Source organism: Impatiens glandulifera, chromosome 5 (assembly GCF_907164915.1).
Source record: "Impatiens glandulifera chromosome 5, dImpGla2.1, whole genome shotgun sequence".
Classification (NCBI taxonomy): Eukaryota; Viridiplantae; Streptophyta; class Magnoliopsida; order Ericales; family Balsaminaceae; genus Impatiens; species Impatiens glandulifera.
In genome coordinates this window covers 43,542,299-43,593,461 of record NC_061866.1, presented here as the reverse complement: position 1 = coordinate 43,593,461, position 51,163 = coordinate 43,542,299, and the positions used below count along the sequence as shown (strand labels likewise).

The 51,163-nt window shown below is 29.8% G+C and overlaps 6 protein-coding genes across 6 annotated transcripts; 3 read left to right on the top strand and 3 right to left on the bottom strand.

The window, feature by feature from the left end:
* The first annotated feature begins 6,721 nt into the window (after positions 1-6,721).
* Positions 6,722-13,997, top strand: LOC124938642 (protein phosphatase 2C 70-like). Its single transcript, XM_047479120.1, has 13 exons — positions 6,722-6,984; positions 7,418-7,604; positions 7,694-7,873; positions 7,998-8,182; positions 8,266-8,424; positions 10,755-10,898; positions 10,983-11,044; positions 11,167-11,302; positions 11,415-11,509; positions 13,010-13,125; positions 13,216-13,345; positions 13,624-13,678; positions 13,768-13,997. Exons 1-13 carry the CDS (start codon positions 6,829-6,831, stop codon positions 13,930-13,932), a joined length of 1,770 nt encoding a protein of 589 aa, XP_047335076.1. The 5' UTR covers positions 6,722-6,828; the 3' UTR covers positions 13,933-13,997.
* A 1,331-nt stretch (positions 13,998-15,328) lies between these two features.
* On the top strand, positions 15,329-18,998 carry LOC124938681 (putative methyltransferase C9orf114). Its single transcript, XM_047479166.1, has 10 exons — positions 15,329-15,599; positions 15,705-15,752; positions 15,893-16,063; positions 16,157-16,223; positions 16,869-16,930; positions 17,099-17,177; positions 17,276-17,391; positions 17,488-17,567; positions 18,333-18,402; positions 18,551-18,998. The coding sequence occupies exons 1-10, from the start codon at positions 15,357-15,359 to the stop codon at positions 18,800-18,802; spliced, it is 1,188 nt and encodes a 395-aa protein (XP_047335122.1). The 5' UTR covers positions 15,329-15,356; the 3' UTR covers positions 18,803-18,998.
* An 839-nt stretch (positions 18,999-19,837) lies between these two features.
* LOC124938030 (RAN GTPase-activating protein 2-like) lies at positions 19,838-24,251 on the bottom strand. The gene is made up of 2 exons (XM_047478392.1): positions 24,101-24,251; positions 19,838-21,669 (listed from the first exon to the last, which is right to left on the bottom strand). The coding sequence occupies exon 2, from the start codon at positions 21,643-21,645 to the stop codon at positions 20,050-20,052; it is 1,596 nt and encodes a 531-aa protein (XP_047334348.1). The 5' UTR covers positions 21,646-21,669; positions 24,101-24,251; the 3' UTR covers positions 19,838-20,049.
* Positions 24,252-25,169: 918 nt separating this feature from the next.
* On the bottom strand, positions 25,170-27,063 carry LOC124940485 (2-hydroxyisoflavanone dehydratase-like). The gene is made up of 2 exons (XM_047481011.1): positions 26,429-27,063; positions 25,170-25,518 (listed from the first exon to the last, which is right to left on the bottom strand). Exons 1-2 carry the CDS (start codon positions 27,061-27,063, stop codon positions 25,182-25,184), a joined length of 972 nt encoding a protein of 323 aa, XP_047336967.1. The 3' UTR covers positions 25,170-25,181.
* A 3,420-nt stretch (positions 27,064-30,483) lies between these two features.
* Positions 30,484-34,125, top strand: LOC124939901 (putative leucine-rich repeat receptor-like serine/threonine-protein kinase At2g14440). Its single transcript, XM_047480362.1, has 9 exons — positions 30,484-30,745; positions 30,824-31,361; positions 32,261-32,724; positions 32,797-32,938; positions 33,219-33,290; positions 33,380-33,448; positions 33,548-33,619; positions 33,709-33,780; positions 33,864-34,125. Exons 1-9 carry the CDS (start codon positions 30,664-30,666, stop codon positions 33,883-33,885), a joined length of 1,533 nt encoding a protein of 510 aa, XP_047336318.1. The 5' UTR covers positions 30,484-30,663; the 3' UTR covers positions 33,886-34,125.
* Positions 34,126-35,446: 1,321 nt separating this feature from the next.
* LOC124939434 (probable membrane-associated kinase regulator 1) lies at positions 35,447-36,316 on the bottom strand. The gene has a single exon (XM_047479911.1). It carries the CDS (start codon positions 36,314-36,316, stop codon positions 35,447-35,449), a length of 870 nt encoding a protein of 289 aa, XP_047335867.1.
* Positions 36,317-51,163: the final 14,847 nt, after the last annotated feature.

Genomic DNA, 51,163 nt, shown 5'->3' with positions numbered 1-51,163 from the left:
AATATAACGAAAGCAATAGCATGAATCCGACGTGTAATGTGGCATGAGAGGAAAAAAAAATCATGTCTAAACAAATATAATAAAAAAAATAAAAATGACTATGTTCAGAAAAATGACTATGTTCTGGACATTTTTATTAACATTTTCAATCGTAACAATGTTATTCCCGGACATGCCCATTTTCTTGAATATGACTATGTTTGAGGATTTTTTTTATGAACTTTTTTAATATAACGAAGGCTATTTTTTTGAACATGGCTATATTTGAAACTTTTTTATGGACTTTTTTCAACATAATAAGACTATTTTTCCGAACATGCCAATTTTCTGGAACATGATCATTTTTCCGAACATAGCCATTTTTTAAATTTATTATTTTTTTAATTATGAATTGTGTTTATATTTTTGTTATTTCTCTCTTGTATGAGTGGTCTGGTCACGTCAGATTCGTGACATTTTTTCGTTCTCAACTTCATTGTCACTATTACGTTTTACTTTTATATATATATATATATATATATATATATATATATATATATATATATATATATATAATATTTTTTAACTAGACTAATTTATAATATAAATATAGTCTACTAAATTAAATATTTATTTGTCTCCTTAAAATCTGACATTGTAAATTATTTAAGTTCAAATGAAGGGTAATTGCTATTTTTCTATACTTCAAATATATAATTTATAGTTTTGTTTTCTGAACTATTAAATGATTTGAAATATCTATACAGTAACTTTAAAAATTCAATGGTTAGTTAAATATATTTTTAATATTTTATTTTTAGTTTTTAATTCATTTTAATATATGTAAATAAAATTTTGTTAGGTCAGTTTTTTAATTTAATAATATATATATATATATATATTTAAATAATATAAACAGTTTATTATATAATAATATGTCAAATAAAATAACGTGTCAATTGGACTATATTTGGATAAGATAGGAACAAGAGAATCAAAGTAGTTGGGGTCTTATAATTTTAAAAAATATTAACTAGTTTAATTTTAGGTAAATTTTTAAATAAATAAACTTCTTTTATATTTAAGATAATAAAATATTACTAATTTATAAATAATTTTGATTTTATATTAAAATTTTAAAATTATATTATTTTTTTTAATTAATTAATATAATTAGTTTTATAAATAGAAATTTTTTTATAATATCATTTACTTGTTATTATTTTTTAATTAATTTTATATTTTAATATATATGTTTTTAAATTAACTTATAAAACAGTAATTATGTATAAATAATAATATTATATAACTAATAATTTTAAATTAAATTCTTATAATTTTTTTTATAAGTAACTCTAAATTTTACAAGTTTTATAACTTAAATTTTTTCTCACCTAAAAAATTATCTTAAAATTCAAAATGTAATAAATGTAATTCATTTCTAACCCAAAAAATCATTCTCAAATTCAAACAAATATTCTCATCATATTTGTTTTTACATCAACTTTTTAACTTTTTTAATACTACATATTTATGAATTTTATAAATTGAATCCCAATATTTTTCTCATTTAATTAAAGAAAATCATTTTTTATCTCTTTTGTCAAGATTATTCGTTATTATAAATTTATGATAGGTAAATGAATATTAATAAAATAAATATAGGATAAAAATAAAATAAAAATAAAATCAAACATATAAGTAAATTATATAAAAATACTAAATATATAAAATTAACATATATTAATTAATAGTTAGAGGACTTATAATTTAAAATAAATGAATTTTTGATTAAATTAGTTTCCTTTCCCTTTAGTTTCTTAATGGGCTCAATCAGTAAAGCCTCAATTTGACATGATAACCTCTTACTTGGTCCATTTCATCAGTCTACCAGATATCAAGCATTCATGTAAGGATTTGAAATGTAGAATTATGTGTTTGGGCCTAAAAAAAAAATAAAGGCTCACCCCCATTTAATATAAATGGCTTTATTTTAAAACAATTACACACCAATTTTTTTTTTAAAAAAATATTCAAATTAGCTCTTTATTAGGGTCCAATTGAAACGTAGTACGGTTAAAGCTATATAAAAAATGAGATTTTGTTTTAATAGTTTCAAACTCAATTAACTTATTATATATGTTTATCTAGGGGTGTCAAAAATGAACTCGACTCGCCAACCCGACACGAGTCAACCCGAAGAATATTGGGCTAGGGTTGGGGTTTCCGGGTTTGAATCATTTCGGGTCAGACCCAAAATATAATCTGAAAAAGAAAATTGGGTTGGGTTGGGTTCGGGTCAACCCGGGTTGACCTGAATTAAAAAATCAGTCACTCATCAACCCGAACCCACCCACCCAACCCGACCCACCTAATATATTAATAAAAAAAAATAACTTGCCTACCTTACAAAAAACTCTAACGGGCCTAACCCATATCCTTAATTTTTATTCCTTTTCTTCCTTCCGTCTTTTTTCACTATTCATTTTCTTCCATCTTTCTCAATTCTATTCAATATACATTCCTTCTCTAATTTTCATCTTTTTTAATCTTTTGAACTCCGCTAGTATCCAACAATAAAATGAGTTCACAAATTAATCTTGATCTTGAGAAGGATTGTGTGGAGGGTTCACCTATGGCAAATTTAGATGCAAATAAAGAAACGGCATTGATTCCCAAGATCAAGCCTCCAAAACTGGCATTGGTAAACGAAAGTGACCATTAAAATCAAAGTGGTGGCAGTGTTTTGATATGCTTCCTAAAATAGAGGGAGAAGATTTGCGATGTAAATGTAAAGCATGTGGAATTACATACAAAGCTGATAGTAGCATGGAAACAGGTAATCTTCGTCGTCATATCCTTAATCAATGTTCTAGACAGAAAACTCGTGATATTGCTCAAGCTTTGTTAGAACAAAGGGATAACAGTCTTAATATTAGGTCTCAAAAGTTTAGTCAAGAAAAATTTAGAGAGTTGCTAATCTTAGCAATTGTGAGGCATGATTTACCATTTCAGTTTGTAGAATATGAGGCAGTTAGACTTTTTTTTTTATAATGAATAATGATATCATAATTTCGTTGTATAATATTTATTTTGTGAAAATTTTGAATTTTCTAAACATAATTATTATGTTTATGCCAATTTTATTATTTTGTATTTAAATTAAAGCATTATTATTAAGCAAAAAACTTATTTCGGATTAGTCGGGTTAGTCGGGTTGGTCTGGGTTCGGGTTCGGGTTTGTTGTTTTCAGGTTGGTTCAGGTTCAGGTCGGGTTCGGGTTGAAAATTTTGTTATAATGCACCTCCTTCAACTGGACTCGAACCCACCCGATATACAATTGACACCCCTATATTTATCCCATTTTTTTATTATCTAGTTGATATTTTTAAATAAGTAAAATATTAATGTCATTAATTTAATTATCAATTTCAGAATTAAGTATTTTTAATTATATATTTTTTTAAATGATGAATTTATAAAAATATATTTAATTATATATAAATAATAATAATATTTTTGTAAATTAAATTATTATAATTTCAAGTAAATTCTTAATTGTTGTGTTTAAATAATGATTTCAAATAATTAAAAGTTTTGAGTATCTTAATCTTAAATTGAAGTAACTGAGAATGTATACTTACTCTGAAAAATTCAAACAAAAATAAATTATTATTATCTTTATAAAAATCTTTGAAAAATAATAAAATCCAGGGCACATGTCTAGAAATACCTAAATAAATACATTAAACGCGTTGGATTGGCAAGATTTCAGGCAACATGCCGGCCAAAGTTTAAAAAATTAAGCTTTTTGTTTTAATATTTTTTAAAGTGAATTTTTTATATCTTAATAAAATATTTAATAAATAAATAGTGTTATTAAACTGTCAATTTTATGATAAATAAACTTTGAGTAAAAATAATGTTGTCTATTTGTATTTTTTTTTTTGTTGAGAGTATGCTGTATGCGAGGTGCCAATTAAATTTCATCCCTATCTAAGTATTATTTATATATATAATTTTGTGGTTATAAATAATTGGTATTATTAATTCTTAATCCATAAACAAGTGAGATTACTAATTCTTGAATAGTTTTTATTTCTTTAAAGATTTTATAAGAATCACACCCTTAATAAAAAAAAAAATACTAAAATTAAGTTGTAAATAAATTTTATCTATTTGATTTAATAGTTTTTTAATAACTATCCAGTTTACTTTTAGATAATAATTCAAGATTATAGTGAATATTTTTGTAATTTATTTAAAATAAGATTAGTTTGTAAATTATATTTAAAAACATAAATTTGTAAGAGAGAAACTAATAATAGTTGTCTTTAGCTACTACTTCCCTTTTTTTCATCTCATTTATTATTGTCATAGTCTATTTATTTATCATATTATGTCATAGTCTATTTATTTATCATATTATAATGTTATTGTTTTGTAATTATTAACTGAATTTTGAATTTAGACTTTCATTACACACCAGGCCTAAGAAGAAATGTTTAAAATAATAGTCAATTAATTAATACCCTACCTCCATACTTACATAAACTATTATTTAATAACCTACCTCCATACTTACATAAAATTCAAAAAGTGTAAGGTATTTTAAGTGTAAAAAATAACTTTGCTTTCACTTTTTATTTGATTATGTATATTTTAAATTATATTAAATAAATATAATAGTTTTATATAATAAATAATAAAAATAAATTAGTTTAATTGGTTAATTATAATGTTAATACATATTCTAATTAAGAGATGAATTTATAATATATGTGTTATATAATATTATAATTAAGTTATATTTTAAAATATTATCTACTATTTGAAATTTCAGACATCTTCTTTTCAACGTTACGATTTATGACTTATTATTATTAAAATTATACAAAACGAGGTTATATCTTTATCGATTTTAAACGCTGTTAATTTATTATCTACATGGTATTTATAAATAAATAAAAAAATTTATATCACTAATTTAACTAAGGGAATGCGATTCAGTTTGGTCGATTTATTAAACGAAATACACATCTAATTCGTTGACGTCAGCTTACTAAATTTCAAACCGTCGATTTATAGGTTTGATCGATTCAGTTTGAACGGTTAGAAGATCGATTTGGTCGGTTTTATCGGTTTGGTCAATTGACAAATTTATTAAAATATATTAAAAATATATATCAATAACCATTCATACTTATTTTCATTTATATGAACAAATACAAATATTATAAATACGATCCGGTAACATAATTCATGAATCGTTATCATAATTTTCAAAACACAAAATCATTATACTATGAATTTTTTTACTAAAAATGTGTCAACAATTTTAAAATTAAATTTGTATACTACTAATAATTAATATTTTTGATAACCCAATAAGGTAGTTCAAGTGTAAGAGTGATTCTTAATAGACCAAAGGTCAAGAGATTTATTCTCATAACGTCTCATAACGTCTTAGGTTAAGGTGGGATCATGCTTCACTAAAAAAAATTAATATTTTTTATAGTTTACTAACAAGTCTTTAACTTCATTATATTTTCTCATTATTATTAGTTTAAAGTTATGTTATAACCTAACATTTATAATACATTACTCATCATCAGTACTGATAGGTGTGACAATTTGAGTCATTTGTCAAGTTGCCAGGTTTGGGTTGTCAAGTTTCCAGACTTGAACTTGACTCGTTTGATCCGATTTACCTAACTCAACTCGAACCAAACCTGATGTAATTAATTCACATATTTCTATTTCAAATTAAAATGACATCAATACAAAACAAAAATAAAGTTAACTCACAAATTCGGTTATAATTTTTTATAAAAAAATAGTGAGTGAATATAAAATAATAACACAAAATTCAACAAAAAAAACTTATAAACAGGTTTATCGAATCTACTTTTGGTTATATCAGGCCGACCCAATTTTGACCTGTTTATTAACTAGGTTAAACAAGTCGACTAAAAGTTTGACCCGAACAAAAAAATACATAACCCTAACCTGATTTTTTGTGTTCGGTTCGGATCAGATCGTGTTTTCGTGTCGGGTCTAAAATTGTCAACCTTAATCACCGGTTTAAGGTTCTATTCGTCTTAATTAAACATTACTTTTTAATATTTGACCGGTTTGAACGGTTTCAGTGACATTAAACCGACAAACTGAATCGTTGAGATTGGTTTAGTATAAAATAAACCCGTAATAAAAATTCGATTTGGCCGGTTCAGTTTGATATTCAGTTTAGTTTGAACAGTTTCGATTTAGTTTGAATGATTACTTACACCCTTAAATTATATCATCAAATTTATGCGAATTAAGGATTTTGATTCCCGAATTTTAAAGAATCGATAGTCAAAACTCTTATTCGTTGAAATTTGATAGTTAAATTAGTGACATATATCTTGTATTTATTTATTTATAAATAACACTTAAATAATAAATTAACAATATTTAAAACAACAATGAAAGTAAAATCTCGTTTGGTATAACTTTCATATTAAAGAGACAAAATTTATAAAGTTTGAAATAAGAATTCTCAAACCTATCTCCAATAATTTTTTTTTAATTTGACCAATTCCTCAATAAAAAAATAAATAAATTAAAATATTTACAATATTATTAGACAAATTTGAGATGAATCAGAATTTTTTTATTTTTTTTATTTTTGATAATGAAAAAAAAAAGTGTAAGAAGAAAAGGTTAATGGCCAACAAACAAAATAAATGCGACCATTTCAAAGCGTTCATCTCGTTCGCCGGGACCTTGGGGGGTTCCCTGTCTTTCTCTCTCCTCTCTCTTTCTCTCTCTGTTCATTCTACCTCTCATCTCATCACACCAGGGCCAATGGAGAAGACGGTGCTATATGGCATTATTGTTGGTGGGTTTATCCTCCTTATGCTGCTCCTGATTCTCTTCCTCGTTCTCCTTGCCTGCAAGCCATGGCGTTTCTTCTCTCGTTCCTCCCGCACTCGCACCATCAAGGCCTCTTCGCCCCCAATCGTACGCTCTCTCCCTCTATCTCTTTAGATTCATCCTACCCATCATTTGTTTTTCCCGATCTCACAAGAACACTCTCAAGGGTTGTGTTCCATCGTTGTTGTTTCAATAGCTTAACTTCCTTCTCAGCTGATGTTTGCCTTATGTGTTCAAATTGAAAGCTTTGACCTTCACACGTTTTTCTCCCTTTATTACCCAACTCACTGATCAACTGGTGGATTCTGTAATACTATAAAAGTGTAATGCTTGTGTTTGCTTTAACTTATGCATCAAGTATTCATGCGTAAAATAGGGTTGATTGATAAATTGGGTTGTTGTTGGCAAGTCAAATCACCATTTATATTCGTTCCTAGATGATCTCTCCAAACCCATTTGGGAATTTCATTTATAGGATTGATCTGAATTCTGATCTTTAATTTTCATTTCATTTTTGTAGGGTGACGATATTGAAAGGCCACTTGTTTCGGATGATCTGAGGTTGCCACAATATCATCAAAGGAATGACTTTGATGGGAATTATACACTTCTAGGCGGAAATCAAGCAACTGATAACCATGTCAGTTCACTACATTCGGATAAAGTTTCCAAACAAGTTGCATCAGCCACTTCACAGTTATCGCAAAGTATAGTGGATTTTTCATTAGCTATTTGAATAGTGTTCTATTCTTGATTTAATTGTGTAGTTAAACTATACCTTACGATTTCCTTACAGGCGGGAGTTTTATTCTGGATGTAATTTCTGAATCTTCTGATGATGGTATTAATGCGACACTCAGACGTCCATTGGTGGCCAATCGATTGGCTGAAGAACAGAACCGTGTGAAAAAGGAAGGTCAAATTCCTGAATCAAAATTATCGGGAAATGCTAGCATTAAGGAATCTGGATCCAGAGGTACTGCAAAACAAATTTATAATTCCTACAATGACATGAATTGAAACAAAAAGGGATCAATACTCCATTATGATTATTTTTAATATACAAAACATGCCATCACATCTTTCTGTTAGACGCGCAGGATTTATAGGAAGTAATCTCACTCTTGAGGCAATATCTGGTCCTTCTCGTGGGCTTAATTCTTCAATAAAGTCGACAAATTCTTCAAGGCTTCCTCTGACATTAGGGAGGGTGGCTCCCAGTGAAATCTTGCTGAAGGATTCAGAAATTTCAGGGAAGCATGCAATGATAAACTGGAATTCAAATGTAATCGTCGCTTACCATCTCACACTTGCAAATGGTTTCTTTCTTTTGAAATTTGCTCATTTGTGCTCAAATTATTGGATCAGAAATTTAAATGGGAGCTAGTGGATTTGGGAAGCTTAAACGGTACATTCTTGAATTCCTTGTCAATACATCATCCTGATTCAGAAAGCAGACAATGGGGTGATCCAGTTGAACTTGGTAATGGAGACATCATTACTTTTGGTACAAGCACAAAAGTACTTGTAAGTATAATGTTTTCTTATTATAGTCTTCTTTTCCAATGAAAAACCCTAAATATTTTTCTTTGAATGTTAATTGTCCAAATTGATTGGTCAATATCAAAGTTGGTTTAAATATGTAAAGTATTCGAAAATGGTAAAAGATAACTCGTTGTTAAATTGGTACAAATATATTCGCCACCCCTTAAACTAACCAATCAATTTCCTGCACTTTCATACCATATTACTCTTCTATTGACTTTATGTTTAGCTAGACATTATACTATTTCTTATTTTATTTCTGCGACCAAGAATTATGTTGACTTAATACAACCTGTTCAGCAAAATGTTACATTTATGCGACCAAGAAAATATATTACTCCATTTTTTGCTTCTGTTTGAGACTACTATAAGATTTGGTTTCTTCGTACTTCATTTACCCCTGAAAATACCTTCACACAATAATGAGGTGCAAAATCACTATGCTTTATTAATCTGCAAGGAAAACAGTTTTAATTGGTTAATTTGTATCATCTGAAGATTTGCATGTTATACTATTTTTACATAAAGTTTGACATGCAAGTATTTGCTTCTCATATCAGTAGAAAAATGTGAATACCACCAAACATGCACTGGTTTTTAATATTTTTATATTTAGATGTCTATATTTGTTTATTTGATCTATCATTATGATACAAAACCTATATCTGGTTATAGAACTTTAATGGAGAAAGGGGAAAACCCTAGAATTGGGGAGAAACTGGAAAATACTTCTCAAAAGATTGATTAATTTCATAAAAGTCTACGGCCCTTTTTATAGAACTAAAACCTAATCAGATACTAATACAAGAAGATAATTAGTTTATTAGGATAATATTTATCTTTCAAATTTATTAAGATAGTATTTTCCTTTTCAGTTTCGGATTAGATTAGTATAAAAACATATCTAAGTTAGAACTTGTGATTATTGAATGAAATTATGAAAGACTCTATACTTCTCGTCTTGATTTATATTTGCTTCTCACCTCCTTTTCTTGGATTGTTTAAACCCTAGACTGTTTGAACTCTATCATTGGTATAAGAGCTTTCAATTCTTGCACTTATGCCTTTGCTATTGTTCTAGTTCTGTTTTCATTTACGAGATAAAAAAGAACAAAAAATTATGTATTGGAAGGAACTGGAATTACCTCGTTATTCACATATCATCTCTTGATTGCAAGTATGAACGAAATCTTTGAAGAAAACAAGCTACCTTCTCGTTTCAGGGTTAGTAAAGTTGTCAGACATTTAGATGGTCAAACATTAACTTGGTATACCAAAGAATTAGAGATTGAACATGTTTGTTAGACTGAATTCAAAAGGTTGGTGGTTTGTAAACGATTTTATTATCATGTCGATCTTCAAAAGATACATACTATTATTGGTAACTTGAAGCATCTAATGGACAAAATCAAGTTGGATAACTAGAAATAAGAGTGAGTCCTGGACATGAGGGTAGAAGAGAATGTCCTAATTGAAGATGCATGTGTTGAATCAAATGAATTGTTGGCTCTACATTCATTTATTATTCCACAAGACTACTTAGAGATACAAACAGCCCCTCTTGCAATTGCTATTGTTGAGACGTTGAATGGAGTCGCTACCATTGTTGAGACTTCTGATGATCTTTCTTTGACCACTACAACATGTTTAAGAGTTCTCGCAAACCTAGTTTTTTTGTGCTAAATCATGCAAATGAACAATTGGTATTTTTAATATGTTAGATCAAACTGTTGAAAAAGCTCCAATTTTCAAAGAGTTTTTCAGCTTGTACTATTGGAGTTGGACCACATATTTCCTTTAATTCATCTTGCTTTTGCTGGACAATGATGCTCAAAACGAAGGATAATTTCAGAATTGTCTTTGATTGAGGAAGATTGTATTTTTTTCAACACTCGAGGTCAAGTGTCTTTTTAGGAGGGACTATTGATACAGAATGGAGACTAGGGTTTTTAAAGGGCCAATACTACACGGGGTCCACAAATTAATAGTATTATTTTTAGTTTAAGAGAATGGGACGAGAATTGAGACTTTCAGATAGAACAGGGTGTGAGACACTTTAGAGATGGAGGAGAGAAACAGACTGAACTACTATCTTCTTATTCATCATTATTATTCTATATTCTAACTGGTTACGTTGCATTTTATGTATACTACTATTCTAACCAACTAGACTAACTAACTATCATATTAACTACTATTAGTACTAACTAATCTACTAACTATATCTCTAACTATCTAATTACACACACTTTGACACATCGTGTGATTGTCATTTTAAACACTAATCTCTACTTCATATCACATTATTCCAGGTTCAGATTACATCTGAGATTGAATGTCAAAAACCATTCGGCCTTGGTGTCGCTTCAGACCCAATGTCGGCACGTCGAGGAGGAAAAAAGTTGCCAATGGAAGATGTGTGCTATTACAGGTGGCCCCTAGCTGGGGCTGATCAGGTTTAGGATTTCTCAAGTTTGAGCGTCTTTCCTAATATCTTACATGGCTATATAAAAAGGTGTTGTTTGCTTGATAAAATGCAGTTTGGAGTGTTTGGTATATGTGATGGACATGGTGGAGAAAGTGCTGCCGTTTCTGCTAGCAAGTTAGTCTCCTACTATCAATTCTTTCTTCTTAGAAGTTCCACTGCTCTTAAAGATGGTTTCCAATTTTCTGTTCACAGAGGCTGTTTGCACTAAAGTGATTTCTTCTGTTGTTTTGCTATAGGTTACTACCTGAGAAGGTGTCAAGTATCTTGTCAGATCCGTTCAGAAGGCAGAGGGTTCTATCGCAAGGTGATGCCTCAGATGTTCTCCGTGATGCGTTTTCGCAAACAGAAGCATGCTTGGATCACTATTACGAGGTTTTTTAACTGTTCCAACTTGATTTAATCTTTTGTAGGATTTTGAACTGTTTAACTTTTTTTGGTGCCACTTCATGTCTTGTTTATGATGGTACTTCTTTAAATCTTTTAGGGGTGCACGGCGACCTTGCTTTTGGTTTGGGCCGATGATCGTGAAAACTACTTTGCTCAATGTGCAAATGTTGGAGACTCTGCCTGTATTATTAAGTATGTGGTTTCATCTAATAACTACTTTTTTTTGTCCGAGTATGCATATTTGATTAGTAGAATGAAACACTTTTGTATTTGGATATGAATCGATACATAGATGAGAAACAACCCATGAATTTTTTAATACAGATCCAATATGTTTGGAATAAAAGGTGTGGTTGGCTGGGATACACTAGAAATCTCTCCATCTTCAAACGCCCTCCCGTCAGATGATTCAATCGTTAGATTATCACAAACTTTAGTGGGGGGCCATGACTATGGGGGGTATTGATAGCTTTTCAAAACGATTTTCTTATCTTGATCCCTCACCTATTCACCAAGTCACCCAGCCCAATCTGTCTTCGTCTGAAATAACAATTATATTGCAAATACTTTATTTTAGGTGTATTTTCCTAGGGTAGCTTAAGTGGAAAGAGTCTGCTTAAGAGACCAAAGATCTCATGTTCAATTCCCATTAAGGATGCCTTAAAAGTTGAAGTGGGGGGAGGGGGGCATGACTATGGGGTATATTGATAACTTCTTCAAATTTTAAAAAAAGGAATATCTGCCTAGGCGGTGCTCGATAAAATATATTACTTAATATAAAAAATTAAGTGCTTATTTGAATTTAGTCCATTTGCTAATTGTTTTCTAATATCACTAAATTATTTAGATTCAGCTCCAATTAAGCTAAAAAAATAAGTTAGAAAGTCTGGTTTAATTTGGTAAAGTTATGAATGACTTAACTCGATAATGTAGTAAAAATATACAAATGACAACTTTAACCGTATAAATTAACCAAATTTCGTTATTATAAGGTTAAAATTCAATAATACATATAATAACTGGAAATTCAGATATTTTTATTTGGTCTTTTCAGTTTTATATTTTTGGACACTTAACTATTTCGACACTTAAGCCTTGTTCGGTTGGAATTATTTAAATAATCTCAACCTAGTCTAACATCATTTCACTCCCTTTTCATCAATCACATCACTCAATTAATTAACAAAATTACTAAAATACCCTCTATTTAAATTTTTTATTTTTATTTTATCATTATATATTAATAATTTAATACTCTTTAAGTCTTTTTGTCAAAAAAATCTCCACTCCCTCAAAATCATCTACAATAATTACTTTTTAAATAACCCACTACCGAACAGGCCTTAGATTTCAGTTCATAGCTAACACTTAATTTTCGGTTTTATCAAACATCATGTATTTGGGCCAAAGATGGTTCGAATACACTAAGTTTCTAAACACAGGATCTCAGCCAGATCCACACCTGGATATGAAATTAAGTTGAAAGAGTTGTTTCCAATATCTTTACCTTGTAAAAACACAGAATATATGTTTATTCAAGTGGGGTGTTTTTCTTTGGGTTGTCTACTGATTATTAAAATGAAAAACAAATAGAGTGTATTATATTTTCATTATTTTATATATTCAGAATGTTGGCCAAGACACATTTATTTCTTTATATCTTCTGATGTGCACAAAATATCAATCTGGCAGTATTGGTGGGAAGCCAATTAAGATGTCAGAAGATCACAGAATAACAAGTTATTCTGAAAGAGCCCGTATCCAGGAAACAGGAGAACCTTTAAAAGAAGGGGAGACTCGGTTATGTGGTAACCATTACTACTTTGTGTGTTCAAATGAATGCCAGATGGACTGACAGGTCACATTCATTATTACTAAGTTACTGTTCTTATCCATAGGCTTAAATCTTGCTCGGATGCTTGGAGACAAATACTTGAAGCAACAGGATGGTAGATTCAGTTCAGAGCCTTTTATCAGTCAGGCAGTGAAGATGCATAAAGGAAGCCATGGTTTTGCACTTATAGCCAGGTGATCTCTTTGCTATCATTTAAGATATCTGTTCTATCATCATAATCTTTGTCCAGTTTTGCATGTCTAGCCTATTTGGAAACTGATATTTTGTCTGTCACAATCATGATCTTTGGAAAATCGCCAAAGCTAAAATTGAAAGTCAGGATCTTGATTATTTTCTAGATCTTTAGATATGTGATAGATTGTGATTTTGGGAAACACAAGAATTTAGATTTTTTGGTAGTATAAAATGTAAAGCAAACAGGCCTCCAATTTTCTGAATGTGGTGAGTGCAGTGATGGCTTTTGGGATGTTATTACTGCGAAGAAGGCTATTCAATTGGTCCAACAGGTATAAAATCAATGAATGGATATTATTTGCTGTTTTACTATGTGGAAAGGAATCATCACAACATAGAACACTTTGTCTGTTTTGAACAGTCGAGGGAGAAGCAGACAATGATGGATAAAGAGAATCCTGCTGAAAAGATTGCGAGTTTTCTGTTGGGCGAGGCGAGAGCTCAGCGCACAAAAGATAATACCTCCATACTTTTCCTGGATTTTGACACTTTCAATAGAAGCTCTTCCTGTAAAACTGATCCTTAGATTTAATGTACATAAATATGATTTATTGATTCTTTTCAATATATACAATTCCAAATTTTGAGGTCTCTTGGGGTATTTTTATTGACTTGGTAGCAGAAGATCTGAGTTGCTATGCTCACTTATTGTTTTTACCAAATGCATATGCCATTGGTTGGATGATTGATTTATTGAGTGTGTGTTAGGGAATTATAGATAGCTTTGTTGCTGAATGCTGACTTATTTTTCTCAATTTCCTTTGTTACTTTTTTCCCTTAATTTTGCAATGAAGTGGTTTCATCCTTACAAATTTTCTTTTGTTAATTTTCATATAGAGGCTAGGGAGTGACAAAACAGGGTGGTTTGATTGTTCCTCTAAACATCGAGAACGATTTTTTTAAGCTTTACTTAACTTAGATGGAGGAGTTAATCTATATTCGATCTTATTTAACGTGTTTTGTAAAAAAAAAAATTGATAGTCAAACAAAATTACTTTAAAAATTAAACAAAAACGGAAAATTTAAGTTGATATAACTGAAAATAACAAGTTTTTATTATTCGACATTATAATCGTCTAATAGAATGTTTTTCATTATAACGGTTTTATTAGTTTAAAAGCTTTAACCTTGAAAAAAAAAAAACTTTTGAACAAATTTTGATTTTTTTTTTTTTTATAAAAGCTAACATTTTTTAAAATAATAAAAATAAATCAGCAAATAAATATAGTTAAGATTTTATTATAAAAACATAAAAGTTATAGTTATTCAATTTTTTTCATTATTCGTTTTCTTAACTTGATTTTGTACATTATTTTTTAAAATATTGAATCCAAATTATAATATGACCTAAAAATTACTTTTTTCAATCTTAATTTAAGTCATTTTATAGAACGGGAAATGTGACGAAATGATCATAATAATTACATAATTTTGGGAGATGATTGGGCACTCATAAAGCTTGCAAAATGACCTTTTCGACCTGTTTAAAGATAAAAATACTCGATAACCTGATAATGGTTGCAAAAATGACCTTGCGTGACGCGATAATGTTGACAAATATTTATCGCGTCACAAGGTTACTTTTTGCAAATATTTATTGTGTCACGCGAGGTCATTTTTGTAAACATTGTTAGTCATCCTTTCGCATTATGCGACGCAACGTCGAAAGGTATTTTCGTCTGAAATAGTCATTTTTACAAACTTTATTAGACCCTAGTCATATCTCAAAATAATGTCATTATTATGGTCGTCAAATTTTCATTGAAAATGGGTCAATTATTAACCCTAGAAAAAAAAACTTAAAAAGTGTAGTATAAAAATAGTTCAAGTAAAATATAAATGGACAAGAAATCCATTACTTAGAAGTACAAGTACCAAATTGAGTTTCTTTGATTTGTAAAATTATAGCCTAAGAACTTCAGTAGACTGAAGAAAGCTAGCCGCAGCAAAATGGGGAAGAAGACGAAGAGAGAAAGCTCGGAACCAATCGAAGAAGACGAACCAGACCTTTCTAATGGCTGTTCTCTCGATACTAAACTGAAGAAGAAGAAGACAAAGAAACACAAGAAGGGAATCATCGAGAATGAGAATGAGAAAGAAAACACTCATAAACCTAATGAAACTCCTACCGTCAGCATCGCTCTCCCTGGCTCCATCATTGACAACGCTCAGTCCCTCGAACTTGCCACTCTGGTAACCTATTATATCCCATGTTTGATTAGTTCGTCTGTGAACTGATTGATGATCATTTATTGTTTTAATATGCTGCGGAAAAATTTGATCTTTTTCTTTTTCCAGTTGGCTGGACAAATTGCTCGTGCTGCAACAATATTCCGGATAAATGAGGTATACCATCTTTTTCTCGTTGGAATTGCTCAAGAATTCAGTTAATTAGGGTAGAAACTAGAAACAGCTATCATTTACTAGGAATTTCTGATTTTTAAAATAAGTAGTTTTTAAGAGATGATGTTTATATCTTTGTGAAGGTGGTAGTATTTGACAGCAAAAGTAGCTTGACTGATGCTACTATAGTGGCTGATAGTTCGAATGAGAATGAAAGTGGTGCAGCTTTTCTTGTAAGGATTCTTAAATATCTTGAGACGCCACAATATTTGAGGAAGAGTCTTTTTCCATGGCACAACAGTTTGCGTTATGTGGTATGGACTAGAATGTATTTGTGGTTGTTTGTTGAAAAAAGTAGAATAAGAATTGTGAGAGATTTACATATCATTTCTTGAGATCTTTTGCAGGGTGTTTTGCCTCCTCTTGATGCTCCGCACCATCTACGTAAGCATGAATGGGCTCCTTTCCGTGATGGTAAGTTTCCGACTATTTTCATTGTGTATATCCATAGTATTTTATTTTGCTTCAAAGACTTGTTTTGCGACCTCTGCTTGCTTAGATATATGTCTAAAGTATTAAATGGATGCCACTAAAATAGACATCAGGATAATGTGGAGGCTATAACAATGTAATAAAGAGAGCTCAATCTTATGGTATTGTTAGAGATGTTAGTATACTGTGTTATATCCAATAGCATGTATAATTGAAGAGAATAGTGATCATATATTTGGACCTTGTTTGATCTTTGATTATTTGAGATTAATTTCAAATTAGGCACTATCCAATCAACTATCTACTCATCTTTCAAATCATCAAAATACCCTTTATTTAAAAATAAAATAATTTCATTGTGTGGTGTACCCCTATAATGTCTTTTTACCCAAATAACCTCATTTTGAATAACCTATATGAAACAAGGTTATTTTGAAATAACTACTTGGTCAAGAAGCCTAGATTTTGATAGTGGCTAATTTGAAAGGAAATATGTTGAAGTGAAAAAAAGTTTTATAAGAATTTTTCAATGGACAATATTTCTGCCTCAGTGTGTTGGTTTTCTAGTGAAATTGCCTCAGTGTGTTAGTATTCATTTATGATTACATGCCACTACAATATTTGTAGGAGTCACAAAGGAACGGGATTCAAAATCTGGCGGAACGCTCGTTGACGTTGGACTCAGTAAAGTATGGTTACATAATTTCACCTATTTCATGCAATTGAATAGTAGTCAGTTTCTAATTAAGACAAATGAAGCAGAGAAAATTTATTCACAGAACTCTGCTCAATTTTCATTCATTAGCTTAGTCTTAATTTAGGTTGCAGATGTAAACAAAACAACCCATTCTTTGCAGGATGCTATTATTGATGAAGTTCGTGAACCTGGAATTAGGGTTACTGTTGCCATGGGTACCAATCGCAACTCGATTGCAGGTACTATATCCAAAAGGGTAACATTCTTTCTACAGTCAGAAATATAAAAGCTCTATGGATATGTTCTTTTCCAAAGTATAACAAGTTCAATATCCTAGATTTGCCGCGCCAAGTAGTCTCTTCTGCTAAGCCTAGGGAAGAGGGTTTATATTGGGGATATAACGTTCGATACGCTCCGAATCTTAGTTCTGTATTTAAGGACACTCCATTCAAGGTAAGTACATTAGACAAAATAACATGGAATTCTGATGTTTATGCTAGTTTTCTACAGTGAGATAGATGCCTTGTTGAAACCTATTAAATTTCTCAGGGTGGATATGATTATGTTATTGGTACCTCAGAACACGGAAAATTTATCAAGTCTTCAGAACTTCATATACCTGCTTCCAGGTATACTGTTTAACGTTATTGCCCAAGGCGAGCATATTAATTTATTATGTGCCCATTATCTATTACGAGATTTTTTCTATAGTATAATAACGGACCCAAAAAGATTGTGTGTGTACGATTCCTTCTTTTAATTGTCATGGAAAAAGTGGTGAACGAGTCTTAGAGCTTGTTTGATGTAGTTTCTAAAACAAATAAATAAACCAATTTTTTTGGGGGAAATAACTTGTTTGATGAAAACATGGATTATTTGAGTTATTTGGGGTAAAGAACTAAAATATCTTTGTATTTAATATTTAAAATGCTATAAGAAATAAAGCAAGGTAATTTGATATTTTGGTTGATGATTTGACCTAATGAAGTTGTGATGGCTGCAATTTGTTTTAAAACGTCTTCCTTTGCCTCTGCCCACGAAGGATTTGCCACATAATAATTGGAAGGTATAACCTAGAGAATATAACAAGTTCCTATAACAGCTCACATTGACTCTTGTTAACGGGATACCGCACATTTGATCACATAGTCTGTTTATTCATACAAGTTTTGATTTTCAAAAAAAGACTCACATCGGTCTTTTAGAAATATTAAGACCTGCACCCTCTACATTGACAATAATTGATATTTTCTATGCATATTGCAGGTAGACTAAAAAACCAGGCCCCCTTATATCATAGTTTAGGATCCACATCTATTGCAATATATGTATTTTAACGACAATTTTATTTTGTTATCTGTTTGCTTGCAATTAAAAGATATTAATGGATGTAGGCACCTTTTAATTGCTTTTGGTGGACCTCCTGGGCTAGAAGAATGTATAGAAGAAGACGATACCCTAAAGGTGAAAGTCAATCATATACTTATTCTTCTTCCTTTTCAAGTTCTCTCAATTGCAAAGAAAATGTATTAAAGAAGTAGAATTACAAAAGGAAGCATTGAACATTAGAAGAAATTACTTATGGAGGCTTTGATTTGGTTTTTGTTGGCAGGGGAAAGAGGCAGTTGATGTATTTAATACGTACTTGAATGTTTGTCCAGATCAAGGAAGTAGAACCATTAGATCCGAGGTATGCTTTATGTTTGATTTCACTTTTATCCGTTTTACAAAATGTTTTGTTTTGTTTATTCTCTATTATGATGCCCGACAAACAGGAAGCCATTCTAATATCACTTCAGTATTTCCAAGAGCCGATAGCATCTTCACTGCAAAGATTGAACAGCTAATGATTTCAGATCGATGATTTTAGCGATCGTGTTGTGGCTGAATCTCATTTGATTTTAGTGTTCTAAGTTAGTTTTGTGGCTTTGTGAATTTAAACATTTTGGTTTGTTTGTAGTGTTGTGTTGGTTATTGATATTATTCCTTAGCTATGAAAGACAGGCCAACAAAAAGGCTCACATTTTTCCCATAATTATATTAAAGAACTTTCATTGACATTCAATTTTTTTAATAGAGAAATGATACGGGAGCAACTTTTCATGTTTTCAAAATTGTCTTATTATGTTCTAAACATGTTCTTCGTGACTCACCTAATATAATTTTTAGGTTTGGATGGTGTTAATTGTAATTAGATTCAATTCTAATTTTCTTATTTGTTTGATCATTAATATTAAGTAAAGATAATTTAAATGATAAGAGTTTTAGTTAATAGATCATAGTCTCTTAGTTTGATTCAAGAAATTTTGACATATAATGTTTTATTTAGTTTAATTTTTTACCCTTTTCATTTTTTGTATGTCTGCTGTTGAGATTTTTTTGTGATTTGTGTAAATTTATTTGAACAAATTAGAAACTAAAACATTTATTTAATGGTGGTTGTAACATTACTTAGTATTTTTCTATAGTTAGAAAGTTTATTTTCATTATTGCAAGAGAATTAAACATTGTTTCTACAATATAGATATATAAATTCTCTATCATCTTTATGTATGTTGATTTCTAATATTAAGCCTAATCTTATATAAATGTATATTTATAAAACTCATATTAGAAAACCTAATCTTATATGAATGTATATTATAAATTTCATAACCTTCTTCCCTGGCACAAATTTCATTCATATTACAATAAAGTTTTAATTTCTCATTGTTTTTCATATTTATTATATATTAAAATGTTACTTGTAGATCATTGAAACTATTACTTATTATATTCTAAAAATAAACTAGATTATTCCTATGGAAAGTCTACTTTCATATGTTTAAAATAAATTTAAAAAATTTAGTTAGATGATCATTCAAGTGATTTAATAAAAATTGATAATGAGATACACTAATAAATCCAAATAAAACAAACCCTTAATTAACTAGCTTTTCAGACTTCAGAGTTACTTAAACCAAGTATCATAGAGTAATAAACCCTAAAAACAGAAGACAGCAAATTAAGCATATCTATTGTACTACTACCTAGTACTAATCCAGATAGAAATTACAGTCCACAGCAAACAAAACAACAGTTCAAACAACAATTTAGAAAAATAAACACTAATCATACCCCAAGGTTCTTCATCTTCGCCTCCAAATCATCGTGTTCTCCATCATCTTCTCCGGCCTCATCATCGTCTTCATCATCATATTCGCGACCCTCAGGATCATTCTCATCCAAAGGACCCAACAAACTTGGATCCGACTTGAAAATACTCTTCAACTCATCAACACCTTCATCAGATATAAAATTACCATTAAGATTCAACAACTTAAACTCGGGTCTACCAACCATAGCCTGCGCAGAAATCCTAGCCCCAGCCCTCCTAATCGAGTTAACACTCAAATCAACTTCCTTCAGTTGTCCATGGCCAGACTCCAATGCTGCAATAATCAGAATAACACCTTCATCCTTGAGCTCATTCTCAGACAGGTTCAAATTCACAAGTGATTGCTTCTCATTTATACATTCAGCTAGAACTGAAGCAGCTTCAGCAGTGATATCGTTTCCAGCCATGTCAAGAACTTCAAGCAAAGGAGAATATTCTTTTATAGCATTCGATATAGCTATCGCTCCTTCGTCTTCCAAATTCAAGTAACTCAAGTATATCTCAGTTATAAGACTCCCACATTTCTCAAGGGCTTTTCCGAGCGATATTCCTGCTTCTACTCCAAACATGTTGTCTCGTAAATCCAGCCTCTTCAAATGTGCACAAGTTTCGAGAGCTTCGCACAATGCGATCCCACCGTCGGATCCAACTCGAGTCGACGAGCATCGGAAATCCTCCAACAATTGAGATCGTCTCACAATTTCCGCAATTGCTAGGGCTCCTTCGTCTCCAGTCATATTGTTATGGAAGTGCAGAACTTTGAGATTTTCGGTCGAAGGAATTAGCTCGGAAACAGCTCGGGCAGCTTCTTCGGAGATTCCATCGTTCATTAAATAGAGCTTTTCCAAACGGGACTGTGACTTCAGAAGCTTCTCGAATGCCCTAACACCTTTCTCACCCAATGCATTGTTCGAGAGATCTAGAGATTTCAATACGGCTCCTTCTAGTGCGGCCGAGAATATATTCATGACCTGAAGAGCTTCTTCTTCTGGCCTACCAGCCACAAAATCCGATAGATCGACCTCTTCCAACTGATTCTTAACAGATTCAAGTATAGGTTTCGCGACATTGGCTGCGCCCAAACCGAAGCTTCGGTTGCTAAAGCATATCTTGGTAAAAGTGTTTCCTGGTTCCTTCAGTGGCTTCAAAAGCTCCAAAGCCTCCTCTTCTTCGATAAAGGCACGTTGCCCTTTAGATATATCAAAGCAAGTCTCTTTTGGGACCGCTTTGGTTCTAGGGCCGGCTTTGAGGATTTCCAAAATTTGCTTGCTGCATTCCTTAGCATATAGCTGGACAGCAGAACTTCCATCACCATCAGGCTCCTTCTCATAGTGGTCATTAGTAGTAACGAAAGCAGTTTCTTCAATTTCCTTTGCATTTTCTGCAGCTTCTTCCTTACTCAAACTACCATACTTTTTGGTGAAAATAGATTGGCTGGAGAGATTATTGGTGATTCTCTCTATGAGCATTAGGCGGGTATTCTGGCTTGGAGGCCATAGCTTGATAGAAAATGTCCGGGGCTGTGGAATTGATGTCGGGTTCATCTCCATTTCAACAAATGCTCCAAATGGTACCTGACACCAGTTACATTATACAATTTGAATATAACAGCTTTGATAATAAATATATATTCATATATAAATAAATGTTTGTGTGGTGAAAGATCTAAGTGCATTGTCAAAACATCAACGAGAATTACATATAGCATACTATATTTGAAGTTTGTGCAAGGTTGAGAACAAAATGGAGGAATTCTTTAAAAAAATCATATCTATGCAGAGTTTATTGAGCACTGGCTATAGGAAATCCTTTTACTGGGACAGTTCCTCCAAGTCAGGTGGAGCAAGACTTATTGTGGGAAGATATATTTTCAGCAGAATCAGGAAGCTTCATTTGGAAACACCATTGCTGTTACATGTGTGGATCCAAATGGAATCACATTGGAGACTGGGTGTATTTGAATTCAGTATTTGGCAGTTTCTTTGCCACATCCTGATCCAGAAACAAGAGTGTTTCCAAATAGGGCTGAAGTTTCTTCTTATTTGTGACTAAAAAGATAGGCAGACATCCTTCTAGCCCATGGTTTATGGAGGATAGCTTGTGACTTGTGAGTACAACAAAGGAATGATTGAAGAGCTTCATAAGGGGATTCTACGGGAAGGATGGTAAGGGAATTTCATGGATTGGAATGGAGTTTGTTGACAAATGAACAATTGAGAGTTCAATGCAAAGAACACACATTCTCACAAAAGGATAATGCTTTTGCATGATATTCAGATTGGAAATAGATCTCTGGAGGAGTGCTGAACCCCTTTGGTTTGAGCTGCAGTTAACAAAAATTAAAAGAGAAAGATACAAAAGAAGATGATGAGGTTAGAGATATACTCAACTCTTTATTTGCAACAGATCAATGCTAACCAAAGGGACATCAATCAATGAAAAATGGCCATTAAATGTGACTTCACCATCAAATCTTTGTACAACCTCCTTATGGAAAATTATATTTTTGGCTGTGGAAAGTCACTTGGGTAATTAAGGAAGGTTTATTTTTATATCTGGTGCATTGTGTAAACAAGCCCAAAAGACGCCATTTGGAAAATTGATATTGAAAATTGTTTATCTTAACAATTTTAAACTTAATCTATTTTACATTCATTGTATACTTACTAAAAAGATGAATATATGTATTCTCTGTTGAGACACGGGATTAATATAAGCCTGGAGACTTTCAGAACTAAGTATTATATGTATATTTTTTCTGGAAAGGAAAATATGAGTTCATTAGAGGTTAAGTGCTCAGTTGTGAACAGTTCAAGTCCTCACGAGGGTTTATATTTTGTGCATTATTTTTTTATCAGGTTTCTAGGTTCTAGTTTTCTGGATAGAAAAATATTACCCTCCGTGATTTTCTTACTCAATGAGAGAAAAACTCTATTAATACAAACTTTAAAATTTTAAATGAACCAAGATTAACACCAACAAAACCATAGAGCAATGAACATGAAAACAAGAATCCAGATATTCAATGGATTATCCTTGTAACATAAGGTTTGCTCAAAAACAACAAAAGACCAAGCACAAAAATCACCAATTTAACATGAAAACAGACAGTTCATGGAAGAGACTCACTCACCAACACTTTCAGTTAGAAATGTCCTACATTCAGGATTGTATGTTTGATATATTAGCACAATCACAAAAGGACTAACTTAATAACATATTACAACTCCATAAATTAAGAAACCAAGACAAATATCCATCAGACAATAATATCTCAAATCACTACTCACATCTTAACTCATGCATTCTGTATATTGTTGGAATAACAAATAATAAGAAGCCAGATACAAGAAAACTCAATGATAAACATTATGCATTTAAACCTATATAAACAAACACCACATCATGTGACATCGGTTTTACTTATCTCAGGCAATACTAAACATTACTGATATTGTCCATAGTACAGAAGTTATATCCCCAACTTACTTACATATCTTCTTCAGCGCCACAAATGATAAACTCTAAAACTAAATGAAGAGTATCACAAGTTAAGTACAAGCCAGAAATCTTGATGTAGTTATCTCTTCTTTTTGTCAAGACAAATTTTAACCTAATCATAATACCCATTAACCTCTGTATAGCATTCAGGCAAGTGAGAAGCAATGAAATGAACCCAAATGTTATCATACTTAGATTAAATTAACTTTCAAAAAAGGTCAAAGAATGTTGAAATGAAACACATCAAAAACATAATCTTAAGAACAGGGTTTATCTATTCCGTAAACCTTCAAGAACCCAATAAATAGGTCTCATCAAACGTTTCGAAATTACAACTAAACAAAAATCACACATAAACCCACATTTTAATAGATCTGGAAGTTTATAATTACAAGTCGTTCATTCATAGATTCGAAATGAAGTGTGGATTGAAACCCTAACTAAAAAATCTACAACAATGTAAAGTAAACACATAGTTAGAAAGAGGAAAGAATGAACATTTACCGCTGATGATTCGCCGGCGGTGTCAGAAAACACAGGTACAGACAGTGAGAAGAACAATGAGGGCTAGAAACCAGACAGACAGATAAAGAGAGGAAATGAGGAACTTCCTTTTTATCTTCAGACACAAAATCGGGAGCGAAAACACACTTTGTTTTAAAACCTAAATGTGGCTCCAAAAAAAAATTATGTTGGGCCTTGTTTGGTTTCTGGTAAACTCTAGGATTTCTTAGGCTACGGCTATTTGAGATGATGGGGCAATTGTTTTTTTTATTATTTGAACTAATATCATTATTCATTATATCAGTTAAAATAATACATAAGAATTTACAAAGTAACATAAATAAATAAATCAATTCTTATACTAAAATAGATTCAAACTGATTTTCAAAGTAACATAAATAAATCATTTCTTATACTAAAATAGATTCAAACGAGTAGTCAAAGTTGAAAGAAATGCTTTAAATTAAATTGCTGAAATCAGGAACATGATTATAAGAAATTGTGTTAATTTATTTTAAAGAATATATTTTAATTTAATATATATATTAAACAAGCGCAAATATAAAATTGCTTCAAACTATCAATTATCCACAATCATAATATCTTCTAGTATAAGATGACTTTGGGAGTTGGGACTGACTTTTTTTACCCAATTTTCACTGTGGTTCAAGTTTGAAATTATTTTATTAAATAGGTTCAAACTTTGAGTTAACTCATTTGAGACGAAAATTTTGATGAAAAAGTCCTAAAAATAGCTTTAAATGCGCTGGTCAAATGGCACAAATGAGCACTTTAAAATATTCTAACGAAATTATCCGTCTCACGCAAAAGGGACAAGATCGTCACGCGAAGTGACATGATCGTCACGCAAATGACATGATCGTCACGCGGAGTGCAAGATCATTCTGGACTTTTCACATGTCTTTTTCTTTGCATGACTCCCATTTGCGTTTGGTAAATAAGGTATTTTCGTAAAAAAAAAATTAAAAGGATCACCCGTATAATTTAATTTATGCGCGGGTCAATTGAAAACATTAATTTCATTAATTTATTTGATTTGATACAAAACAAAATAAGTTTATTAAGAAAGAAAAGAAGCCAATTTCTGGATCATCTTCTTCGCAATCTCAGTTTCAGGATAACTAATATGAAAACCATGGCCGCCTCCTTCGGCTTCATAAAGCTCAATTTCTCCTTCCCAACCGCTTTCTCTCACTACATCACAATAATGAATTCCCCTTTCCTTAAAACTATCTTTCTCCCCCACGCATACCAACAACCTTGAGCACCCTAACCCGCTTAAATCCGACCCGAATGGATTTATCATCGGATTATCGATTCCCTTCGCCGCCGATGGATACACAAACTCCCAAACTCGACATATCATACGCTCCAGGTGCCCTGTCTCCGGTTCCGACCTGATCATTTACATATCCAAAGACTATTCAAATTTATCAAATGTTTTTTCTAAATTAAGCATTTTTTATTTGTCACCTAAATTAATTTCGACAAATCAGAATACATAATAACAAAAAAAAAAACCAAAATAATACTCAATTTCGACAAATCAGAATACATAATAACAAAAAAAACCCAAAATAATACTCAATTTTATACAAATACGTAAAAAAAAACGTCTTTAATATAATTTCGTTTAAAAACATGACAAATTAATTAGAAAAACGAATATAATATGTTAATATAGGGCCGAAATTTTGGACTCGGACACGACCACGAAAAAATCAAATTAGGGTCCTATATTTTTTTTTGAGTCAAAATTAAGTCAACTTTTTTACTTGATTAATAAACAGGTCAAATCGGGTCGACCTGAAAAGACCCAAAGTAGACTAAATAATTCGTTTACAAGTTTTTTTGTTGTCGTTGAATTTTGTGGTTTTCTTTCTTTCTTTACTCACTCACTCTTTTTTTTTTTTTAATCTTTTTAAACGATTTTGTGATTTAATTTCATATTTGCTTTGTCTTGATATCATTTTAATTTGAAATAAAAGATCTGAATTAATTACATCGGTTGAGTTCAAGTTAAGTTAGGTAAATCGGGTCGGGTCAATCACATACATAAACATGTCATCTTCTATTTAAAGATTTCGATACAAATTATTAAACATCTTAGGTTTAAGTTAATATCGCACCACTTTTAACCTGTCATTGACTAGAATTGTCACCCTACATCCAAATAATATGAAAAATGTTTTGTCCATTTTGTTTAAAAACACAATTCAAAGTTCTATAAGAAAAAACTGACTCTAAGTTCAATTTCATTCAACTAATAATTTATTTTCAAATAATCAATGTTTTTTTTTAACATACCTGACAGGAGTTGACCCCCAAAAGACAGGTAGAGAAAGGAAGGCACCGAGTATCTTCACATCTCCAAGAAGAGATTCCGATCCGGCACGCACGACCATGTTATGGGCAATATTAGCTCCGGTGGCATCGCCGCCGATATAGAGACGGTTGAAATCGCCGTGGTCAGACAACCACTGTTCTCTATGAACACTGACATCGTCATCATCATCGACAAGATGAGACGAAACCCACCGGAGAGCGGTCCAAGAATCATCGTACGCAATCGGAAGAGGGTGTTCGGGAGCTTGTCGGAATTCGACAGACACGGCTAGAACTCCGGCTTGGTCGACAAGGCGATTAAGGTATCGTTGATGGAGAAAGGAAAAGGCGGATTCGACGCAGAAACCACCGCCGTGGAAGTAGATTAAGATCGGAAGTTTTTTTCCGGCTTGTGACGTCAACTTGGGGAGGTAGAGTCGGGCGGAGATGTTTGGAGAAACGGAGACGTCTTTCGAGGAGACTCCGGTGACGGTATCTTCGGTTGTCGGCTCGACTATGTCGGAGCCGACAAGACGTTCGACGGTACCGTCGGAGTAGAATCTTACGAGTGGGAGGAGCTCGGAAACTACCTCTTTTGGCCCTGTGGAAGAAGACATGATTATGCAAACATGCAAATGGGTAAATGATATTTATATGCACTTTAATAATTTTACCAATAATTTAATATAATTTTATTCAATATTAAAGATAATAATTGTAACAATAATTGTGATTATTATATTTCTGTTAAGTAATTTAGCTAAGCAAAGTGGTCCTGTAATTATTATATTACTTAGCTAAGCAAAGTGGTCCAATTTACATAGAAATTGACCAAGTTGTCATTTTGCATTTATAAAACAAGCACCAACCAAAGTCATTACTATAAAACTTGGGCCGGATTTAGCGTAAGCCTAGCAAGCTCTTAGGCCACGTGGGTCGGATCTAGGGTAAACTTAAGTGGACAAGGACAGCCCATTTAATAAAATCGAAGATAAATAATTAAATTTATTGTATATTTAAAATTAAAAACTTTTATTCGGTTATGTGTTCAAATCTAATTAAATAAAAATAATATTTTTATTAATTTTTTAAACAATATCTAAGAAACCCCAAAAAAAATAATTTCACATTCTTCAATCGGGGGACTAGAGCAGCCCAAAAACTCGAGACCGACACTATAAAACTCTTACTTTATGACTCTTTAAATTAGAAATTTTTAAGAAAAAATGATAGTAAATAATATATATATATATATATGAATGTAGCTAGAGAGTTAATATTATACCTCATAACAATTATTTATTTTCATTCTCATTTAGAGAGTTAAGTAAAACATAACATGTAAATTTAGTCTATTATGATCTATTTTTGTCCCTTAAACTTTTTTTAGTGGGTTTGTAATTTTTAAATGATGTTTTTTTTATCGTTTTAACTCCATTATCGATAGATTACTTAAAAAATACTATGTTAAATAAATTTTTGTAGTGTTAAACATAGTATTTTATATGCTTATTGGGTATACAAATATTTTTAATTATAATCCTATCTATATTCATATTTAAATAATGTTTTTGATAAACATAAATATTTTCCAATCAAAATCATTAAACATGATAAAAGTTCAAAAGTCCATTGGACTCAATTAAATGTTAAAAAACTATTGTATTTGGACAAAAGTTTTAAAATATAATTTATCTATTATAGAGTTAATGAGATATATTCTTTGAGTAGATGTCATGCTTAAACCATTAGGCCTCTTGACAAATGTTATTAAAGTATTTATTATATACATTGTTTACAAATATCTCTTAATTTGATATTTTTTCCTTTGTATTTGAACCTTATTTTTCTTCCATTTTGTTGTAATGGTAAAGTTAATGATTTAATTCACATATTTACAAAGATCCATATATCTTTGTATCTCCCATTGATCAATCTCTTAAGTTTTGGCATTATCTTATAGCCTAAACATTTAGTGTTTGAGGTGTTCCTCAAGAAGGGTAAATGGGTAATAATGTCTTAGTGGTAAATGAATCTAAAGTCAAATTTAAAAATAAATAAATAGCAATCTCATAATGATTTGGTTAATGAAGATGATAATTGATACATATGTATATGTATATATATATATGCTCACCCGAATTCATCGCGATTTCTTTTAATAGAAGAAATGTTTTGGTACAACATGGATTATAGTCCATTACAAGATGACCTAAGTCTATTACAAGATGACTGAGATCAAAATGCTTATTTTGTTTCTATGTCACTTAATTTCCAATTGTCACATTCTTTAGTGAGTTAATTATGCTTCTCAAATCTTGAAAATTTAATATTTGTGTAATAAGTGAACTAAATAAAATTATATTTGTTATTAAAGTTGGTGTTCTCGTAAATATACTACTTCCAACACAGAAGCTAAGTCTAAGTTAGTGTCCTTTATTTTCAACTTTTTTTTTAGCTTGGTTGAGAGTTCACATTTTCATCATCTTTGGTCAAATTAAGTTCACCATAGAGACATTCATAAACTGCTATAATTATAAAATATGTAAACTATCGTTTCAATATTGAGGAATTTGATCTACCTGTAACAAGGAAACTACTAATGGAGAAGATGAGGAAGATTTAATTGTTGAATAACATACCGTACAATGAGTTTTTAAGGAATTGAATTGTAATATGAGTGAGTATATCATATAAGTTAGACAATGTATTGGGTATACAATAAGCAATTGAAATATTTGATAATTGGGAAAAAAGAAGTCTTGAAAATGCAGATAAAAAAAAAGAAAAAAAAGAAGTAAAGTATCTAGGCTTCAATGAGTGTAAAGTTATGTGTGACAATCAAAAGATCAACATCAATGGGGATTGGACAAAAGTTTTGTACAATATACATTGCATTATTTAAAAAAATATTAGATTGTTAAAGAATTACAAATCCATCCTAAAACCACTAGTTCAAGTATGATTTTTTTATCCCAATGAATAAGTAATTTGTATAATTTAGATTGTTAAAGATTTTTTTTAAGTAATTTATTTACTAGATAATATAAAATTTGTATTATTTTTATCCTAATAAGTAACCCAGAAATTTAAGGTGTCATGTTAGTTCTCTTATTTCTTTTAAAAAATATATATTATTTTTATTCAATATTTATCCCTAATTTCATTGACAAATTTGATAAAATGACCGTAATAAATGTCTTAATTGGGAAAATGACTAACGCCTAATAAAAATTGCGCAAATGACCATTTCATATTTTCCGGACGAAAATACCCCGTCGCAAGACGATCGTGCCGTCGCGAACGTTTGTGCTGAACAATTATACTCAATTCAATATTGAATTTCCGTCGCGAGACGATCGTGCCAAACAATTATACTCAATTCAGTTTTAAATTTTCGTCGCGAGACGATCGTGCTGAACAATTATACTAAATTCAGTCTTTAATTTTTGTCGCGAGACGATCGTGACGCGACGAGTGTATTTTCGTCCGAAAAATAAGGAGCGGTGATTTGCATAATTTTTTTTAAGTGCTAGTCATTTCATTAAATTTTTCATTTGACTCTCATGGCAAAATGAAGTTCTTTAAAAGAATTTCATTTGACTTTGATTATTTTTAATGTTCTTTTTAAGTATTTTAATGATTAAGTGAATACTTCTATGCCTTTCTTCTCTTTTAGGTTTTTACAAAACCTATTCAAATCAAATTTTCAATCTATCATTTCTCAACAATCAATCACTCATTTCATTAATAAAAATACTAAAATACCTTTTATTTTAAATTATTATTTTTTATTTTATTCATATATATATCAATACCCTTTTAAGTTTTTTTACTAAAAATAATCATTACTTTCTTCAAATCATCACGATCATTATTTTTTTCCTTCTCTAGATTTTTTCAAAAACCCCAATCCGAATAAAGCCCTACATAATTTTAATTTTTTTCTATTTCCATTTATATTTATATTATTATGTATTTTCTCAATTCTCAACTAACTTAGTTATAATTTTGTCTCTCTTATTCTTTCCCACTCCACTCACTCCATCTCTTTCTTTCTCATTCTTTGCTTGCATGTTTCGCCTTGTTCTTATTCAACTTCACTACTCCACCCCCACTATCATCTTCTTCTTCTTCCTTGAAACCCATCAAAAACCCACTTCCATTTTCTCTCTAAAGCTCCCTTCTTCACTTACATTCTTCCTCCTCCAATCGCCATGCGTTTACTCTTCTTACATTCCCTCTTTCCCCTCATTATCCTCTTCCCTTTCACCTCCCAAAACCCTCATCCCCCAAGATGTAAGTTCTATCACTCTCTCTCGATATATAAAAAAACATAAACCCATTCATTGAATTGTTCAATTGTTTTTCTATCAGGGACATTGATTGATTGCGGTGCAACAACTTCATCAATAATCGGTGATCGGCATTGGCTACCGGACACAAATTATATCTCCTATGGAACACCCAAAACCCTAGAAACGATTGTGAATGATGTTACTTTATCAACCGTCCGAACATTTCCTTTGAGTGGAAACGTTAACAGAAAGTTTTGCTATCAAGTCCCGGTTTTCCGCTCGGCTAAGTATCTTGTCCGTACCACCTACTTCTATGGAGGAAACAGATCGCCGCCGGTGTTTGATCAGATGGTTGACGGGACATTTTGGAGTCCGGTGAATACGACAGACGATTTCATGAATGGTTTGGCTTCTTATTATGAGGGGATTTTTGTTGCTGGCGGGAAGAATATGAGTGTCTGTATTGCTGCAAATAGTTTTACGGATGCTGACCCGTTCATTTCAGCTTTAGAGCTAGTGATTTTGGAGAATTCATTGTACAATTCTACAGATTTTTCTAAGTATGGTTTGAGATTGGTGGCTAGACATAGTTTTGGGTATAATGGGTCCATCATAAGGTAATTTCTGCTGTTTAATTTCTGGAATTGCGTCTTATTTTCGAGTTGTCATTGATCAAATGGTTTTCAGCTTATTTGGTATATGTTCCTGGTTTAAATGTGCTAGATTTGGTTGGATTTTGGGTTCATATTCTATATAGAGTATTTTTTTTAGTGGGTTATTGGGTAATGATATTTTAGTCTTTTCTACTTGTATAAATAGAGATTATAAGTTATAACCTTTGATTACTTTTATGTTGGAAGTCTATAGTAGAACAAACTAAGTGCTTTAGAGCCTAGATTCATTTGCTTGAACTTAGGATTTGTTTTGAAGGTTCTATGGCTCTTTTTGCTTTGAAAGTTTTCAGTCTTATTTGGTTACAAGTTTGAAACTCAATTGGTCAGTTTAAATTGCAAAGGCAATGGTTAAGAACTTCTATTGTTTCAAAGGAAACAACAAGTTCCCTTTGATTCTAGTGTTGAAGCTTTGTGAAACCCGTTTGGTTTAGAAGCTTGTTAGGACTTGTAGTCAGAAGCATTTTGAAAACTGATTTGTTTTGAAAGATTTTGAAATCGTGTTTGATTTGAAGCTGTTTGAGGCCTATTTGGTTTAAAGCAACAAAATTGTTTTCTTGACTTGTGTTGTGGACCTGTTTTGTGCTTAGAGATGGTTAGTTTGGTTATGAGAAAGGATAATTTGTTTGAATCTTGAGAAGACATTTGTTTTGGTTCTCAAGTCTTTTGAGGCGGTCAAGGTCTGTTCAAGTTTATGTCTCGAGGTATTATATACTAGAACCGACAATTTAAACTCTGGTGTGATCAATATACCATAATTGCAGACTAAAAGCAAACTTTAGGTGAATCTAGCAGCTAAACAGAAGATCATATAGGATGTTATTTTTAATCCTTACATCTATCAGGTTTCCTGACGATCTATATGACCGATTCTGGGAGCCATTCGGGCAAAGTAATAATCCGATCTCAACATTCAGAAATGTTTCAGTCTCCGGTTTCTGGAACCTACCTCCATTGAAGGTGTTTCAGACAGATATGAAAAAAAACAAATCAAGCCCAATGGAGCTGTTATGGCCACCAATGAGTCTCCCTAAATCGACATACTATATGTCACTTTATTTTGCAGAAGATCACGGTTCATCTGAAGAAAACCCGAGAATGTTCTCTGTGACAGTCAATAACGTTGTCTACTACCAGAATCTAAATGTAACTCAAGCAGGTGTAATGGTATTTGCAAATCAGTGGCCACTAAATGGGGTCACAAAAATAACTTTAACTCCTCCAGCTGGCTCAAATGTTATTCCTTTGATTAATGCTGGAGAAGTTTTTGAAGTGCTTCCTGTAGGAGGAAGAACTCTCACACGAGATGGTTAGTTCAATACTTAAAATCAAACATTACCCTCATGCATTATTAGTTGATTATTATGATTTTTTTTTTCAGTTGCTGCTTTGGAACGTATAAAGAAGAGTCTCGATAACCCGCCAGTTGATTGGAATGGTGATCCTTGTTTACCTCTTGACTATAGATGGTCTGGAGTTACATGCTCTAATGGACCATCCGAAAGGATGCGTGTGAAGTCACTGTAAGTTTGTGTTAATGATTGTTAATACATGTTCCATAAAATTGAAAATTAAGCGATGAATTAGAAAATAAAAGCTGAATAAACCAAATGAAAATAACTGAATTTCAAGTACTTGGTAATTGGTATGCAAGTTGATTTGATAAAATGTAATACTTACTGTCGATATTTAAAGACTGTTTTACCTTTATAGTGATTTGAATTAATTTTTATGGGTTAAAGTTGTCTTTGAATGATCATAGCTATTTTTATGGTATATTTACAAAATTTCTCCTGTGAGCAGAAACCTTACTAATATGGGTCTCTCGGGATCTCTTTCACCCAGTCTTGCGAATTTGACAGCAATAAGCGACATGTCGGTACTCCAACCTTTTTTTCTTAAAAAAAAGGGAATTTTGATCAATTTAATGAACAATGTGAAGTAAGTCATGCATAATGCAACAGATGGCTTGGAAACAACAGTTTGTCAGGAGCAATTCCAAATCTGAGTCCATTGAAGTTCTTAAAGACTCTGTAAGATATAACTTCTCATTTTGAATTGATGAAAGAAAGAAAAAAAGGATTCTGGGCTATTGACATTAATTATGACATATTTGCTTTTATAATTACCAGCCATTTGGAATTCAATCGGCTTAATGGAGAGATTCCACCTTCACTTGGGGATATTAGGATTCTGAGTGAACTGTAAATTCTGTCTTCATCTCGTCTTCCATCTTCAACTCATTCAACAAGCTTCTTAGTTAGAACTGATGTAGCTATTTTCTTTTATTCAGTTTTTTGCAGGGTAACAACTTAACAGGTCAAGTTCCAAGGAAACTAAAAGAAAAATCCGGGTTGGAGTTAAGGTAAGACACGAAAAAGATGTTTTATTTTATATTTATTCATGTTACGAGATCATTCATCATGCTCGTCTTGCTTAATATAATAGGATTTCTCCTGGAAACCAATGATCGTATCGCCACCACCTTCATGATCTAGTTCCGCCACTTATACTCACAACGCAAGACTCACAACGCAAGACGAATAACATGATAATGTTGGTTTTAGTAGATGTGCTTGACTCAACTGTATACATATACATACCTACATTCATTCCATTTCTGTTGCTTCTTTGTACAAGTGATGTAAATTTGTTCCTATTGTATTTTTACATTAAAGATAATAAGATTTACTTAGAGCTTGTTTGATGATATCTTGAATATTTTGCAATAAAAAAACTGGATTGTATAATAAAATTTAAGGTCATCAATTTCACAAATTCAATATATATGATTTTATATTAAAAAATCGATTTATTAAGGTTGCATTTAGAGTTTATTAAAATAATCATTTAGTACTTGAAATATATTAATTAATATTATAATTAAATATTTTAATTAAAGAAGAAATAACCTATATACAGATTTTGTGAATTATTTTTTATTTAAAATTGAATATCTAAACAATTATCTAGCAATATTTTCAATCTAGTAAATCTGATTGAATATAACTTGCATAATAGAATTTTATTTAAATTTATAAAGTGATTTTTTTAAAAATGATTTAATGGATTTTAATATATATTGACAAAATAATTTTAAAAAATATATATTTTTTAATATTTTAGTTAATAAATTAAATAATAATTGTTTAATAAAATATTATTTGACATGATTATATAGAAACATATAATGTATTGTAAAAAAATCTTAATATTATCTAAAATATATATATATATATATATATATATATATATATATATATATAAAATTCAAAATTACTTATTTTTTTTTTATTCTTCGAGATCTGGAAATCCTTTAACTAGAATCCAATTTTTTTTCATTATTATTTTAATTAATTTTTTGTAAATATATATATTTTTTGTGTTTATGCCTTATGGTTATTTGTTTAAGAGATATTTGATTCAATCATTAAATAAATCATTTTTTTTATAAAAAAAAAAACAAAAAATTTATGCAGTCATTGGATACTGCTCTCTTCACATGAACTCACAAATATGGATTCAATTAAGGACTTTTTTATGTATGATTTTTTTATTTTTTCAAAATTTTATTCTAAAACTCAAAATCTCATTTTATTCATTATTTTAAATTTGTAACCATTTAATCACTACTTTTCTTTATTTAAATATCAACATTACCCTTATAATTAATCTATCTTTAAAAAACTTGACTTCTAACCATAAAAACTGATTTTTTAAAAAATTTAATCATACATGGTTTTTATTAGGAAAAAAAACTAGAAAAAACCACAATAACCACTACATCAAACAAACAAGCCCTAAGTCTATTGTAAAACATTAAACAATAAAAAAAAAAAAAAAACCAGATTAGCATATTCCCAAGAAGGATGAAGACATGCATAGATAATAAGAACAGCAAGGAATAGCAGATTTTCAGGTTCCCAAAAGAATCAAACTTTGAAATCTTCCATCGTCATCAATGAATGAATGAATGAATGATAACCCACAAATTACATTTCAGCTACAAGTCATTGTCATGTTAAAAAGACTCATAATCTTCCTCCATCAATTTTCATAGAATTCTTACAATGGACTATTGCCCCCTGTATTGAATTCTGCAATTCCTCCATTGATGATGATGATGGTATGTCACTACAAGACTTCACATGTCGGTTTTCATTTCCCCGGTGGTCATGGTGGTGGTGGTGATGGATTGGCGACGACAGACATGTCCCCGACATCGTCTTCCTTCTAGTATATATCAAATCCCCTGAAAACGAATCTTTACCTTTTCCATCTTTCCCACCAGTTTTCTTTATCCCATGTTCATGGGGCTTCATCTTTTCACAAAATGGTTTAACTTTCTTAAGATACTTGAGAATCATCTCCTTAGCAGACTTACCCTTCACACGTTTCTCCGACGATCTGGTTGTTTTACTATCATGTTTTGGTTCATTTTTGAAAACAGAAGTTAATCTAGATAAAGAATATTTGTTTTTTTTACTTATTCGCTTCACTTCGTCGTCTCCGGTGACGGAACTCGAACGAGCTGACTCAATATTAGTGGAGTAAATGAGATTAACATCGCTGGAGAATGAGGTTCTAGCGGATTCATTTGAACTCCGGCTGACAGTTGAATCACGTGAAGCGGCAAAGTTTGATGATGAAGATGATGATGAAGATGATAGTAAGATGGTTTGGACCATGGATAATCTAGGAGTGACATGAAGAGGAAGAAGCTTACCTTTGTAGAATAGATCGTCGGCGGGACATAAACCGCCGGCGGCGGATTTCCGAGGAGAGAGAGTGACGGCGAATTCGAAGTCTGGGGAGGTAGAAGATGGAGATTTGAATATATGGGTTGGTGATGAAGGTAGTGTTTGGGATTTTTTATGGGGTTTTGATGTTTTCCGATCCATTTTCGCCGTGATTATCGCCGGCGCCGGCGATCAATCTGGTTTGGAGAGAGGAAGAAGAAGAAGGAAGAATGAGAGTCTCTCTATCTGGTTATGATAGTATATGATATGATTGAACCGGATGGTTATGATAGTATATGATATGATTGAACCGGACTGGACCGGAACAAAGTTGACTGAATTTCACTTTAAATATTTATGTGATTATTATTTATAATTTTAAATAAAGTGATTACATAAATCTTTTTTATTTTATTTTATTTGGATTTACAACAAATTAACACTATGAAATGAAACCAATTTAGATTAAAGATTTTTTTAAGGTTAAAAACAATTTTTTTTTGGGAACTACTCTAATATAATCAAAGGCTATGAAGATGAATATTTTTTTAAAACAAATAGTATTATTATTCATCTGTATTTCTAATAAAAACAACAAATATATAAATATATTTTTATTTGTTAATAAAAATGTAGGATACAATTTTAAATTGGATTACAAAAACGTGTGTAAAGTTGGATTACAATAATTTGATTAAAAGATTTAGATTTCACTATATATTTTTTTAAAATCTAAATAGCATCTTATTTAGTTCTAATATGTTTAAATTATAAATATAATTTTAATTATACAATCCTCAAATATATTCTAAACGTTTTTTTTTTCTAGAAAATAACAAAATCTTTTTTAATTTTTTTTTATATAATACATAAAAAACATTATTAGTTTTATTTTATTAGTAAATTCAAACTAATCACTTTTAATTAAGTTTAGTTTATGGAATTAAATTATTTTAATATATATATATATATATATATATATATATATATATATATATATATAAATAGTTCATCTTTATTTTTTAAGTGTGAATATTTTATTTTGAGTTTTTACATTTTCCTATTGAATTAAATGATGGTTGGTTATTTATTTCACATTTTGATAGGTATTGCATTTTTTAAAACTTTGTTGTTGTTGTTGTATATTTGTATGTAAATACTTTGTAAATAGAATATATATATAAAATTTAAAAGGTTGTGCCATTTATATGCATAAATATTCATTTTTTAACATTTGAAGAATATTAGTTATTGATCTTCTACTTTTATTTAGTTTCTTTGGTTTCTTTCATTTTTACATAATTAGTAAGAATATCTTTAAAAATTAAAATGTATTTATCATAGAAACAAAATCATTTTTATTAGAAACATTTATAAAACTAATATTAACTCATTTAGAAATATTTTTCGACAAAAAAATGTTTATATTTTCTAAAAAAAATTCTTTTTATGATAAAATATTTAATTTGAATGCTGATTAATTAGATGAGAGTTTTAAAATATAAATTAATCGCATAACTATTTATAAATTTATTTAAAGATATAAGCGATTTGGTTCGATCGACTTTTACAACGAAAATGCACAACTAAATTGTTAACGAATGTTTGAGAATCTCAAAATGTAGGTTTCAGTTTATTGTTAGGTTAGAAAATCGGTTATATAGTTTAATAGAAAATCTGCAGATATACTAACACATGAAGGTTTGTTGCATTAATCATGTCAATCTATGGCTGAATATATAATAATATATGGTGGGTTAATCATTTATTAATGAGATGAGATTAGTTTAATGAGAATTAAACTTTTTTTACCTGTTTCTGCACGATTGAGGTTGCATGTCATGATCATGATACATGTGTTTAATTAATTAAGAAAATACGGTTTATTTACAGCTAACTGTAATATTTTTATTCAGTAATTAATTATGATAATGCCTAGGCCTAGGGGTAACATGAACCCTAATTAGTACTATATATTCACAATCAACTTTTGTAATATAGTAAGCTAACTATGTGAATTCAATATTTTTTTTCAAATTGGGTGATATATATTTTAAATCCAATTCTGAAAAATAAAATTCATTTTTTATTCTAATGAAATCGACCCACACAAGAACAAAGAAATGTGTCGAATCAAGGTATGAAAAAGAGAAAAAGAGATGGACTAATATCAAACTTCAAATTAGTCTTGGTTTTGAATATATTTGAACAATTTTGTATGATTGTTATAATGTACATTTAAAATATCATTTGAGTTCTGATAAATTAGAGATTTTATATTTGCAAGGGAAGGGAAGGGAAGGGAAGTGATAGTGGATGAAGGGAATTTGAGAGAGGGAACGAGGAAGGGAATGACGTATCAATACATATTGTGCCACGTATATTTTTATAAAAATGGTCATGTATATTAAAAATGATAAAAATTGTTTAAGTACACTGACAAAGCATGACATGAACAAAACAAAAATCACGTTATCCAATAGGTTATGATCTTGTAGGTCATCGAGAATAACGATTAATTTTTCAACTGACTCTAGCAATTTTTCTAAACAAATCTCAAAAAACATAATAATAATAATATTATGAATGATACGAATTGAACGACTACGATAATTGAAGATTCAACGATTTTTTTCCAACTAACCAGACAGTTCATCATAAAATAATTATGATGATAACTTAAAGGAAAAAAGCTCATTTAGACGTATGTACTTGTACAACTAGCTCACTTAGACGTATGTACTAATAAAAGATCATGTACTATCAAAAATTGGCTCATTTAGCCTCTTTTAGTAACCATGGTTAACTTTTATTTTTAAATTTATATATTTATTAGTTAAATATTAATATATTTTCTCTTTCTTTTTCATTAATTAAATTAGATAATTTATTTTTTTTTTAAATTTTTTATTATTTTAATATTAATTTCTCTTTTATATTTCATCTTTTTTTTATTAGTTTTTATTTCTCATATTTCTTAAATTCTCATTTTTTTTTAAATTTAACAACTTATTTATAAATTTTATGTTTTACTGTAATATTTTTTTGAAGGGTTTTTTTATATTTAATTTAATATAATAAAAATGAAAAAAAGGATTTTTTCTTATTTAGTTTAATATAAATAAAAATGAAATTAATAATTTTTTATTTAATTTTTATTCACGACTTATATTAGTAGTAAATGAATTGTTTTGTCTAATATTTGATTATTATTCTTTTAGTGTTTGATGAATGAGTTTTTATTATTATTCAATTTTTAATTATTAATTAATATATTTTTGTATTGAAGGATTTTTATTGTTTTGTTTAATATTTAATAATAAATGTGAATATAAAAAAAATATATAAAAAAGAAGAAGAAATATAGAGTTAAAATAATTAATGATGAATGCGTATAAAATTAAATTAAAATAATCAATCATAAATACTCATATAGAAATAATAAAAAATTATAAAAAAGATAAAAATAAAGGATTCATTTATTAGTAATAAATGAAATAATAAATGAAAAAGAAAGAGAGAGAAAATATATTAATATTTAACTAATAAATATATAAATTTAAAAATAAAAGTTAACCATGGTTACTAAAAAAAGCTAAATGAGCCAATTTTTGATAGTATATATGTTTAAATGATCTTTTATTAGTACATACGTCTAAGTGAGCTAGTTGTATAAGTACATACGTCTAAATGAGCTTTTTTCCTAACTTAAATATGTAAGTTTGAACCTAGAATAAATATTGGTTTATTCATTAAGTTTGAAAGTGATGAGAGATTTTATATATAGTAATAAATAGAAGATAATATCAAATTTCAAATAGGGACTTATCGCTATGATTATTGTAATATTTAATTCTATATAACAAATAAAATGTAATACACATTAAAGTGTAAATTGTTTTATTTGATAATGTGTACAAATTAATTCAATGTAACTTTGAAATTACACATTGAATGTAAGAGATTGTTTTATATTATAATATTTAATGTACTTTAATTTATTGTAATTAAATTTACACATTTTAATAATCTCCACAATGTCCGTTTTAATATACAATTAAGTTCTTAAGAGTTATTTGATGACAATAACTCTATAAATAAGACTTATCTATATATAACTAATGACGCTTAATTTAAAATGTTGGAGGTGAAACACGCTCTCTCCACAATCATCCACAAATTAAGTCATTTCTCTTTCCTAATTTAATTATATTAATTATTTTCTCTCTCTTAATATATATATATACATTTATTTCATAATATATATATATATATATATATATATATATATTTCTTTTCCTTAATATAATTATTAGTTTCCTCATTTATGAGTTTCTCTCTCCTATCATAATTATATTTCCATAATTACTAATTTATCTATAATATATTTCCTAATTAATTTCAGTTTTTATTTTCTCTCTCATTATAATTATATATATATATATATATATATATATATAAAATTAATTAATTTTGTATAACTAATAATTAATTTATTTTTTATTTATCACTTTTTCATTTATATATTAAGTTTTTTTTCTAAGTAATGAAAAGTTTTTTTTTTTAATTATTAGTCTCCATATTTATTAAATTAATTTTTAAAAAAATAGTTAAAATATATATATATATATATATATATATATATATATATATATATATATTTCCCCATTTCTCACCACAGCTCACATAGGCTTATTATATTTTTTTAACATTTTAGAACTGTTTCTCTTATCATAATTATTAATTTATTTTTACTAATTCATTTTTATTTTATTTTACTAATTTCTCTTTCCTAATTATTATTTTTATTATTTTATCTTAATATAAAAAACGTTCAATTTAATAAATGAAAGATTAAAAATAAATAAGAGAAAAAACAATATAAATGAGAATTAAACATAAATAAGAAAAAAACAATATAAATATTTGTGAACTTTTTTTTCTCTCCCATTTCCTTTTTTACTTTTTGGTTTCTCACTTATTCATTTTTACTTAGGATTTTGGACGTGCCGAGACACTATCATGCACTAGATGAGCGATCTTCGATCCGCGCTGAATGACAGCTTCAACGTTGAGGATTTCGAACTGGAGCGGATGAATTTTACAGACAATTTCACTCTCTCCTCGACCTGTGGACCTGTGGTAATCTTTCTATTCTTTTTCTTTTTCAAAAAAATAAACAGCGAACCCTAAACTATTTATCTTTTACAGTTAAAGGAATGCAATGCTAACTGGATGATGGTCTCATTGACCTTTTGTGTTAAATCTAACTTATGACCGTTGCCAATTTCGAACTGGAGCTGATGAATTTCAAGGCGATTTCACTCCCTCTTTAGGCCACGTTATATATAGATTTTAAGAGAAGATTTTAAGAGAGAACAGTTTAATATTAATTTTTTAAATAAATTAAAATATTTATAATTTTTTATTTTATTAAAAAATATAAAAATTATGTGTAAAAATATATGAAATATATATAGAGAATGAGAAAGATAATAAATATATATAAATATATATATAAATATATAAATATAAATATATATATTTATATATATATATATATATATATATATATATATATAAATGTGGGAAAAGAAAATAAAAAATTAATTAATTATTAGAGATATAATATATATATATATATATATATATATGATGAGAAAGAAAATAAAAAAGAAAATTAATTAGGAAATATATATTATTAATATGAAAGAGGAATGAATATTTAATATTTAAGATGGAGAAATTTGTAATTTTAGTGTAAGTTAATCGATCCTATTAAACATCATTATATATATTATTATTATTATATATATTATTATTATATCATAAATATTTATATAAAAAAATAAATAAATATTTAATATTAAATATAAGTTTATATAAAATTAATGAATAAAAATAATATATATAAGACATATAATAATAAAAAATATAATTAAGAAGAAAAATTAATAAAATAAAATTTAATTTAATTAGAAAAGTTAAACTAATAATTATAGTAAGAGGGATAAATTAGTAATTATGTATAAGTAATTATGATAGAATAGAGAAATTTTTATAAATTGGGGTAATGTTTAATATTGGTTTTTAAAATTTTATTTGTAAGACAATATAATTTTTTTTTTGTATTATTATAAAATTAATGATAAAATATAATATATATATATATATAGAGAAATGATTAGGTGAGGGAATTTGGTAAGGGAATGACGTGGCATAATCTTATTCGCTGAAAAAATCAAATAATTTCTCTTTTTTCTCTCTTTCCTCCCACTTTTACCTTTTCCAACCAATGAAGGTGATGCCACGTCATTCCCTCACCAAATTCCCTCACTCTATCACTCCTCATATATATATATATATATATATATAATATATATATATATATATATATATATATATATATATATATATATATATATATATATATATATGAGAAATGATTAGGTGAGGGAATTTGGTGAGTGAATTTGGTGAGGAAATGACGTGACATAATTTTATTCGCTGAAAAAATAAAATAATTTCTCTCTTTTCTCTCTTTTCTCTTATTTTTACATTTTCCAACCAATGAAGGTAGGTGATGCCACGTTATTCCCTCACCAAATTCCCTCACTAAATTCCCTCACTAAATTCCCTCACTCTATCACTCCTATACATATATATATATATATATATATATATATATATATATATATATATATATATATATATATATATAATGAAATAGAAAATAAAATATAAATTAATTATTAGGGTTACCAAATTTATATATATATAAAAAGAGAAATGATTAGGTGAGGGAATTTGGTGAGGGAATTTGGTGAGGGAATGATGTGGCATAATCTTATTCGCTAAAAAAATCAAATAATTTCTCTATTTTCTCTCTTTCCTTCTACTTTTACATTTTCCAACCAATGAAGGTGATGTCACGTCATTCCCTCACCAAATTCCCTCACTAAATTCCCTCACTCTATCACTCCTCATATAAAAATATTAGTTAGGAAGAAAAATTATATATATAAATTTAGGAGAGACACACTTAATATTAAACACTTAATATTAAGTTTGTATCTCTAATAATTAATTTTTATTTTTATTTTTTCTTTTCTCATTTATATATATTAAATTTTTTCCTATTTTTTTTCTCTCTTATCTTATATATATATAATATACCTAATAATAATAATAATTCTCAAATTTTCTTCCTAATTAATATTTTTTATTTTCTTTTATAACTTTAATAATTAATTTATATTTTATTTTCTCTTTATATTATTTGATAGATTTCGTGCGGCTCCAATTATTTTTAATGTTTAATTCAATTCAGAATTTTTTAGATAAAGAAGTAATGCAGAGAGAAGATGAGATTGATGCACATGAGGATGTGGCGTTCATCGCGTCGTCTTCTACTAACATTCCACGCTGTAACTACAGGTATCCTTAAGTTACACATTGATTTTTCTGAGTTTCGATTGATCTTGTATTCTGTTACACTTTTTGGTAGACGACCTACTAGGAAATTGTTCTGTTGCAGGACATCGTAGATGGTGAGTGCATCGTCTTCTTCCCCCGATGAGACGACGGTGGCGATGAAGACGACGAGGAAGAGGAGAGATGAGAAGAATCGAAGGAGTGATGTGATAGTTATAGGATACCAAGTGTTCGACGAAATGACAAAGAGAGGTTCTTACTTTCTCATCTCCTTTAATAAATAAAACTTTTATATAATTTTCAGATGAGAGTGCACCTTCCACCATTTTCTCAACTTTTGATTCTAAAAGTTGTCTAAATAAATTTTATTCTTCCTAATTGCTTAAAGTTTGAACCAATTTTAAACTTTTTATATAATTGAATCTAGGGTTAATTATGAGATTATATAAAAATTCACCACTTTACTTCGAACTCTAGGCATTGTTTAATTCGATTATGACATAACAATGGTTGTCACAGATTTGTCTGGTTTACTCGAGGGCGCTCACCAAGGTTTTGGTTTAATCCATGAATTTCTTAGTCACACAGAAAGATGTTTTGTTTTGGTAAAATGATACTATATATTCATTAATGTCATCATACTGTGCTACTGCTTATTTATAACCATTATGAAAACCAGATACAAGTTATTGATGGTTCATCTGAACAGCCAGAATATGAATATGATTCAGTTCGGCTTGAAATATAATTGTTTATTTCAGAACTTTCTGAAAAACCATGTTGGGTAGATTATAAATAAATTGATCTTCCAGAAGCATATGAGAAATGGGCATCATTCAAGGAAAATATTAAAGGACATGACATTATATGTTTTTTGTATTAGTGCTGCCACTGGAAACGGTGCCCACAATACCTGTAGCTTATGAACTCATATTGGCTTAAAGAGAAGACAATATAAATAAAGTTCTTACCCTTTATTTAAAAGAAATCTTAATATCTCTAGAATATTTAAAATATTATATTAATGTTTAGATACAAAATTGTTTCCAAATATTGCTCTCTTTTAGAGTGGGATGTCTCAATTTTCATTGTATCTCAACTGGGGACATCTTTCTGTATCTATAAATTTATTAGCAGTTTTTCAGAAATATATTGCACACGTGTTTATGAATGAACCTATAAACATATTTTTGTTTGTGATGATGATACAAAGCATAAACTCTTTATTTTTTATGTTAGATTCTCTTTTCATTACTAAACATGAATTGATAATTATATAACTGACAACTTTTCATTTCAGTTACATAGATTCAGAAACATGTTTGGTAGTTTATAACAAAATGGATCATCCAGAAGCTCATGAAAAATGGGTATCATTCAAGGAAATTTTGAAGGATGTGGTATTAAATGTTTTTGTATGAGTGTTGTCACGGGAAATGGTACCTTAAAAGTGATATATGCAGCTTATAAACTCATATTGGCTCAAAGAGAAACAATATAAATCAAGGTCTTACCTTTTTAAAAAAAAATCTTAATGTCTCTAGAATATTTGAAGTATCATATTAATGTTTAGATACAAATTTGTTTTCAAATATTACTCTCTTTTAGAGTGGGAGGTTTCTATTTTCATTGTATCTCAGCCAAATACATATTTTTGTATCCATAAATTTATTAACGTTTTTTCAGAAGTATAATGCAAAAGTGTTTATGAATGGATAAACATATTTTTGGTTGTGATGATGATACAAAACATAAACCCTTTATTTTTTTTATGTTGGATTCTCTTTTCATTACTAAACTTGAATTGATAATTGTATAACTGACCACTTTTCATTACAGTTGCATATATTCAGAAAAAAGTTTTTGATACAAGAGAGAAAGGTTTAGGGTTAAATATAGTGACGAGAATAAAGTGACAGTTATAATGTAGTTAATTGTGAAGAGTGTGTAATGAAATGATTTTAGCTGTATCTGATTTCAGCACGTATTGGAAGTATGTAGAGTATATAAGTCTCTGTCTAAATTTTGGTGTAAAGGAGGTGACACCGTTTTTGTTGGAGAGGTTAAATTTAGTTTTTTTTCTTCCAACGATTTTGTATCTTCTTAATGATTGAGTTATGAAAACACATTTTGCAGATGGAGATGACATGGAATGACTCTAATGAACCAGATGGCCTAAATGGAATTAAAATCTTAACTTTCATCTACACAACATGTAAACATAACTGATCACTTTTCATTACAATTACATAGATTTAAAAAGAAGATTTCAGCACATCTTAGAAGCAGGTGGGTATAGAAGTCTTTGTCTAAACTTTGTGTAAAGGAGGGTGACACCGTTTTTGTTAAAGAGGTTAAATTTAGCTTATTCCAACGATTTAGTATCTCTTAATGATTGTTATGAACACATTTTGCAGAACACCACTAAATTTACATTAAAAAAATTTCATTCTTTAACATTAAAAAGAACAAAACTTATAAAATTAATAAAGAAATTAAAATAGTGTAAGTTCATGTTTATATTTATATAAGAATATTTAGTTCATATAAGTTCGTTTATAAAAAATTAAATATTGTAAGTTCATATATGTATATATATTTTCTTTTAATATAAATATATATTATTTTATTATTAATTATATATATATATTTTCTTTCATTATATATAAACATATTGAATTAAATATCATATAAAAACTTCATTTATATTTTTTCCCGTACAACGTAGGGTATTTTACTAGTTATTTTTAGAGGTCCTTAAGTATACTTTTCTATTAAGAACTTACACCATTGAGGGTTAAGGAAGATAAAATGTTTAGAAGAATCTCTAAGGACTTTTAGACGTTGTGTTAAAGATGACGTCCGTGGGAGAAACACTAAGATTCATCTATGATTATCGAGAGACAAACAATGCTTGGAGGTAAGTGCTCGATTCAATCACGCTTCCGCTTTTCGATTTAATATTCATAAAGATTTTAGAATCATTAAATATATTTTGTTTTAAATATATCCAATATTTGGTATTAGAGCAAACCTAAAATCTCTATCTTGTTTAGTTATATTGAAGACATACTATAGCTTTGTTGAAAACATAACTGAGTTTCAAATAACTGAATTATAGAATAAACAAAACAACAAACAATTGAATTATAAATAAGTCATCAAACAAGAACTATTTGAACCTTCATTTCTTTGTAATGATTTTATAGGGGATATTCCACATTTGACTGAGCTTCCACCTATCTTCATTAATTGGAATTCTCCTTCATGTATGTATGAGAGTGTTTCTATCAGAAACAATATCATCCCAAACTTTTCTTTCTTTTCTCTCATTCGTGCTATGAATTCTTGTATTTCTTTCTCTCTAGTTATTGTACACTAGTGCTCCAAAGAAGCATTTGAAAACATTCGCGTAGAAGTTATTGCCCTTAGCCTTTTTCTTTACAAGCTCAATGATTTTATTCCATGTACCTGAAAAGTTAGTGATATTCATCTTGTAAGCAAAATTGATCCACAAATTGCATACATACGCGCACTTCCCAAACATATGGTCAATGCTTTCCTCTTTTATTGCACAGATTGGACAATTGACGTCTGAAATATTCATATACTTCTTAATTATGTCTTCTGTCGTCAACCTTTTCCTGAATGTCATTCAAATGATGAATTGGTGCCAATGTATAACCTTTGAAGACCAAACTACTTTATGCCAATCGACAACCACCTCATTTGTTCTAATGATCTCTCATATTTTTTTGATGTGAACTTTCCATTCATAACAGTATCCCAACTCTGTGTATCAATGTTTCCATTAAATTGCATATTATTGACCACATTCAGAATTTTGACTCCTTCTAGAATACTCCTTAGAATAAAGCTGAATTTTCCTTCTTGAATATCTTTGACTAAGTACAAGAGACGAATTCTTTTGATTCTGAATCAAATATATTGGAATTCCTTCTAAGAATTATGAGATTATTCTCTAGCCATGGATCGTGCTAGAATAATATTCCATTTCCATTATCGATTCAGAAGTTCATCATCTGATATGCCTCTCCTTTAGTTCTTAGGATTTTCTTCAAGGACCATGCCATTTCATTTTTTACTTGACATGTCCATATGCTGACTTCTCCTTTCATGAATCTCGTATAAACCCATTTGACCCATAATGAATGTGCCTTCATCTTAACGACCCATACATGTCTGATTGTGAGCGCTCGATTTTATATGACACAATTTTTAATGACAATCCCTCATTCTTCCTTTGGGGTACATACAGTTTTCCATTTGACATTTTTTCCTCCTCTGCCTTATGTACCGCAAATAAAGTCTCTCATCAACCTATCAAGTTCAGTCATGCCTTTTTTGGGAATGACTATTTGTTATGCCCAGTAGCCAATGATTCCCATAGTAACTCTTTTCACAAGTTCTATTCTTCATGCGTATGACATATTTTTTGTAGCCCAACTCAAGATAGAATTTCTGATATTTTCAATAAGTGGGCAAAAATATGAGCTTTAAAGTTGATTTGCAGATAAAGGGACTCCAAGATATTTGACTAGAAGCGTTCCTTCTTTTATCTCCATGATATTAAATATATTTTACTTCAAATCCTCATTCACTCTTCCTCCATAGAAAGTCTGACTTTTGTCTTTATTAATGAATAAACCTGTAATAGTAGAAAACGTTGGCAGTACTTCCTTGATTGTACTAACAGATTCGACATCAGCGTGAACCACAAAGAGTAGATCATAAGCGAAACAAATGTTGTTATTGCTTCCTCCTTACAGTAGGGGTGAAATTTGAATTTATGGTTCCTTAGGAGCATTTTAAAAATCCAGTTCAGAAACAAAGAGGTAAGGTGAGAGAGGATCTCCTTGCCTTACTCTCTTTTAACCCTTAAAAAATCCATTCACGCTGACAATGAAGTGAGTGGTCGAAACACACTATATTAACCACTCGATAAAAATGTTAGGGAAACTGACAACATAAATGAATTCATGGATGTATTCCCATTTTATCAAGTCAAAAACTTTACGAATTTCAATTTTGAAAGTCACTTTTGGAGATATAGATTTCTTCCTATAACTTTTCAATAAACTATGCATAAGAGTATGTTATGGTAAATAGAGCGATTCAAAATAAAAGTTGATTTCCCTAAACTGATTAATTTTGAAATAAAAGTTTTAGATAGTTAGGAGAGAATTTTTCAATAAGGTATTTTAGTAACATTATAGCTTACTTGAATCATAGAATTATGAGAGAACTTATCAAATCAGAATTAAGTCCATCTAAATGGTTAGATAGTCTAGCTAATATAATAATACCTTACCTTTACGGATGTTGGAAGTGGAGATGAAAAGTTCGTCGGCGTGATCCTGTATATGAGGAAGAAGAGTTTGTCGGCTAATATATATAATAATGTTTACTTTGTGGATGTTGGAAGAAAGAAGAATAGTCGATGACGGTGGCGGACGGATTACATGAGGTAGAGAAAATAAGGGAGAAGATTGTATGTGAGGAAGAAAAAATAATGAAGAGGAGTCGGCGCTATGCTGAAAAAAAATAATGAAGAGGAGTCGGCGCTATGCTGAAATAAGAAGTGCATTTAGGAGGTTTTTTTTTAATAAATGACATTTAATATTTATTAAAAAAATTAATTGTCCCCGTGTATTGGTAAACGTCCATTAGAGAAAACTTATTTTGTACAAGCTGAGAATGTGAAATCCTAATTTACGAGGTTTAAATAGGAGGTTCGAAATTACAATTTACACTCAATAAAAAACCTTATAAGTGAAAAAAAAATTACATATTTGCATTGTGACGAGTGTGATCTCTTTGCCTGATACATTAACATGGAAATTAATCTCTCAAAGGATATGCTTATTTATAATTAACAGTACCCCTGTATGTTTTTTCAGTCGTCATTACTATTTAAAATGTGATTCACTTGATATATTATTTTTATAATAAAAGTGAACTTAGTGTTTGTTATAATTTAAATGTTTTAAAAAATTCTATAAAGGTGATCAAATCAAGTATTACCTTAGGGTTGAAGGTGTTTGTAAATAGCATCAAAGTTTCTTGCACCCTTTTCAATAAGGCCCTGACTAAGAAGTGGTGACTTTTTGAAATAATGGTGGGTTTTTAAAATTATAATGATTTGAAATAAGTTTTTTTGGTAAAAGATTTATTAGGTATTAATATATAATAATATATATTTTTTTTAAATATATATATTTTGATTAATAAATTAAGTGGGGATGAACTTGCGTTCTATTGCGAAGATGTTCTACTGCTAATAAAACGACATCGTTTTACAAAAAAAATAAAAATATTTGTTTTTAAAATAATTAATCTATCCCGATTTAAATCTATCTCTTCTTTACTGCTAGAAAATTCTTTAGAATTCCTTAGCAAATGCAACCAAACACATACCTAAAAAGTAAAAAATCTGGATTTCTTCATCTTTGTTCCTAAAATGTAAGATTGTTAGAAATTTCTTAGTCTTCGTCTCCGTTCCTACTTGGTTTTCCACATTCACCATTAGTAATGTAAGAATATAGAGAAATAGATTGTATTGAATAAATGATAATACAAAGTTATGACATATATATATATATACAAGATTTATCTTAGCGCCCAAGTTAGGGTAACTTTTAGATAGGCTAAAACCTTTAGATGGGCTGGGCCACATAATATATTCTAACACCCTCCTCAAGGTGGTAGAATAGAGATCAACTTGAGTTTTCTCAATAACATGTAAAAAACAACCCGACAAGAGAGACTTCGTGAAGATATCTGCATTCTGGTGTTCAGTAGACACGTACCATAATTGTATAGTACCAACACTAATATGTTGCCATACAAAGTGGCAATCGATCTCGATGTGTTTAGTGCACTCATGAAACACATCATTCCGAGAAATGTGAATAGCACTCTAACTATCACAATGAAGATCGGTAGCTGGCGGTTGAGGAACGTCAAGATCTGAGAGAAGTTGTCGAATCCAAAGAAGTTCAGAAGTAGAATCAGCAAGCACACGATACTCTGACTCAGCACTAGAATGGGAAACAAGAGTCTGTTTCTTGCTTTGCTAGGAAAAAAGAGAATCACCCAAGAAGAAACAATAACCAATGATGGAGTGTCAGTCAGTGAGATCGCTTGCCCAATCAACATCTGAGTAACTAGTAATCAACGAAGAAGTGAAGAGGATGTAAGAGAGTGCCCTTAATATAGCGGAGAATACGTAACACAACAGAGTGATGAGCGGTATGAGGACTAGTCATGAATTGATTAACTATGTGAATTGCATGAGCTATGTCAGAGCGAGTAACAATTAGATATATCAGGGAGCCCACTAACTGGCGATAGAGCGTGGGGTCTTTAAGAGGTGTTCTATTGAGAGGAGTAAGACGACAATTTGCCTCAAGTGGAGTCGAGACAGTTTTTCTATCAGTCAAACCAGCATGGGAGATGAGGTCAGAAGCATACTTCGCCTAAGACAAATAGATACCATCTACTGTGTCAGTAATCTCAAGACCTAGAAAATAACGCAGTTTACCAAGACTCTTC

Bases quoted from the DNA above. Each gene is read 5' to 3' on its own strand.
- LOC124939434 (XM_047479911.1), bottom strand. From the start codon at position 36,316: ATGGATCGGAAAACATCAAAACCCCATAAAAAATCCCAAACACTACCT.
- LOC124938642 (XM_047479120.1), top strand. From the start codon at position 6,829: ATGGAGAAGACGGTGCTATATGGCATTATTGTTGGTGGGTTTATCCTC. The intron at 13,126-13,215 runs GTAACCATTACT...TCTTATCCATAG, and splicing joins AGGGGAGACTCGGTTATGTG to GCTTAAATCTTGCTCGGATG. The intron at 13,679-13,767 runs GTATAAAATCAA...TGTTTTGAACAG, and splicing joins CTATTCAATTGGTCCAACAG to TCGAGGGAGAAGCAGACAAT.
- LOC124938030 (XM_047478392.1), bottom strand. From the start codon at position 21,645: ATGGAGATGAACCCGACATCAATTCCACAGCCCCGGACATTTTCTATC.
- LOC124938681 (XM_047479166.1), top strand. From the start codon at position 15,357: ATGGGGAAGAAGACGAAGAGAGAAAGCTCGGAACCAATCGAAGAAGAC. The intron at 15,600-15,704 runs GTAACCTATTAT...TTCTTTTTCCAG, and splicing joins CCCTCGAACTTGCCACTCTG to TTGGCTGGACAAATTGCTCG. The intron at 18,403-18,550 runs GTGAAAGTCAAT...TTTTGTTGGCAG, and splicing joins AAGAAGACGATACCCTAAAG to GGGAAAGAGGCAGTTGATGT.
- LOC124939901 (XM_047480362.1), top strand. From the start codon at position 30,664: ATGCGTTTACTCTTCTTACATTCCCTCTTTCCCCTCATTATCCTCTTC. The intron at 33,291-33,379 runs GTCGGTACTCCA...ATAATGCAACAG, and splicing joins TTGACAGCAATAAGCGACAT to ATGGCTTGGAAACAACAGTT. The intron at 33,449-33,547 runs GTAAGATATAAC...TATAATTACCAG, and splicing joins TTGAAGTTCTTAAAGACTCT to CCATTTGGAATTCAATCGGC.
- LOC124940485 (XM_047481011.1), bottom strand. From the start codon at position 27,063: ATGTCTTCTTCCACAGGGCCAAAAGAGGTAGTTTCCGAGCTCCTCCCA. The intron at 25,519-26,428 runs GTATGTTAAAAA...GTAAATGATCAG, and splicing joins TGGGGGTCAACTCCTGTCAG to GTCGGAACCGGAGACAGGGC.